Source organism: Sceloporus undulatus, chromosome 6, assembly GCF_019175285.1.
Source record: "Sceloporus undulatus isolate JIND9_A2432 ecotype Alabama chromosome 6, SceUnd_v1.1, whole genome shotgun sequence".
Taxonomy (NCBI): Eukaryota; Metazoa; Chordata; class Lepidosauria; order Squamata; family Phrynosomatidae; genus Sceloporus; species Sceloporus undulatus.
Genome location: NC_056527.1, coordinates 145,915,792 through 145,985,271, shown reverse-complemented (window position 1 = coordinate 145,985,271; position 69,480 = coordinate 145,915,792). Strand labels below are relative to the sequence as shown.

At 51.4% G+C, this 69,480-nt stretch overlaps 4 protein-coding genes across 4 annotated transcripts in view; 3 read left to right on the top strand and 1 right to left on the bottom strand.

The window, feature by feature from the left end:
- Positions 1-13,900: 13,900 nt before the first annotated feature.
- On the top strand, positions 13,901-16,762 carry CXCR5 (C-X-C motif chemokine receptor 5). Its single transcript, XM_042472333.1, has one exon. The coding sequence runs from the start codon at positions 13,924-13,926 to the stop codon at positions 15,019-15,021; it is 1,098 nt and encodes a 365-aa protein (XP_042328267.1). The 5' UTR covers positions 13,901-13,923; the 3' UTR covers positions 15,022-16,762.
- A 1,240-nt stretch (positions 16,763-18,002) lies between these two features.
- BCL9L (BCL9 like) lies at positions 18,003-31,244 on the bottom strand. Its single transcript, XM_042472331.1, is given in 8 exon segments — positions 18,003-20,709; positions 21,448-21,708; positions 22,691-24,308; positions 24,310-25,008; positions 25,329-25,413; positions 26,026-26,224; positions 27,137-27,262; positions 27,800-31,244. Coding segments are annotated over 8 exon segments (4,377 nt in total). The 5' UTR covers positions 28,122-31,244; the 3' UTR covers positions 18,003-19,642.
- A 27,921-nt stretch (positions 31,245-59,165) lies between these two features.
- Positions 59,166-62,788, top strand: FOXR1 (forkhead box R1). The gene is made up of 4 exons (XM_042475705.1): positions 59,166-59,805; positions 60,378-60,619; positions 60,845-61,077; positions 62,102-62,788. Exons 1-4 carry the CDS (start codon positions 59,518-59,520, stop codon positions 62,128-62,130), a joined length of 792 nt encoding a protein of 263 aa, XP_042331639.1. The 5' UTR covers positions 59,166-59,517; the 3' UTR covers positions 62,131-62,788.
- Positions 62,789-63,128: 340 nt separating this feature from the next.
- The window catches only part of CENATAC (centrosomal AT-AC splicing factor), a 6,370-nt gene continuing 18 nt past the window's right edge, over positions 63,129-69,480 (top strand). The window contains exons 1-11 of the mRNA XM_042474431.1: positions 63,129-63,313; positions 64,583-64,749; positions 65,033-65,131; positions 65,728-65,794; positions 65,881-65,943; positions 67,166-67,233; positions 67,405-67,558; positions 67,873-67,903; positions 68,133-68,222; positions 68,358-68,490; positions 69,061-69,480. The exon at positions 69,061-69,480 is cut by the window's right edge and continues 18 nt beyond it. Coding sequence (XP_042330365.1) covers positions 63,161-63,313; positions 64,583-64,749; positions 65,033-65,131; positions 65,728-65,794; positions 65,881-65,943; positions 67,166-67,233; positions 67,405-67,558; positions 67,873-67,903; positions 68,133-68,222; positions 68,358-68,490; positions 69,061-69,127 — 1,092 coding nt within the window. The 5' untranslated portion in view covers positions 63,129-63,160 and the 3' untranslated portion in view covers positions 69,128-69,480. The remainder of the gene's footprint in view (positions 63,314-64,582; positions 64,750-65,032; positions 65,132-65,727; positions 65,795-65,880; positions 65,944-67,165; positions 67,234-67,404; positions 67,559-67,872; positions 67,904-68,132; positions 68,223-68,357; positions 68,491-69,060) is intronic.

Sequence of the window (69,480 nt, the reverse complement as noted above, 5' to 3'; positions counted from 1 at the left end):
AAGATTGTGTGTGTGTGTTGTTGTTTGTTGTGTGTGTGTACATATAATATATGAAGACTCTGTGTTTCAGCAGGGTGAAGGTGGTATGCCCTAGGACTGGGGTGGGTAGGGGCTGGGTGCCAGGTGCTTGAGGCTCCCCTGCAACAAGGCGTTAACCTCAGCTCCAAGGGCTCGGTTGGGTGGACTCGAGGCATTGCCCGGCTGAATTAGTATATCCTGGTGCCACCTCTGAAGTCTTTCTCACTCCCTGGAAATGCCATGGTCCCAAGCTGCCACAGGGCGCAGAGTCTTCTCCCAGTGCACCAGCCTCAAGCAGCCAGGACGGGTAAAGAAGGGTGCCACAGCAGGCAAAAGCCAGCCAAAGGGACAGAGGGAAGAACAGGCGCCAGCAGGTGTCCCAAACACCTGACGATGCTCCAAAAGGCCTTCCTGCTGCTTTGCCAGGATACGCCAGGTATACAGCTATCCTGAGCCTCAGGTGCTCTATGAGCTCTTCACGCACTCCATGGCCTCTCTGGTGGTTTTTGGGTGGTGTGCTCCAGAGCTGGTGCCAATGCAAAACCCACGCTGGCAGTGCCTTGGGATGGGAAGTGTCTTGTCTTGAGAGCCAGGAACTCACCAATCAGGGTTTGTGGTTTGAAAATGCTGAGCGCTGAGCGCTGGCATCCTCCTCCTGCCCAGTTCAGCTCAACTAAAAGTGCCAAGGCAGCCATTTAGAGAGGTGCAGCTGGCATTAGCTGGCAGCCCAAAGGCACACATCCTGCTTATGCATGGGTGGTGTGTCCATGAATGCCATTGGGAACCACCCTGCAGCTGCTACCATGGGCCGGACCCTCACGATCCCTCCCAGAACAGTATTGCCAGGGTCTTCCAGGGCCTTAGGCCGGGTTCTTCTCGCTGCTTGGCTAGACACCAGGCCTTCTCCTTGGTGGCCTCCATCCAAGGTCCATTTGTTCCCCAAAGCTGGTGCATGTCTGGGAAGCGAGTTGCATGGGACCTTACCACACAGGCACAGAAGTAGGGTCAGTTCGCATTGGTCGATGTGTATTCGCGTTATATCGCATTGGTGTTTCACACCTGTGAGCTCATAATACGTATTGACCAATGCGATATAACATGAATACACTTTGGCCAATGCCTATTCACGGTGGGGTTCCGAACTGAAGCAGCCGGCTCCTCCGTTTTGCGAGTCGCAAAATTAGTGGACTTCGGGATCCGTATTGATGGCCAGTGCGAAACCTCTGCTGCTTTGGCTGGTGTGTACATCCATCCGCTGGTTCTCCTGAGAGACTACCGAGTTACAAATTCCCATGATGCTGCGCTGGAATTTCCCCATCTCCTTCCATTGGCCCTTTCCCCTTTCAGGACAAAGTGGGGCTGGGGAGCTTTTTCCACTGAACAAGATAAAGCAGAAAACCTTTTGTGTCGGGGGGGGGGATAAGCATTCAGCGTTTTATTACATTAGTATTGTCGCGTTATAACTCGGGCAGCAATAGTATATAAGTATCTAGTCTATACATGTAACATATGCATGCCAGGCACAAACACATATCCATATAGCCCCCTTGCACAGGTTTCCTCATCTGGGGTCAATGCCCAAAGGGGCTGAGAAGGTAGCACCCTCCTCTCAAACCAGAGGGGGGCAGGAGGCTGGCATTTCTGCAAACAACAGGAAAGGGATCTCTGCAGAAGTGGTTTAGATGGTACTTCACAGTTTTGTGAGATTTCCGGGCAAAGGCAGGGAACCAGAACGCCTCAGTCCCCTGGGAGAGATGCACACCGCTTCCCCCCACCCTGGCTTCTACTTATTAGGCATTCATGCAACTGAACTGTTTAATTTCTTTCTTCCTTTGACGAGGGCACCTCTGGCGGGCATGCCAAGATGAACAATTTAAAACTCTTCCAGATTAAACATGATTTCCAAAAAAAGACAAAAGCATAATCAACACAGACCAACAGCTAAGGCTGCACCACATTGGAGAGATAACTTGGTTGGCACCGCTTTTCACCATCCTGGCTCAAGGCTATGGAATTCTGGGTGTTGGAGTTTGTTGTGGGCCCAGAGCGGAAACAGAGGTTAAGGAAGGAAGGCCCCCTGTGCAGAATTGAGAACCTCAGGCTAATGATCCACAACCAACTTAATGTAAAAAAACAAGAAAGTTTATTGTAAAATGCACAGCAGAAGTACCCACAGCAGGTCTTTGCCAGAGATCTGAAGGCACAGGAAAAGTTCCCACTTTAAAAAACCCCACTCAGGAAATCAATCACATGGCAACCACCACCTTACAGTTGAAAAGAACCGTTACAGTTTACCCCACGTTCCAAACCCCTTAGCAGGGCCCATCCACAAGCCAAACCTCACCCTTAATTATTCCACCTTACTTCCCAACCCCCACCCCAACGCTATACAATAGTTCAACACACAGAAACTATCTAGATCAATATAATATTAAAACATACAACAGTGATCATAATGAGCTGAATACATGAATAATATTAAATAACTGGATATGTCCAATATTATACTTGATCTTAACCTGGTTCTGACAGCCCCAACAACATACTCCAACTCCCAGAATCCATAGCCTGAGCCAGGGCAGTTAAATCCATATCAAACTGGTTATCTCTCCAGTTGTGGAGTGCAGCTCCAAAACAACTTAACATCTACAACAATTAAAATCACATATTATTCCCCCAAAGGCTCCAATAAAAAGCCACAGGATCACTGTTGGTGCCACCATGATGTCGTTGGATTCAAGTCCCATGCTCTTCCCAACATTGGCTGCTGGGAGTTCCAGTTCAGTAGCCCATCTGGAGGGCCCCACACTGTTCTCAGCCCTGATCTATGGGGCAATGGACTGGCTGCACAGACAGTCGCTGTGGGTTTTTTGTGGGTTTTTCAGGCTATGTGGCCATTTCCAGAAAAGTTTTTCTTCCTGACGTTTCGCCAGCATCAGTGCCTGGTATCTTCGATCAGCCCCACCAAATCTGGCAAACGTCAGGAGAAGAAACTTTTCTGGACGGCCACAAATCCGAAAAAAAGAAAAAAAAACAAAAAAAAACCAACAACAAAACTATGGATGCCAGCCATTGAAAGCCTTCGACTTTACAATCGCTGTGCGTATGAACGTGTTTCAGACTGATGGGACCAGAAGAATCATAGAATCAAGAGATTGGAAAGAGACCCTAAGAAGGACCAACCCAGTCCAATCCACTGCGCCATGCAAGAACTCTCAATCAAAAACATCCCCATTGACAAGATGGCCCATCCAGCCTCTGCTTAAAGACCCCTACGAAGGAGGAGACTCCACTACACTCCGCAGGAAGGAGTGTGTTCCACTGTCGAACCGCCCTTACTGTCAGGAATTCCCCCCTAATGTTGAGGTGGAATCTCTTTTCCTCTAACTCGCATCCTTTGTTCTGGGTCCTATTCTCTAGAGCAGCAGAAAACAAACTTGCTCCCTCCTCAGTATGACATCCTTCAAGTATTTAACAAGGCCATCATATCACCCCTTAACCTTCTCTTCTCCAGGCTAAAATCCCCAGCTCCCTAAGTCTTTCCTCAGAGGCTCATGGTTTCCAACACCTTCACCATTTTTGCCGCCCTCCTTTGACACTGGCTCCAGTTTCTCATGTCCTTTTTGAAACTGTGTTGCCCAGAAACTGGACACAATATTCCAGGTGGGGCCTGACCAAAGCAATGAGAGTGGCATTATTCCTTCCCTTATCCTAGACATTATATCTTCTATTGAGCAGCCTAAAATTGCATTGGCCTTGTTAGCTGCCGCATCGCATTCTTGACTCATGTTTCAATTTGTGGTCTACTTGGACTCCCAGATGTCTTCACACCTAGTTTCATTCAGGCCTGCCCGAAGTGCCAGTACCTACATTTCCTCGTGTTGATTTTCACCGTGCCGTTCTTTCTTTGCTGCACATTTCACTCCTCCTCTTGTGCTGCAGTCCTGTATCAGTGTTTCTAGGTCCTTAGACCATTTGCTGAGGTTATTTGGAGGGTTCCTTATTGTTGCCATTGTATGAGGAACGAATGAAGCCACTATGAAGCTGCCAGGGCAGAAAGATAGGAGCGAACTCTCAGCACGGCTCAAAAATCCATCCATTTCGCAAACAGAATGGCAGGAGCAGGGCAGGGTCTCCCTTTCGATCTGCAACGGAGGTGGTCACCTGTAGACCAAAGTGGGTCATTGCCCGGCTGCCAAATGCCCAGCATTGTTCCAGCTTCTTACATGGCAGAGAGAACCGAGAAGGTCAGCCGTTCTTCCGGAGGTCAGTTGCCACTTGTCTTAGCAGAGGTGGCTTATGTGGTTTGGAGCCAGACCATAAAATGAGGAACTTAAAACACACACACATTAACAGAAGTCCCCCTATAAACCATAAAATAAGAGAGAATGTATAGGCATTCACACGGAAATGAAGGGTTTCTCTTCTTTTCCGTGACAGAATGAGTGAATCCGACTCCATCTCTCTACCCACAAGGCTCGTACATCTAGGGTCCCTGCCTTTCAGGCCATTTTCCCCTCAGCTGCTTGAAACCCTGGTCTGGTCAACGCTGTAAAAACATTGCAGAGTTTATAATAATAAATAATAAAATCATATACAATTTTTATTTGTACCCGGTTTTCTGTAAATATACAATCAAAGCCACCAAACACTGAGAAAAGACTGGAAACCAGTGTTCAGAAGGGCAAGGACTTGGATTTTGTGACTGACATGAAGGCTGTAAGCTATGGAGGGGGGCAGTTTTGTCCACAAATAAGAAAATTCTGCATAAATTTTTTATTATTTTTTATTTAAGGTATTTTTTACCCCACCCTTCAGCCCTAATGGCTCTCAGAGCGGCTTACAACAATTAATTAGACAGTTCCCTGCCCTCAAGCTTACAATCTAAAAGACGGACACAAAAGGAGACGGGAAATGTGGAGGAAAGGGGATGAGGTCCAGTGGTTCTTCTCTTCCTCTTGAGGCCTGGACCAAGACAGATGGACTGGAGGGAGGGCTCTCTATCTTCAGGCTAGCCACTGGTGGAGCTAGGCCTGCCTGGTCACTCCCCGACGCAGGCCGAAGGATAACAGTTATCAGGAGGGAGGGCTTTCTATCTTCAGCTAGCCCTGGTGGGGAGCTGGCCTGCCTGTTTCACTCCCTCGCAGGCCGAAGTTTTGAAGATTTCCTTCAAACCCCAAATTTCTAACTCTGCAGAGAGCAAGAACTGAAATTGTTCACACTGAAAAGAATTCTGTTTTTGTGTTTGCATAAGGTTTGCCATAAGTGAGGACCTCCAAACCGGGACAAATGTAGGCAAATGTATCACATTTCAAATGTAGGACACATTTTAATAAAATGGAGGACACGACAAAAAATTGAGTTTTTTTTAAAAAAATGTTAATATAAATGCATGTTTTTAGGCATGACAAAATGGAGGACATTTTGGCATTATTCTTAGACAGATGGCAGAAATGTACTTGCCCTCGGGTTCAAACTTTACTTCTCAGAAGTGTTGTACTTGGGCAAGGGCTGTTGGTTTTTCTTCACGCGCATGGGTTTGTAAAAATCACTAGCAGTTACATTGGCCATGCCTCAGAGCCGTTGTTGATATCTATATGACCATCAATATCATCATCATCATGATCATCATCATCATCATCATCATCATCATCATCATCGATCAACTATCACCATAATTGGCTAAGAAAGGCAGACTTGTTAGCATTCAAAGCTCCATAAGATACACACAAAAACTGCACTTGCATATATTTAAGAATAAAAATAATGAAAAATAAATAAAAAACAAGGCAGGGGGGGAATATATATTTGAATAATAAAGAAGTTAAATGTAATAAAATAAAAAACAAGCAATAATAAAAGATAATAAAATAAACAAAAACAAGCAAGAATAAAATTAATAAAGATAAAACAAAAACAAGCCAAAATAAAAAGTTATGAAATAAAACAAAAACAAAGCAATAATAAAATTTAATGAAATAAAAAAAACAAGCAATAATAAAAATTAATAAATAAAACAAAACAAGCAATAATAAAATTAATGTAATAAAATAAAAAACAAGCAATAAATAAAAATTATAAATAAAACAAAAACAGCAATAATAAAATTAATAGTAATAAACAAAAAAACAAGCAATAATAAAAATTAATAAATAAAACAAAACAAGCATAATAAAATTAATAAAATAAACAAAAACAAGAAATAATAAAAATTAATAAAATAAAACAAAAAACAAGCCAATAATAAATAATTAATAAAATAAAAACAAGCAATAATAAAATTAATAAATAAAACAAAAACAAGCATAATAAAATTATAAAGATAAAACAAAAACAAGAAATATAAAAAATAATAAAATAAAACAAAAACAAGCAATAATAAATTAATGAAAGAAAATAAAAAAACAAGCAATAATAAAAATTATAAATAAAAAGCAATAAGTAAAAATTTAAAAAAGTAAATAAAATAAGTATTTTTATATTTTAAATATAATTTAAAAACCCCAAAATACCAGGGCGACCTAATGGCCCACTGACTCAGCTTTCCTCCTCCTCCTCCTCCTCCTGCCTCCTCCTCCTCCTCTCCCTCCCCCCCTCCTTGTAGATGGCTGGCGTGCGCGCCGCGGGCAGAGGGAACCGGGGCAGGCGCGCTCGCGCAGAGGAAAGGTGGGGCAGGTGCATGCGTGCGGAGGGAAGTGGGGCAAGCAGGTCGTGCTGCGCGTGGGGGGAAATGGGGCAGGCAGGCGCGGCGCGTGCCACTGGGCCGCTTGCTGAGGCCTGGGCGGCGGCGCAAGCCTCACAGTGGGGCATGGTGGCGGCGGCGCTGTCTGCCGCGAGAGGAAGAGAGAAGAAAGCAGAGCCGGAGGAGGAGATGGGTTGGCGCCGCAGCAGCCACATTAGCAGCAGCGACAATGGCCGGAGCGGGCCCCCAAACCGGGAACAAGGCACGGGTGGGGGCCCAAACAGGACCGGACCAGGAGGGCCCCCCAAAACCGTAGATTGTCGAACACGTGGCCGCCGGTGTGTATGGCACCCATTGGCCATTTACTTTGATCACTTTGTTTGCCAATGTTTTTGGAATGCCCAAACTCTATCACTAAGGAGTTTATCGCACACATGTTTGTAAACGTTCCAAGGTCTCAATGGTAACAGAACGGAACGGATTTTATCGCATAGCCTCGTTACCGAGATGTTTGCAATGGGTTCCTGTTCCGTTCCGTTCACGTAAAATGTCCCCGATGATTCTCTTCCGTCCTCCCTCACCAAGTAAACGTTATGTGAACGGAAAATCCTCTGTGTGCGATATCCTAGGCGTTCCAATTGCATCCCTGTCCAATCCCTACAGTTATGACGGGCCATCATGATATCTTTCCTTTACCAGGTTTGCAAGATGTTTTAACGACTTTCATTCCTCAAAATTATAGAACATCTAGACATGTCTCTATATGAAAAATAAAGCAGGAAACAGTGTTTGATACCAGAAAAAGATTTCAGGTAGGTATGGTAGGTTTGGAATAATTATCCTCTTTTACCATTGAGAAAATGTAGGACAAATTTTAGACCAAACTGTAGGACAATGTAGGACAAAAGTAAGCCAAAAATGTTGGACCTTTTTCTGAAACGTCCTACATTTTGGGCTTAGTTTTGTGCTGTATTTGTCCTACAGTTTGTTCTACATTTTGTCCTACATTTTATCCCTGGTAATAGAGGACAATTATGGCAACACAAAGATAGGTATGCCTTAATTATCCACTAAACCCAAGAATAAATGTAAACTGCGCATGCGCAAAGACGGGATGGACAGGGCGTCATTGGGATGGGACCTGGCTGTGCGGTGATATCCGTTCACAGCGAGGTCCAAAAACGACAACAGGTCGTTTTCTCCGTTAGCGGTGTGCAATAGCGATCGTTCTTTTCATGTTCACATAACGCTAAGTAGACTTAATGCGATAGCGTTCGTCGTCAGCCCGTTTCCTGATCTGTCCGCCTTGTTAACAGGAATGGAACGGGAAAACTGTGAGTGCGATAAAGGTTCATTATGTTTGTCTGGAGCTTTAAATTAGTGCAATGCTAGAAATTTGGAGATTGGAGGAGAAAAAAACAGAGGCGGGGAGGAATTGAACATTTGAAAAGCATTAGCGCAGCTGGGTATGAATCTGGGTGAGGCAAGAAAGCCATCTACTTTCTGCATGCTAAGGGCATCAGTGTTCAAACAAAATCATGCAAAAATAAAACATGAAAGTAGCATGCTGACTAATACATTGCCTTCACTCAGATTTTGAAGGCCAAGCATCAGTACACCATCTTTGCTGGCAGCAGCACCAGGAAGTGGGCTGAAAGGAGAACTGAGAAAGGCTTCACTTCGAAACAACACTATCAAAAATAAACAAACCTTTTTATTTTCAGATAATATGACATCTCCCGAGGACTAGCCCCCCATGGAGCCAGGATCAATATGTAATGAAGGGTTTCCATGTCTGCACACTTATTAGAAGCATCATCGGATCTGGTCCGAATCATACTTTGAAAGGACACATACCTTACATTTGGGTACATTAGCCACCTCAGTGCCCTTTTGGGGAGAAAAATGGGAGACAGACAGTTTCAATTTTTCACACACATTCACATTGTTAGGTGCATTTGTAATTGGTTCATCCTGGAGAGAAGTGGCCAGTGGGGCTCTGCCCAGGGCCCAGTTTGCTATCCAACGTCTTTATCAACAACTTGCATGAAAGAAGAGAGGGCAGGCTTATCAAATTTGCCCAGGACACCAAATTGGGAAGGATAGCCCAGAGGACAGCATCAAAATTAAAAATGACCACAACAGATTCTTGTCTCTACATGGGGCTACTTTTGTATCAGGTTCAGACATTTCAATTAGTTCAAAACATTGCAGCCAGATTGGTCACTGGAACTCCAAGGTCAGACCATATAATATCTGTATTAAGATCTCTTCACTGGCTGCCAGTTAGCTTCCAGGCTCAATACAAAGTGTTGGTTATTACCTATAAAGCCCTATATGGCTTGGGCCCAAGTTACCTGAGGGAACTCCTCTCCCTACACAATCTGCCCCGCACTCTCAGAACAACAGGGAAGTACTTACTCGAGTACCCCAAGGTGAGATTGGCAGCAACTCACCAAAGAGCATAATAATAATAATAATAATAATAATAATAATAATAATAACAACAACAACAATAACAATAATAATAATAATAGGTTTTATTTATATACCGCCCAATCACTGGGAATCAGAGCGGTTTACAAGAGAGGGGATAATAGACGGTTACCTGCCCACAGGCTTACAGTCTAAAAGCAATAGCTCCGACGTGTTGGAATAAACTCCCGGAAGAGATCCGACTTAGTTCCACTTTGAATGTCTTTAGCAAGGCGTTGAAAACCCATCTCTTCCGGCTAGCATACCCTCCTGACTCTTTATAGAGAAAGTTATTCCCTAACAGAAGTTTACCTCAAGATGTTTAACCTGCGACCAAGATATTTTTAAGATTGTTTCATACGATGTTTTTAAAAGTTTTATTGGATTTGTACTTGAGATTTATAATTGTATTGAGGCATGATGTGATGTATGTCCTTTGATTAAATCTGTAAACCGCTTTGATCCTGTTGTAAAAGCGGTATATAAATAAAGTTTTATTATTTATTTATTTATTTGTTTGTTTGTTTATTTTTATGCTGCCTTTCTCCCAAAAAAGGGACCCAAGGTGGCCCACAATATAAAAGCACATTAGCAAAATTGTGGTCCTAGTAGTTGAACATGAGTCAAGGCCAATGCAATTCTGGGCAATAGAAGTATAGTCTTGAGTGAGGGAAGGAATAGTGCCACTGTACAGTATTCTGATTTGGTCACTTGGAATAATCCAGTTCAGGGCAACGCAATTCAAAAAGGATGTGAAGAAACTGGAGCCATGTGTCCAAAGGGGTGGAAGGTCTGGAAGTCATGCCTTATTATGAAAAAATACTTAGGGAGCCTGGAGAAGAGAAGGTTAAGGGATGATATGATAGCTCTGTTTAAATATTTGAAGAGATGTCATATTGAGGATAGAGCAAGCTTGTTTTCTGCTGCTCCAGAGACTAGGACACAATGGAACAATGGGTGCAAGCTCCAGGAAAAGAGATTCCACTTCAACATTAGGAGGAACTTGCTGACAGAAAAAGCTGTTGGACAATGGAACAGTTGGAGATTTTGGTGGAGCCTCCTTCCTTGGAGGTCTTTAAACAGAGGCTGGATGGCCATCTGTCAATGGGGATGCTTTTGGTTGAGAGTTCCTGCATGGCAGAAGAAAGGGGTTGGACTGGATCAGGGCCCTTTTGGGTGTCTCTTCCAACTCCACAATTCTCTGCATAGAGAGGCTCCACTCAGGCACCCTTCCTTGGTGCCTGCAAGGCTCCTTGCCTGTCATCATTTCTAAAGGTTTCTTTGCCTTACAAAAAAGCACTAACTGGGAGCCTGGTTTACTGCAAAGCCGTGCGCCAAAGTCATCTTGATTCGTAAGAACGCCTTCTGGTGAAGTCCCAGGGTACTTTTGGAGAATCATGGAGTTGGAGGAGACCTCAAGGGCTATCAGGTCCAACCCCTGACATTATTAATTTCCAGGTCAAAAATGGGTTTACCAACAGTTAGAGAAACCTCATCAGGATGTTAGGAAGGATTGAATTAGGGGAATTTACGAGAGGCATGTCCTAACAACGCACACAGCGGGATCGTGTCCCTATGTGTATACAGGAGGTCATCTAGTCCAACCCCAAGAAACAGAGACTCCAATGCCAATGAGTTACAATTAAAATATAAACATTTATTAAAGCCACACAACAAAAGGGATCACACACGCACTCACACATTCAATGCTAAAGCAAGGGAGGGGGAGAGTCTGGGAGTAAAGGAGAAAGGATAGAGGCAACTTTGGATATTTACCTTAGGAGTCTTCTCCAATGCAATGGATGCAAGTGATGGGGGATGGTGAGACATGGCCGTGAGAACGGGTAAAGAAAGCGGCGACCGCGGTGTCTAGGAGCTGAGTTCCGGCGGGCAAAGCTAACTAGAGGCCCGAGAGAGAGGGCTTTGGCTTTGCCCAAGTGATTTCAACAGAGCGCAAGGCTCAGGGAACTCAAGCCTGGAGCGGCAGTTCTACAAGCAAGGTTTCAAGTTTGGAACTCAAAGCTCAACAAGCCCATCTTGGAATCAGGCTCGGAACTTCTGCTCTACAAGCCCGATGAGGGCTGGAATCAGGGTCCTTTTATACCCCTGAACGTATCCTCAGACTATGGCTACCTGGCGAAAAAGGTCTTGATGGCTATCTTTTGTCTAAGCTGAAACTTACACAATGGATACACAAAGAAGAGGTCTGGCACTTTTCAGGGGAAGACAAATATCTAGATGGCAGAGCTGTTAAGACAATCACTTGCTCATTAGGAGAGAGGCTGCTTCTATTGTCCTCTCTTCTTTGGGCAGCCTGCGAAACTTGTAGGGCAACTCCCAAAACTGCTTGCTTAAGGTTTAAATTCTACTTTTTTCCTTGTGACCAAGCCTAGCAAGCTTGCTGGCTACGTGGTCAGCTTGCCTTTGAGATAATGGAGGCTTGCGATGGGGTCAGTCAGGGGTCATGATTTTTGATCGCGTGGCACCCAAAATTTATATAAAACCAAACTTGGTAACAAGGAGGAATATTAGTGCAGCAAGGCTTTCATGCAGTTTTCTCTGGTATTTAAAACCCCCAAAGTGTTGCAGGTGAATTGTTCTGTGTTGAGGGGTTCATCTCGACGGCATTCCTTCATCTAAAAGCCAAAGCGCTCTCTTTCTCTCTCTGAGCAGATGGACAACCCAAGGCCTCAGCCCAGTTTCTTCAGCCAAAACCACAACATCCTTTAGGGAAGAAAGTTTCTCACTTCAGATTTTGCTAATCAACAGGTGTTTGAGGTTACAAATTGCAAAGGTTTCACTTCATGTGTAGTTAAAAACTACCCAAAAAAGTGCACTGGGGCATTGCAAGTGGGAAAAAAAACCAAGGGTTCCCCCCCCCCCCCCCCCCTTTTTTTTTAAAAAGATGGGTGCCAGGCAGGGCTTGAATCAGTCTGCCCCACTTGGACTCAAGGGCTAAATAGGGAGGTCAAATATGAGCAATCGGGGTCTGTGGTGTTACCAGCTATAGTAGTTCACTCACAAAACACCTCACATAGAGTAAAGCCCAGGTCAAAGCAAAGGCTTTTTCCAAGAGGTATCGGCACAAATAGTTTCCCTTCTCTTCTCCTTTCTTCTTAATTAAAAAAAAAATTGTAGAGCATCAGTGCATCAAGTGAAATAGCACTAGCATTGTGAAGTCTAAGACTTTCAAGGCCGGCATCCATAGTTTTTGTGGGTTTTTGGGGCTATGTGGCCATATTCTAGAAGAGTTTATTCCTGACGTTTCGCCAGCAGCATCTGTGGCTTTGGCATCTTCAGAGAAAGTACTAGCACTGTTTGGCTATGACTCTAAAACATTTTTTTTAAAATCAGAGAAATGTTGCCTTTCAAACCATGCAACCAACTCAGCAAATCCAAAGCTAGTGCTAGTGCAGAGGCAAGAAATCACTACAAACAGAACAGTGTCAGTGGATATTGAGAAGCTGGGAAAGCCACAGGGATGTCCCCTTTCCTTCTAGAAGAGCCCTTTCGAGGCTTCCCTTTTTCACTTTCCTTTCCCAAAGGCTCACACATGTGGCCCACAGCGCACGCCAAGGGCACACTCAGCGGAAAAGGCTAGCTGCCCAGTTGTCACCGTTGTTCCTATTAGCTTTATTTATCTCCTGCCCGCTCTGCAGAACCAGACTAAGATGGCTTCGAAATTAAAACAGGGGACATAATTTGGGAAAATGTTGTTGTGGAGTGTGGCTTGTCTACAAATTTGCAGCAGATAGAGCAGAAATTTATTTACATTCACAGGCCAATAAAAGAAGACACCATTTACAAAATGTAAGAATCACATTAGGTTTAAAATAGTATAAAATTACAGTATAAAAACAGTATAAAAACTTTAAAAACATAGGGTTTGAGTATGGGTAAGTAATAAGGAAGAATAAAAGAAGGGTGAAGAAAGATAAAAATTGGAGGTGTGAAGAGGGTAGGAAAGGAAATAGGAAGTAGCGAGGAAATGAAGATAAGAAGAGAAATCTGGGAAGGATAAAAGTAGGTTACAGAAGGATAGAGAGGTTATTGGTGGAAAGCAAGAGAATTAAACTGAAGATTAGGCTAAAACTAGATAGAGGAGAAGCTGTGCTTGGGCACATTAAGAGCCCACTTTAGGACTTCTTTACTCCTGTGCTAATTTTGGAGATAATTTGTATGTAAGGAATGAATGTAACTGTGTGTGTGTGATGTGTATGGAAGGCTGAGAAACATGAAAACCAGCCAGGAACAAGAAGGGAGAAGCAGTGCCTGGAAAGAAGGCACAGAGGTTAAAAATGCCGAGACTTCAGTCATTTTCTGGGGAATGAGGAGAGGCTAGAAAAAAGCACAGAGATGATTTTTTTAAAAAGGCAGTGATCACTCTCTGATGGCTTTGACAAATGTCCCATGGGACGGATGGGAGAGTGCCCACGGACAGACAACGATGAAAAACATGACTTCAATGGAGTCGTGGCTGGGGACCAATGAGTGCAGAATGCTGACAGGTTTCTTGGGAGACGGGGAACAGAAAATGGGGAATGGGTGCAGTGAAGTGATTGGATTGCAACACAAAGAGCACCGCACAGAGCAACGTGTTGTTGGGGTTGATCCCATTGGTCCATTCCTATGCTGTCTGGCAGTACCATCTGATTCTTTCTCATTCTCTCTTTTGGCTCCTTCCACAGACCTACAACTACAGTGAGTCAGACAGTGAATGGAATGGCTCCGACTACCTTTGCCCGGAAATGGAGGGCAGCCCTGCAGACCATTCAGCCAAGGTCCTGGTGCCAGTTGTCTACCTGCTGGTCTTCCTGCTGGGGGGTCTGGGCAACCTGCTGGTAATGGTGATCCTGTGGGGCTATCGGCGCACCAGGAGCTCCACGGAGGTCTTCCTCCTCCACTTGGCTCTGGCCAACCTCCTCCTCGTGCTGACCTTTCCCTTTGGCGTGGCGGAGAGCCTGGCTGGCTGGGTCTTCGGCACCTTTCTTTGCAAAGTCCTCAGTGCCACCAACAGGATCAACTTCTACAGCAGTAGCCTCTTGCTGAGCTGCGTCAGTGTGGACCGCTACCTGGCCGTCGTCCACGCACTGCGGACCTTCCAGAGGCAGCGGTCCCTCTCCGTCCATGTGACCTGCCTGGCGGTGTGGGCCCTTTCCTTGCTCCTGACCATGCCTGACCTGCTCTTCACCGAGGTCTGGGCAGAGAGCAGCAACCTTACTATCTGCTACTTCAAGAAGTATGGGGCCCACGGCATCAATGCGTGGCTGGCGACACGCTTCCTCTACCACATTGTGGGCTTCTTCCTGCCCTCGGCGGTCATGGGCTTTTGCTACACAGCCATCGTGAGGGCCCTCTGCCGCTCCCAGCGCCTCCAGCAGCAGAAGGCCGTCAAAGTGGCCATTCTGGTCACCTGTGTCTTCCTGCTCTGCTGGACTCCCTTCCACGTGGTCATCTTCTGGGACACGCTCACCAAGCTGGAGGCCAGGAGGTGCATGCAAGGGCAGGGGCTGGGCATGGCCATCGTGGTGACAGAGCTGCTGGGCTTCAGCCACTGCTGCCTCAACCCCATCCTCTATGCTTTTGTGGGCGTCAGGTACCGCCATGACGCTTGCCGGGTCCTGCATGACTTGGGCTGCCTGAGCCAAAACACCTTGCAGGGAATCCTTGGCTCGCGGGGGACAGAGAGCACCACAGAGACCACCGTCTCCATTGGCCGGCACCCAGCCTCTCCCTGCGCCATGAATCTCTTGGCCCCATCTTCAGGCTCCCCTGCTCCCTCCTCGCCTTCTCCCCAAGTAGCCACTAGCCAATGGCTCCGAGAGGAAGCCCCAGACTCTGCTTAGGCTGAGACGGTGGCCCAGCAAGATGGAGTAGGAGCCAGCCTCGTCCAATGAGCCAGATGCCACCTTCTCGAGAGCCAGAGTCTCCTATGCTCCTTGGGTGCGGGGAAGATATTCCTGCTACATTGGCTCATAGCCTGTGCTTAAAGGTGGTTTAGGGACCTGCTCTTGCTCATGGCCAACAGAGTTCTTACTCCTCAGTGCCCTTTACCTTAGCCACAAAGGCCTGGAGAATCGCCAGCGGCAATGCAACCTGCCCCTCTCTCCCTTGCCCACTTGCCCTCTCTGTCCTGGGCAGCCCCATGCCCTAGAACAAGGGTTCCCAAACTCTGGTCCTCCAGATGTTTTGGACTTCAGTTCCCAGAAGCCCCAGCCAGCTTGTTTAACAGTCAGGAATTCTGGGAGCTGAAGTCAAAAACATCAGGAGTGGCAAAGTTTGGGAGCCGCTGCTCTAGAACAAGACTCTCCAACTGTCCAACTTGGCAGTCACAGACCGGGTTACTCTTCTGCCCCATTTTTTTCGGTCCTACTTTTAAAATGCCCTGGTTTCTCTTCCCATCTCCCACTTTTTCCTTTGTCCTCATTATACTTCCATTGCTGCAAAAGGAGTTCAGATGCACCCAGTTGACTTGGCAAGAAGGGAGAGGTGAGGAGGACGCTCAGCCATGGGTAAATCCAGTACATAAATCCCAGGGCAGCTCTCTTAAAAGAGTAATTCTGTATGTTCCTCCTCATTAATGTTTATCCTGTTCTTGCCGGGCCACAATGCTTGTGCAAGAGTAGCTCTGGGGACCGAGTTCAAGATGAAGAGAGCCAAAAGGGTACTTGACACACTGAAGTGCCCCTCCCCAGCAAGAAAATTATCATCCTCAATTAGGTATTTTGCATTTCAGAACTTCTTGGGCTTTTGCAAATAAAATAAAATTGGAAACAGACTACTTTGTGCAAAATGCAATGCTTTCTATGCAGAGTGATCCTTAAATGTGAACGTGTTGCAAAAAAAGGGGAGGGGGACTCATAATGTTTCTGAGTGGTGGAGAAAGACTTTTTGAAATTATTTGTTTATGTACATAAGAACAAAATGAGCAATTTTTTACATCTCCAAAGGCAAGCAACCTGCTCAGGGATTGGGGATTTTTCTTTTGGGAAATTTCCTGATGCTCTATTTTTCCATGGAACTTTCCACACCATAGATATGCATTTATTCCTAGTTCTCTGGGCTGCTGTACTTCAGTCACTTGTTCAGTCTAATGAGTTAAATACAAGCATCTAGTCATTATACTAAGAAGTCAAGTTCCCCTGATGCTCAGAGGAACAGAGGAACAATTGCTCAGCTCAGCTTGTTTCTGTTTTGTGAAACCTTTCGTTTTTCCATCAGTCACAAGTACATGACAAAAGTTGCCTGTGCCTCATATCCAGCCTTTTTAGTGAAACAGGATGTTAAAAACCAGTTGCACCGAGTCAGCTTTCTCTTTGCTTCAAATGGAAGAAGTAGCACAGAAGTCAGACTTCAGCTATACTTCAGCAAAGGAAAGTTGTAACTGGTGTCGCCATATGACCGGCCAGGAAAAGCTCCCTTCAGGCATTTTTCCCTTTTCCAAAAAGAGTGTTCTTTCATCTGTAACCTTGATGGCTTTTAGCTTTTAACAATAAACTTTCAACTGTAACCTTTTTGTTGTTGTTGTTAAATAGAAGGGCATATGCTATTCTCTTTACAAGATTTCAATTATTCCAATAAAACAAAATAAAGCCTTGGATGTGTTTGAATAGACAACGTTTCACCTGAATGTGATAAACGAGATAACTTTGCTTATACCAGAAATTTCCCCCGTTCTTCTTTTTCTGAAGTCATTTTTCTGGCTCAGAGGCAAATGTGGAGACCTAAGGAAGGCCCAGTGTCTGCGGCCAAAGAGTCTCCCAAAAAGGATCTGGGCAGGCAGTGTTTTGAAATGTCTCTTTTTAATAAAAAGGCACCTATAAAACAGGTCAATCAATACGTTACAGGCAGCACAAGATACCCAAAAAACAAGCCTAGAAATCATTTTAAAATAAAAACCGATAAGATGTCTTCACATATTGTATTTATATATTTATATTTATATATATATATTTATAGAATGGTACAAAATGCATGGGTGGCCAGGGGGAGGGAGGGTCCCCTTCCCAACCCCTTCCATGGGATGATGACAAGAGAGTGGGGCAGCCCCATTTGCCTGGGCACAAGCCCATCGGTCAGCTCTGCTGGAGAACACAACCCAAAGAATTAGGTCGTGCCAGTTTGTCAGGAGCAGGAAAAAGAGCTCAGCCATGGCCAGAAGAGACAAGAGGAAGAGGAAGAAGAAGGCGAGGAGGAGGAGGACTTTAGCAGACACCACTCAAGAGCCAGAGAACCGAGCAAGAAAGCACAAGAGACACAAGACGGGACGACAGTATTCACAGTGCAAGGTGGCGAAGGGAGCGGAGAGGAGAGGCAGAGGACTGAGCCACCATCTGCCTGGCCAGCCAAAGCCAATGGGCCACCCTACGGCTGATGAAGAAAACACAGATCCAAAGAAGAAGGTGGTGGTGCTGGACTGCCAGGGATGGCTAGCCAGTTTCCCCAGGGCTGGCTGCCCTTTGACTTTGGGGGCAAATGACCTATCCTCCCCCAGCCCCACCGTCTGCCCCACACACCTCCTCCTCCTCCTCCCTTGGACTCCCTAGGTCTGGATGCATCCTCAGCCGGCAAGGGCTTCAAGCAAGGACAGCCAACACAGTCTGGAGAATTGAGCCAGCTGGTGGTGATGGTGTCCTGTGAAAGGCCCTCAGATGCCCCACGCATTGCCCCACTTCAAGGCTCCAACACAAAGCAAGAGCAGGAGCAGGAGCTGCCTCTCGCCGAAGAGGGCTTGCAGCACTCTTCTGAAGGGTCTGGGAATGGAGGAGGGCAGGGCAGGGATCTCCCACCCCTAAGGAGAAGTGGACCCTTTCCCCCTTTTTCTAAGATGGGGGAGAGAGGCAAACGATGGGATGTGAGCAAACGCCTCCCTATGCTGGATGCCTAGAACCTTCTCATAACTTTGCTTCTTAGTCCTATAAGGTATACATTTTTCTATATTGCAAAACAGTTTGATCCAAAACAGTCCAAAAGGTCAGATGGGATAGTTCTGGCCAAGTCAGCTTCAGTCTCTATTTGTTTGTTTCTAAAAGGAGCCAGTGAGTGCAAAGTCAAAACAAGGCAATGCAAGGCTTTCTTTGGACCAGGGTTTGGCTACACTTCCCCACCATGAGACCGAGGGGAGGGGAGGGAATGGCAGAAGGAAGGGGCAACAAGGGTGCTACTGTTCTTGTGTATTACAACAATCAGGAGGAGGTGACAGTGGGGTGTGAGAGACAACAGACAAAGGGGTGCAAAGTAGAAATAGCATGTCTCACTACCTGTCCTGAAAGTGAAGGTGTGTTGAGAAGGGCAGCTCAGTCCCAAATACGCATGAAATACATGTGGGAAGAAAAGGAAATGCAAAGCCCCCCTGTTCCCAACGCAGGTGGAGAATCAACTTCCAGTAAAAATCTGCTTTTCCCTTTTAAACATATGGGCCAAGATCCCGCATTGCATGCATGGAGCATAATGCTTTGCATGCGCAGCTCTGCCCCTCTTTCTCCCCAGGGCCAGGAGCCCCCATGCCCCAGAGGTTTATGGGGAGCCAGGGAAGGGATGGAGGGGACTCAAGGGATCTTGGAGCCAAGGGGCAGAGAAACAAGGCCCTTCATTCCTCTGTCACTAGCAGCCGAGACAGGTCCCTTCTTTGCCATCTCAGCCCCCTGCCTCTCCTGTTCTCCTCAGCCTGTCAATGGATGCAGCAATGGATCAAAATGGATATTGCTGGGGTCCATGTATGGAATTTTTGTACGGAGAAGAAATAAATGGAGACGTCCATTGTGAAAGGTGTGTGATCCCTACCCGCACCAACCCCTGGTTCAAGGCTCACATTCAAAACAAGACATATGCACACCGTGAGTTATGCAAGCGCACATCACCAACAAGAGTCCAGCCACGACAGATCCATGTATAATTCCTGCCTAAGCCATGCCTCCCTATGGTGACCCTTCATGAGCAAAACTTTGGGGTGGAGGTGGGTGGCATGGGAAGAAGTTGGGGAGACAGCGTTCTGCCTATGGGCCCTCACCCCATTCCACAGAGAGATCTGGGCCTTTGGGATCACACCCAGGACCCGAGACAGAGGCAGCCAGGCCCTCCAGCCCAGGGAGACCCAGGCCACAGGGAGTCACACTTCTTCCAAAAACAGGTTTTTGAGGCTTCTATTAAAACACAGAATTACAAACAAATCCAAGCCAGCAAATCTTTGCCATGGCTTCTCCCTAACCTATTTACAGCTGTTCCAAACCCTCTTGCACATTTTGGTTGCATTTTCTTTGAAAAAAAAAAAAAAGGAAATAGGGAGAGAGAGAGAGAGAGAAAGAGAGGAGAGGAGGAGAGAGAAATTCACACGCAGAGGAAAGATTCAAACCAAACTCTGTGCCAGGGCAGAGATGGGAGCTGGCATCATTCCTGCGACGAAAGGGTCCCCTCCATGTTTCAGCGGCACTGCCAAAGACAGCGCCAGAGTGCAGCAGCAATGTCCCCTCAGAAGGGCAGATTGGCCATGCTGCCAGCCCCCGGGCCGTAGCTCATCTGGCTGTCCAGGGAGACGCTGCGCTGGCGCATGGGGTGGGAGATCATGAGGTTCTGCTGGGGTGGGGGGCCCATGAGGGAGCCCTGTGGGGAGATCATGTGCCCAGGCTGCGCGTACATCTCCCCGGAGACAGACATGCTGCGCTGCTTGGCCTGCATGAGCAGGAAGTTCTGCTGGGCCAGGAGGTTCTGCTGGGGCAGCATCATGGCCTGGTGCATGCTGTTGCCCATCATGGCTTGCTGAGGTGCCAGGCCTGTCCTGCCCAGCATAGGCACCTGTCCCGGGTGGCACATGGCCATGCCACGCTGCATGCCCTGGGGGCCAGGCCGCGCCGGAGCCTGTTCCACCATCATGTTCTGCAAGTTCATGAGGTGCAGGTTGGAGGGGGGCTGTGCCTTGGAGACCCCCTGGCCCTCTCCCTTGGGGAAGTACTGCAGGGTGCTGCTGGGCTTCTCCGAAGGGATGATGCGCGAGAGGTCGAACTCAGGGATGCCAGTTGGTGTGGGGCGGATCACGTCGCTCAGCTCTGGGTCACTGAGCACTGAGGCCACGCCAGGAAGCACAGCGGGGTAGGACTCGGCCAGCCTCGCAGCCATGCGCTGCTGCTGCTGCTGTTGTTGCTGCTGCTGAGGAGGCATCTGTCCTGGCTGCTGAGGAGGCAGCTCTTCAGGGGGCAACCCCAAGCCAGGCAGATAGTGCTGCTGCAACCCTGGCCCGCTTCCTCCTCCCCCAGGGGCCATGGGCATGCCGTTGCCACCGTTGCTGGGAGGTTGCTGGAGGCGTGGTGGGAAAACCATCTGGCCAGAAGGGCCACATTGCTGGCCAAGGGGCTCCTGGGGCCCCGAGGGGAGCATCAAGGGGTTCTGGGGCGGTGCGTTGCTGTGCATGGGCATGTTGGCACCCAGCGGGCTTGGCGAGGACATGGTGGGCGCCGGGGGCTCGTGAGAGAGTGGCTGCTGTCCTGGGAGGTTCATGCCCATGGGGCTCTGGGCAGGGGGTGGCCCCACAGAGTTCATGCCTGTAGCAGGAGACAAGAAAGCCATTACTCCTTAGGTGAGGGACCCCAGCCCCAATGCCATCAGTTTATTGCTGGAGCAACCTTGGGAGAAATCTCCCCACCTCTCTCCCTCCCCATCAGTCAGCAGCAGCTGCAGGAGGTTTTGGAGGGGGCAAAAGGGGCTGGAGAATCCATCCTGCCCCCCCAAGAGCAATGCGTGCAGCTAAGCCACACTGACACACATGTGCATGCATGTTACTAACAGGACACCAAGGAGACCTAAAGTGAACTGCTACTCCTGAACCTACCTTCAGCTAACCAGCATCACAATTTGCATCTTTCTGTGTCCCATTCTCACAACTGTGTAACTGTGCCTACACACCTGTGGATTTAGCATCACTCCACCCCTACATCTGAAGAAGCTGGTTGATACGCATGAAAACTCATGCTAAAATAAGTTAGCCTCAATAGTGCTGCCAGATTCTTTCCCTACATCTTCTCTTTCCTTTCCCTTTTGACCTTTAGCCAGGGCAGCCCTTGGAGGAGAGAAGTGGTCACCGCTGTCACTCCCACCTATTATCGCTGCACACCTTCTGATTTGGGGCAGCAAGCCCACCTGCCTCTGGCTAGGTCAGGCACCAAGAGAATTCATTAAGCATGGCAGCCCATCTAGTGCAGCCATCCCCTTCTCCAGAGATCCAGGAAGCAGCCCAGGTGTGCTGTCAGTTCTGCCCCTCACCTCGCCCCCCAGATACCTACCAGCCATGGCACCAGGTGGAAGCATGGGCCGATCAGGGAGCAGTTCGTCATCTGAGGTGGCGATGGTCTTGATGGCATTGTGGTAGAGTGGGGTGGAACTGGGCATGGCGTACTTGGACATCTGAGACATCATAAGTGACAGGGGATTCTGGGAGGGGGGTGGATCTGGAGAAGAAGGAAAAGGCAGGTTGGGGTTGAGGGGACCAGAGGCGTTGCTTGGCGGGGCAGAGGAGCTGCTCCTGGACCCAGGAGGCACCGAACCTGCAGCAAGAGAGACAACAGTAGAGGGGTCTTAACCATCAACAGAGGAAGAATTCAGCCAGCAGACCTTCCAAGGCCCAGGACCCTCGTGGCTTGCATGGCACAACATCACTGCCAGGCACGTTTGGATCCAGCTGCAGAAAACTGGCTGCATCAGGTGTCTCCCCACCCCCCAATTTGCTTCCGCTCCAAGGCAAGAAGATTGCCCAGGAGAAGGCAGGCAGATTCAAATGGAGGGAGGGGAGATACAGAGGTTTGTAGGGCCTTTGTCTCAAATAGGCAGTGATGTTATGCTCTCTTCTGATGACTTTTGGAACCATTTTCCTGGTGTTTCAGGGTGGGAGGTGACCAAAATGGTAATTCATCACACAATCATGCAATGTTTAGCCATACATTTTCATTGTTAAAGACATGGGATATGGGAAGGGGCATCTGGGAAAGTCTTGGTGAGGGCCAGGGTCCACATGGGACCCCTCATGGGCTGTATAGTTCTCTCTCCTCAGTTGCACTTTAAATTCAAATTTCTCCAAGTATACACTTCAGAAGCTTTTGGAATAAAAACAACTACCTGTATTGCTTTTTGGGACTAAAGAACCCTAGGGCCAGCAGCAGGATTTCAGCGCTTGGGGAAATTACCATCTTTAACCACCAACATCAAGGCAACCACTTCATCCAGAGCATTCTTCAATGAGTTATATTTGCAATACTTCACCTCCAAAATACCCATCCTCTGCCCACATGCACACAACCTGGCTTAATCACATAACATATAATTTGTTGTACAATGCCACTACCTGATGAAAAGGACCAATGCACTGTTGTAAGAGTACAAGTGAGGTCTTCCCTTTTAAAAAACCCAAAGCAAATAAACCAGTCACACTTTGATGCAAGAACCCCTCACTCTTACACAAAAATGAACCCATTCCTCTCACAGCCTGCATAGCGCACCCTCCTCCCAGACCCATGCCCACATGCCCATTACCTTGCTCAATGCTTCCCAAGGGTACCGAGCTACTCATCCCAAGAGTTGGCTTGCTCTGCCCGATGCCAGGGCTGGAAAGGGCATTTTTGGGCGATGGTGCCCACCCTGGAGATGAGACTGCCATGGACGGGGACTTGAGGTGGCTCGGAGAGCTGGTCGGGGAGCGGACGTTGAGCACAGAGCTGAGGACCTGGGGAGACTTCAGGGGGGCACTGGCGGTGCTGGCGGCTGGCAGGTTGACCATAGCAGAAGGCGTCTGTGGGGACTTGAGGCTGGCGGAAGGGGACGTGCGCAGTGGGGAGTGGACCTGGCTGAGGGTGGGCGACTTGAGGCGGCCCATACCGGGGGAGTTCATTTGTCCCACGTTGAGGGCCAGGTCGGAAGGACGGCGGCCCAGACCCCTCACAGGGGCCGAGTGCATGTTTGTGGACGGGGCACTGGTGGTGGGGGGCAGGGGAATGTGGCTCAGCCGTGTGGTGCTTCCCATGCTGCCAGGCTCCGGGCCGAACATATCCTGCGTGCCACCCATCTCCTGTGGCATGGCAGGGTAGGGGCCTTGCATGCCAGGGAAGCCTTGAGGTGGCTGAGGTGGTGGTGGCTGGGGCTGCCCCCCTTGCCCGGGGAATGGAGAGCCCATCATCATTTTCTGAGGGGTCCCCATCATGGCTCCGGTGCCATTTGGGGCACGCACCCGAGCCATCTCCTCGGAGGGCATAATCTCCGGCCCGCGCATCTTCTGAGACATCAGGAGCTGCTGTTGCTGCTGCGGCGTCATCTGCACGTTTAAGTTCATGTTCATGTTCATGTTGACGTTCATATTCATGTTGAGGTTGCCTGGGGCCCCCAAGCCCGGCTCCATCTCCCGCAGGGGTGGGCTCAGCATGGTCCGCGACCCCCCAAACTCCATGGCTAGACCCTCCCCAGCAAACAGGGCCGGCTCTACCTGCCGGTGCGTTTGCATCATGCGCTCCATCTCCATGCCCAGGGGCCGCTGCATCCCTCCCGGGCGCTTCTCCAACAGTTGGTGCCGCAGCATCTCCTCCCTGGCACGTGGCGTCAGGAAGCGCTCTGCCTCGCCCTGCCCTGGCGGTGGGTATGTCAAGTTCCCAGGGCCAAAGTTGCCCGGCCCCGCCATAGGCGGCATCTCCTCACTCCAGGCCATGCCGGGTCTCACTGGTCGCTGCATGGGGCCCATGGGGCCTAGTGACTCCAGGGGCAGATTCTGCATTCCCCCAAACCCCCTCTGCATCTGGCTGCCAGTGAACCGGGGTCCGACGAAGGAAGGCCGCAACTGGAGCTGCTCCTGCATCTCAACGGGGACTCCACGCAGGAGCCACTGCTCACCAGGCTTGCTGTGGTAGGGTGGTGGGGGCCCTCGGAGCATCATGCCTCCCATGGGCTGGGGCAGCATCATGTCCTGGAGGGGCCGCCCTCCATGCATGCCCACCTGCTCCTCCTTCCGGCGCTTCTCTTCATAGTACTCCTCCTGCAGCTTGCGCCAGGCCACCTGTTCAGGAGTCAGGCTGTCCTGGCCAAGTCGCTGCATCATAATGTTCATCTGCTGTCCCATGTCCATTCCAGGGGGCACCGGCCCCTCTGGCTCCAGGCCGCCCCCCCCCCAGGCTCTGGGTCTGTGAGATCATGGACTGCAGCGGCTCCTCATACTTTTTCAGGCCCGTCCCAGGGGGTAGGGGCGGGGGTGGGGGGGCCTGAGGGGGCTGCAAGGGAGGCCCTCCCTGGGAGGGAAGGGCCCCCCCATCGCCACCCCCTGGCTCCCCCTTGAGGAAGGGCTCCCCTTCGCCGCCACCACCGCTGCTGCGCAAGAGCAAGCGCTCAATGTCCCTCAGGGTCTGCAGTGACCGCTCCCGGTGCTCCAGCTGCTCCTTGGAGAGACCCTCTGTGTTGAGGCTGCTGCGGGGTCCATTCCCTGTGGAGGGGGCCCCTGGGTTGGGACCTTCCCCAAGCAGGCCGTCGGCCCCGCCAGAAGGCAAAGAGCTGGGCGCGGTGGGCGTGTTGGGGTGAGTGCCCCCAGGGGCTGTGCCGCCGCTGCAGCCGTTCCCCACAGAATTGGGCGTCAGGTCCCGGCGGGCGTCTTCGGGGGGACCCTCCTGGGGGAGACTGCCAGGAGCTGAGAGGGGCCCCTGGCCCAGTCCCTGGAGGGGTGGGGGCGCTGTGGCCTGGGAAGGGGTCCCCGGAGCAGGTGGAGGTCCCTGGGCTTGGCTGCTGGGCGGCATGGCGGGTGGAGCGTGTGGGGTGCCAGCAGGAGACGGATTGATGGACAACGGCTCTGGGGCAACCTGCACCTTTGGGAGGGGGGCCTGCTGGGAAGAAGGAGGATCAGCATCAGCATGAGGAGGGGGAAATGTTCCTTTCTAACTGATACAGCACCCTCCCTGGGATGCACAGTTGAGCATGGCCCCTACCAGCCCAAAACGTCCACAGCAGGGTGGGAACTGTGCATCTCCCCATCCCAGTGTTGGTACCCTGCAGTCCCCAGCATTCCTCACCAGTGGCTATCTGGGATTAGGGAGCTGCTTGGTGTTCCAATCCAAAATCTGTACATTTCCTTCCCTTCCATCTTAGCAGTTCAACAGAATGGGACCCAAACTCTATTCTGCTCTCTAGCAGCCACTCTTACCTGGTCCAGCTTTGCCCGGGGCACATGCTGTTGGTGGTAGCCCAGGATGGAGTCTGCCCGGCCCTGGAGTACGGCCTCTGCAGCCCTGTGGGCACAGAGAATGAGAGAGAGAGAGAGAGAGAACTCATTGGTCTAGAGGAGGGCAGACACAATGGCGAAAGCCCTAAGAGGAGCAGCTTAGGAAGCTGGGTATATTCAGCTGGAGAAGAGAAGGCTAAGAGGTGATTTGGAAGATAGCCCTGTTTAAATATTTGAAGGGGTGTCACACTGAGGATGGAGCAAGCTTGTTTTCTGCTGCTCCAGAGAATAGGATCCGGAGCAATGGCTGCAAACTACAGGAAAAAAGCTTCCACCTCAACATTAAGAGGAACTTCCTGACAGAAAGAACTGTTTGACAGTGGAAGATACTCCACCCTCGGAGTGAGTTGGAGTCTCCTTCGTTGGAGGTTTTTAAACAGAGGCTGGATGGCCATCTGTCAATGGGTATGCTTTGATTGAGAGTCCCTGCATGGCAGAAGGGGGTTGGACTGGATGGCCCTTCAGGTCTCTTCCAACTCTATGATTCTATGATTTTAAGCCACTTCACAAAGGTCTATAAAGCTGAGGCCCTTCCTAGTTGGCTTTTGGGTGTGGAGCAGCCACAGGCCAAAGGGATGCCTGGAAGAAACCAACGCCACTCGGAAACACAGAGGCTTACGTGTTAGCAAGGTTGGTGGTGAAAACATAGACAAACTGAAGCGCCTGCTTCCCTCCGCCATTGCCGGCATCTGACCGCAGGCCCGGGATTGTGTTGTGTGGCGTGCCGGAGGCATTGTTCTCGCTCAGGGCTGGCAGTGTGTTGGATCCTGGGCCCAGCTGGGAGCTGGAGCTCATTGCCGACTCTGCTACGTTACAGTCTGCCAGGGAGAGACAGAGAGGGTGAGCTCAAGGACCGTGAGGGGATCCACACTGCACAGTTATCCCACTTTGATCCCACTTCAACAGTCACAGTGCTGATTCAATGAAGGCTCTAGTGCAGCAGTCCAAGGAAGCCCACTAGAGCTGTCTCCCCCAAACTACAAATCCCAGTAGTCGATAGGATACAGGATTCACAGTACTTAAAGTGAGACCAACTGGCTGTGCTTGTGGCACATGGATAGTGCAGCAACCAGAACAACCAGCACAGAGCAAAGCAGGGCTGCAGGAGAGTTCAGAGGAGAGGGATCAGAGACTGGACACATGGTGCCGAAAGGACCAGAACTGAGCCACAAGAGGCAGAATGTGCATGAATGTGTGAGTGCATTTGTGTGTGTTATGTGTATGCAAGCCTCCTTTGCAACTGAGATGGTGATCCCCCTTTCCTCAGCTCTGGGATGCTCTTCTCCAAGGATCCGGCAGGTGGTAGTATGCAACTGGAATTCTCTAAAACTGGTTTGTTTGGGTTTTTGGCTGATGGCGGGGAGCACAGACGGCTTCATCAAATGAATAAAAATATCAGCTCCCTCAACCCATAAAGAGGCAAGAATCCAAGGCAACCACAGGCAGATTCTTTGGTGTTAAGGGCTTGGGAAACTGAGGCAAGGCTGGTAATGGCACCAGAGAAATCTTGTGCGCATCTTGCAAAGGAGGCTGGACTGATTTCTGGTGAGGGTCTCGGTGTGTGCTCACTGCAATCTTGGCGGTTTACGAAAATATTGCTCAATAGGCAGGCTATGCAACCACTTTAAAAGCCATCAGGGAGCAGCACTGCCCCACAGGCCCACACTCCAGGTGCGTGCACACACAAGCAAACCGAGCATCCCCCCTGCCCATGTGCTCAAGGGACTCACTGTGGGCGCTGCCACCGCGGGGCTTCTCGTCCTCCTCACTGTCCGGTCCAGAACACCACTCGTCACCGCTGTAGGGCTGCTTCCGCTCCAGCACGCAGCGCCGCTTACTCCGAGGGGCCACTTCTCCTGGGAGGGAGGGGGAAAGGACACTGTCGGCCTCTCCTTTGGACTGAACAGCAGATGAGGGTGGGAGGTCATGGGGGACAGGGAGCCAAAGCAATGAAGGCCATGCCACCTTTCCCAAGGGTGACCCACCCTCCTGCCTGGTGAGGGCTCCTGTGGCCACGGTGGAAAGGAGGGCACTGGAGCTGAGAAGGGCAGAAGGAGGCGGGGGGGCTGGGCAGGAGGCTCGTGTCCTGCTGGCCCCCTCCTCACCTGTCAGCTCCTTGTCCAGTGAGGCAGCGCTGTCTTCCCGCCGCCGTTCTCCCAAGTCCACCGAGACACTCCGCTCCCGCTTTGCTTTGCCCTTCACTGCCCCAAAGACAGGGCTGGGGGCCAGGCTACTTTTTAGTCCACCAGAGTTTCCAGGGGTGGCTGGCTGGCTGACTTTGGCACGACTAGCGCTGCCGCTACCATGGCTCATGGCTCCCACGGCCTTGGTGCCTAGGGTGCAGGTGGGGCTTGGGCTCACATTATGGGGCCGGGAAGGGGTGCCGCTGTTACCTGTCTTTCCATGGTTGGTCACTTTATTGTCAGGGTGCATTGGACTGGCAAAGGCTTCGGGCAGCGACTCTGGAGGCAACTCCAAGTCCCTGCGGCAGAGGCAGAGGCAGCGGCTGCTCTCTCCTGTGGGCAAGGCACCTGTGGGGCAGAGTAAGCCATGAGGCAGGGCAGGGCGGAGGAAAGGAGGAGAAAAAGGAGACTGGTCAGAGCAGGGCTGGAAGGATGCGGGAGGCTGGAGGTCAACTTCCTCCTGCCCAGAAGCTGACCTTGCAGTTATAATAGTTTGATACCACTTGCTATGGAATCCTGGGATTTCTGCCATAGAGCTCACTCATGTTGGCTCTACAGAATTCAAAGTAGCTCTTTCGAAGCTCTTAAATATCACAAGATTCCACAGGAGCCATATCCACAGTTGGATGTGGAATCAAAGTGCTCTGGCTGTGCAATGTGGATACTTTTCTGGGGCCAACTTACACATCCAACCCAACTGCCATGATGCCCAACTCCTTGCCCACGGCTCCCACGTGGCTAGTGGACCTTTCTTCTTCCCAAAGGGTCACCTGGGGCTGCAGTCGGGGGGGGGGGATTTGGGGAATGAGAAAATGCCACACTGCCCACCAAAGCAATGGCGCTGGAATGCAGCCTCCTCTGGGGAAGGAGAAGACAACAACCACATGACATCAACAACTCCAACCACCTTCCCACTCTATGGGGTTGGCACACCCCCACCCCTTTTCTGACATTTAAAAGTCAGCAAGAGCTCCTGGGAGGGAGATGCTTGGCCGTCCCCTTCCTTCCATGGTTGTCACACAGACTGACCTCCCCTCCTTCCCAGCCAGGCTCCAATCTCCAGCAGAAGAGGGAGGGAGGGAGGGATCCTGCCTGCCTGCTGGCCTGCCCTCCTTCTTATGGGGAAAGGTTTCCTCAGGACACACTTCTCACCTCTTTGGGGAGAAGCAGGGGCCTGGTTGGGTCAGAGGTCCCATAGCCCCTCAACTCTAGTCAGACATCCCTCCTGAACTAGCTGGGCCCAACAAACCAGCCAGCTAACCCTGAGAGGGCTGGCAAATGGGACTGGGACCGGGGCTGTCACCGCCGATGAAGGGCCAGTTGCCCAGCCAGCCCGCCATGGCTTGGGCTGCTGCCTCAACCTCTAACCAGGGAGCCATGAGCCCTTTCCCCCTGAAGGCGATTAATTTTCTTTGCACAGCAGCAGTTTGGGGGGGGAGGAGGGAGGGACCCCCTGTCCCTTTAAGTGCCAGCCTGTCGCACTGCCTGGCTGGGTCTCTGGGGACCTATTAATAGCAGCTGGAAAGATCACATCACTCTGGGGATATTTATACCTCTTGCTCCATACCAGGAGAGATTTATTTCCATGCTGCCCACTGCAAGAAAAGCCTACTGCAGGTGGGGAGGAGGAGTGGATGACGGCAGCCGCACATGTGTGCATCCATGCATGTGTGTGTGTGCGGTGGGGTCGGAGAAGAATGGATTTGCCTCTGCAGACTCCGCCTTGGGGCAGCCTTAGTGTGGGCAGGGCGGCACAGGCGAGTTCCAAGGGGCAAATATGCCAACAGAACCGCAATGGGCCTTTGCACCCTCCCCTGGGAGAGACCCTAAAGCTCTGCACACCCCATATCCCACACATGCCCACTCAGAGGGTCACTTGCAACCTGGAGGGGACTCTCCCTGGGCCACCACAGCCAAACATGAGAGGGCACTTGCCTCTACTAGTCACCAACAGCCAATCTTACTTCCACTGGACACAAAAGCATCTGGTGGCTACTCACAGAGAAAAAATGGCCTACGCTGCAGTTATGAACCAAGGTTCAAGGCAGATCTTCTTCCCCCTCAGTTCTAATAGTCCTAATACTAGAACCTGGGTGGTTCTAGTACTAGGACCATCTACTGAAGGTAAAGAGTGTGATAGAGGAGTCCATGCAGTGCAGAGTTATGGGGCAAAATTCACAAAAGCAGATGCCAAAATGGCCATAAAAGCTGGACAGACTTTAAAAGGGCTGGACAAATTCGTGGGTAAAAAAGATCTTTGTGGCTACTAGTCACAATAGGCTCCAGTCAAAGAGGCAGGGCGCCTCTCAAGGCCAGCTGCTATTCTGGAGATGTGGGCAGGAGGATGCTCTGGTACCCAGTGGGCTTCTCACTGCAGCGTCTGGTCTTCCCATAAGGGACCAGCATCCAGCAAGGCTCTCCTGCTGCTTCCTGCTGGGACGCCAAATCCTTATGTCTGGATAGGTGGGGAGAAAGGCCATGCTCTAGCTGGAGTTCCTGCATTGCGCAGGGGGCTGAACCTGATGACCTCTGGGAGACCCTTCCATCTCTAGGATTCTGGGTCTCTATGATCCTATGAGGGTGGGTTGCGAGTCACTCAAGGGTTACGATCCATTTCACTCTCGCTGCTTGCAGACACCTGCCTTCAAACTCTCCATCTGAACAGCTTTATTTTTTTACTTCATTAATGTGATGGTTTTAATTGTTGTGTTTACTGTGATGATAATAGTTATGTTGTTTAGTTTGTTTTTTATTTATGTTTTTAAGTTGCTATGATGTTTACTTAGCAGGATGATTTTAACAGTTTTATTATTCCCCCCCCCCCCCCCCGCAATGTGCTTGCTCACCACCTGGAAGGATAAAAAGACATAACAAAAGAAATGAAGCAAATCAAGCAGACCACCCCAAAACCTGGGATGCGCAGTGCCTGCTGCATCTTCCAGCAATGACTGCTCACCTTGCCCTTCTTACACTACACCTCTCCTCCAAGTGGGTCAGGTTCAGTTGGCCTTCAGGGCTGAGGTCCCCTCACTCTTATCCAAACCATGGCTTGGCAAGGCAGACTAGGCTGAGAGAGTGTGACTGGCCCAAGGCCACTGCTCTGAATGATGTGGGACCAAGTAGGGATTCCCCTCCTTCCTCTAGCACAAAAATGGACACAGGGCCTTGGCAATGAATGGCTTCTCCAGACAGTCCTGGACTTTTAGCCTTATCATTATGTTTTTAATGCTCATATACTGTATTAGGCAGGGGTCGGCAACCTCCGGCCCACGGGCCGGATGCGGCCCGTGGAGGCCTTTCGGACGGCTCCTGGCTGCTGCTGCCGCTGCCGCCACCGATTGTGGCTTTTTGCCGCTCTGGGTGCTGCCATTTCCCCCCTCAAAATGGCAGCGAGGTCTCGTGTGACCTTCCCCAAGGTCGCGCGAGACTTTGCCACCATTTCGTGGGGGAAAATGGCGACGGTCTAGAGGCAAAGTCTCGCACGACCACAGAAAAGGTCTAGGGGGCCCGATGCCGTTGCTGGCACCGTCCAGGAGGGCTCTGGCGGCGGCAGGGGGCCTCTGGGAGGCCCGATGCCTTTGCTGGGGGCCTCCAGGAGGGCTCCAGCGGTGGCAGGGGGCCTCTGGGAGGTTGGTTGCCTTCACTGGGGCCCTCCAAGAGGGCCCCGGCAACGGCAAAAGGGCCTCCCAGAAGCTCACTGCCGCCACCGGAGCCCTCTTGGAGGGCCCCGGTGACGGCAAAAGGGCTGGCAAAGAGGAGGAGGCCTCCAGCACTGGCGGCCCCCACCGGCTTTCTTGCTGGGCTCTGATGGGGCCTGGGGCCCTGTCAGGGGCTGGCAAAGAGGGGGAGGCCTCCAGCGCTGGTGGCCCCCGCCAGATTTTTTGCTGGCCTCTGACAGGGCCTGGGGTCCCATCAGGGGCCGGCAAAGAGGAGGAGGCCTGGCCCCCGGAGGGTGGAAGCTCCACACACCCCCGGCTTTGGCCCCCCAGTCGCCTGAAGGACAGCAACCCGGCCCCCGGCTCAAAAAGGTTGCCTACCCCTGGTATTAGGTGTACTGTACTGTAAAACTGTATTTTAATGCTTTTACACTGTGTTACATATAAATAAACTACAGTATAAGGATACTGTGTTTTAATAGGATGGTTTACTTAATTGTTTCTAAATTCATTAATCATCATTGTGTTTGAGCTATATTTTGTTTTAATGTATACAATAACCCACCTTGGGAGAAAGATGGGATAGAAAAGAAATTAACAGAGAAATGAAAATACATTCCCGAAGTATTTTGGAAAGGAGTTGGGGTGCATTTTCCTGGCACCAGGAGGAGGAGGGTTCCCTTCTCCATTGTTTTTAATTGGGAGACAAGACTTAATACACATTTAGCAAAGCTTCCTCCGTTTTTATAGTTTTTTGTAGGTTTTTCGGACTACATCGCCGTGTCCTATAAGAGTTTATTCCTGATATTTCACCAGCATCTGTGGCTGGCATTTTCAGAAAATGCTGGCATGGAAGAGTGGGTAAATATATACTGTGTGACCCTGGGTGAGGAGGAGTGGTTCCTCCGTTTGCCCAAGCAAGGGCCACGTTCCCCCTGCTTCAGCATTGGCTCAGAGACTTCTGCATGTTTTTATGGAGAGAGGGCAGTCTATTTGGGAAACCCTCTTGGCTGCCAGGGCTGGAAGTCCCCGATGCCAGGAACCCCACAGCAAAGGCTCCTCTGACCCCTGCCAGGAAGCCAGACACCCCTCGCCTCCCGGCTGCTCTTGCACAACCCAGCTTCTCCTCATTTACTCTGGTGCGGAGTTACTCTTGGTCATCCTCCGAACAAACCAACTCAAGAGCACAAAAGAAGAGCCACCAGGAAGGGACAAGAGAGCACTTTGCCATGGTCAAGTCCTGCCCTGATGGCAATTCAAGCCAAGACAGAAGCAGAGATGAGAGACAAAAGATCCCTGCCTCACCCAAATGTGCCAGTGGCTGCAGAGTCCTTTCTTATATACGACAGCCTAAAATTCATTCTCCCCCCCCCCATAAGTACATTAACAAAAATCACAGGCTTGCAAAGAGTTCCAGGGTTGATGCACTGAGAAAGAGAAAACCAGCTACCGGAAAAGAAACAACTGCCTGAGAGGAAAGGAAAGCGGTGTGTTTTGTTGCTATTTCTGCTGCAAGGGACGGAGAATCCCACGGCCCCATAAAAGGTGCAACCGGTTGATCAAGGCGCCTCTTCCTCTTGTGGACTAGTGCCACGGACGCAAGCTTTTGATGGTGTGAACTCCAGCCCACTAAACCTCCCATCACATGAAACCTGCTAGTTTGTTCAAGCACCACTTGAAAAGTGGAGGTAGCCGCTCTAGCCTCCTCCACCTCATTGCCTTGCCTAAGAAGCATTATTGGCCATGGGGCCAAGGGAGCAGGTAGCAAAGAGGTCTTTAGCTTTCTGTGGGGTTTTCAGACTATCTGGTCACTTTCTGCAGGCATTTATTCCTGACGTTTCGCTTGCAACTGTGGCTGGCCTCTTCAGAGGGTGGTGGCATGGAAGTGTGTGGAGTACTGTATATACTCACATATAAGTCTAGAAATTTTAGTTAAAAGATTGACCCCAAAAACCTGGGTTGACTTATCCATGGGTCAATGTATGTACTGTAAGTACTTTACCTTAACTCTTGTCAAAAAAGGAACCCTCCCATTCTCTGAGTAGAGTGGCAAAAGGCAAGAACTTAATCCATCCTGGAAGAAACTAAAAGAAGCACCATCCTTCTTTAATTTCTCCACTGCGCTGCCACTTCTGGCCTTTTTGAATGTCTGGGTGGGAAAAGAGCAGTGTGCTTTGGGATCATTTTCCTTTCCTTCATCCTTTGCATCCTTTGTTACACGCCCCTAAGTTTTACCCTCGACTTATACAGGGGTTATATAGAAATCCATAACTTTGGCTCCAAAATCTGCTCTCAGCTTATACATGAGGTGGACTTATAACCGAGTATATATACCTGTGGGACCCTTTTTGGGAAGAAGTTTGGGAAAACTTTCCTTTGGAGACCTGAGAGGTCAGCCAGCAAGTGAGTGAGTCAGACCCCTCCATGGGTGCCCTACCCACGTGGCCGATCTCTGGTCCCGCAGGAAGGGCCTGGCACCAGCTGGCATTTCCTGCCCAAAGACTCGGGGCTGCCTGCCTTCCTGCCACCCAGCCTGCCCCGCCTGCAGAACCCAACTAGCTCGCACTTGTTCCAGCCCCAAGAGGGGTGCGCAAGCAGCCAGAGCTTTGTTGTGAATACACGAAGCTGTCGCTAAGAGCAGGAGGAGGGGGAAATTGGGGGGGGGGAGAAAACATGCAGGCGGGAGGGAAAGGGGAGAAACCACAGTTTGATTTCTGGTGGCCAGCCAGCTCACTGACTCAGTCCTCTTGGTCGCCTGCCATCCACAGTCAAACACAAAGCCAACCCCCCAACCCTCCAAGTCAGGGACAGGCTGGGGCAGTGCAGAGAAGAGGAGCCGCCTGGAGCTCCCTGGGCCTCAAACACCATCCGCAAACGGCCGGGGCAAGATCGGAGCAAGACCGTGTGTGCCAGACCAGCCCTCTCCATCCCAGGCTGACCTTCTGCCCCTAGTTCCCCAGACCTGGCCACAAAAGACAGGAGGGTGGCTTCTAACTTGTGAAGCCAGGCAACATTCCTGGGCTCTACTGTTTATTTAACTGGTTTATTTTTATTTATATCCTGCCTTTCTCCCCAATGGGACAGAGTGGATTACAGCAGAAGTTTAAACGGACCAGCCAAAACAATACGGAGTACAAAAGTTGAAGAAGCATGAAACCATCCACCTAATTAAAACTCTGCTTTTAAGACAAGTCGTTTAAAATACAGTTTAGAGGCCTATGGAATACATATTACCTGTTAAAAACAGCACACCTCATTGCATGGCCCTTCACACCGGTCAGTAATGGCAGAAGACCTCTTTGAACAGCAAGGGGTTTGCTGGCTGGCAAAAAGAGGGCAGAGAAGGAGTGGACTAAACCTCCCCCGGGAGGGCTGCAAATTGGCTGTTTCTGGAGGCTGAAAGGGATTTCCAGGACAAGTTTTTCTTTGGCGGGGGGAGGCAAGGGTATGGAGAAAAACATCCCCCACCACTTTGTTCTCAGGATGTTCCAGGCAGTTCTTCTGAGTGACATGGGGGAGGTTTTCCATCTGATTTTGTTTTTAAAAGGAGGGTTGGGGTGGGTGCCTTGTGGAAATGGTCTGGGGCTGGCCTGAAGGCCATGGGCTACCCAGGCTCTAGCACACTGCGAGTGTGGGTTGCGTTCTCTGGGGTGCCAGCCCCGGCCCTTGTGCCAATATACTAGAGAGGGAGTCCACAGAGAGGCCTCAGCCCCTGCAGGGAGGGAAGGGATGTGTGGGGCACAAAAAGGTTCTCTCACCCCCTCCTCTCCCCACTTTGCCCAGTATGGGGCAGCAGAGGACAGAACAGAGAAATGCCAGAGGCTGCAAGTGTGGGGCAGCTGTTGGCACTGCCCCAGAAGACTTGGGGGGGGAGGTGTGTGTGACCCTCTTCCTCCTCCTCTTCCTCACCCCTCCCCACTGTGAAAGCCTGAGGTCAGCCCCCAGAGCGCTGCTAGAGGTCAAGCAAGGCAGGAGGGCAGGAAGAGAGAGCCTGGGAGTCTGGAGGGGCAAAGTCAGGGAGAGGGAAACCACTGCTGCAGAGGGACGGAGAGAGGCGAGTCTCTTGCGGGCTGGAGCCTGAAGGTCTGGGAGCAATTTCTGCCTCCCACGTGCTGGGCTGAGTTTGTGCTGCGGGTCAAAGGTCACTGCTTTTCCAAAGCACGCTGGGAAAGACGCCAACTGGAGCAAACCTAACTTCACCCCCACCAGTCCTCCCCACACAGAGGCCACAGTGGCTCCATGAACCCCTCCCAGGGAGGGACCAGCAGCCATTCTCTGGCCCAGCAGGGAAGGCTGGACCTCCAGGAGTACAGTGGGGCGCCAGGGGGCATGCACGCGCGCGCACACACACACAGAGAGAGAGAGAGAGAGAGAGAGAGAGAGAGAGAGAGAGAGAGGCAGCTGGGACTGGCAGGAGGCTGCCAAGGGGCCCAGGTGCAATCTGCCAAGGCTCACTGCCCCACTGAGTGTGCCTGCCGCCAGGAGAGCCTCCTCCCGAAAAGCAAACAGCATCCATACCCTGCAGTCCATGGACCTTCTAACTGGGACTTGCCTTTGGTGCATCTGGACTGCTGGAGACACAGGCCTGGCCGCTGGGGGGTGCTTTCCCCACTAGCCAAACAGGAGATGGGGGCAAGCAGACATGAACAGAGCCTTTTTTTTGAATGCATGCTGGCTGGGGGATTCTGGAAGATAGGAGCCTGGCAAAGTAACTGTCCTAAGCTGTGGGGATAACCCCACAATCCTTTCCCTTATCCAAGAAAGCAGGACAGTGTTGTCACAGTGTTATGGTTGTCTCTTTCTGTAGCTGCTCAGCCCTTGGTTTCCACACTGGCCCCAAAGGGAGGACTGTAGCCCTCCAGACGGTCACTCCGGATCAGCTTGGCAGACAGCTGCACCCCTTCTTCTTCTGCACCAAAAGGAGCAAAATGTGCCCCAGGCTGCAACCAAGAGATGCCCTCCAAACGCTGATATTTCAGCCACCACCCACCCACCTTCCTTCCTTCCTTCCTTCCTTCCTTCCTTCCTTCCTTCCTTCCTTCCTGTGGAGATGGAAGTGGAGATAGCTGACCTCTTCTCCCCCTCCAATTCTCCATCCCGGATTGGCATGCCCCTGATGGCACCAGGCCACTGGGTCCCTTGCCCATGGCTTGTGCAGGACGGAACATCTCTCCTTTAATCAAAACAAATTCAGGTAGGTCACTAGGCCTCATTGAAGCAGAGACACCATAAAACAAGGTGGGAGAACTGTGCAGCCCTCCAAGTGTTGGTGGACTGCAATGCCCAGCATTTCTCACTACCCACTGTGTTGCTAAGAAGGCCCACTGGGAGTTTCAGTCTACTCACATCTGGAGGGTCATGTAATTCCCAGCCCTGAATGAAGAAATGCATGGGCAGCGCATCTGAGGAAGTCTACCAAAACCACTGAGAGACTGGGCACTGCCCTGTGGCTGCAGGGAGGGCAGAGAGGAATAGGCAGAGGAGGAGAAGCTGGAGGAGGCTCAGCTCTCTAGCAGCTTGGGTTTTCATCCCTGGAGAGGACAAGTGGACAAACATGCCTCTTTGGCCACCTCACTCTGTCAGGCATCTTCAAGAGACCTCACACACACACACACACACACACACACACACACACACACACACACACTGGCAGGACCCTTCCCCTCCTTCTTCTGGCCCAGGAGAGGCAGGAAGAAATGCCCAGTCCCTCCCACAGTCCTGGCTCCAGCCACAGCAGGAGCAGCAGCCTCCCTGCCAAGGGTCCTCCCTGCCTGCCACTTTCCCAGCCAGATTGGTGCACCCCAGAACTGCAAAGGAAAGTGGGCTGCTTTGCCACAAGGCTCACACTCAGTACAAATGGAAAACTGCTACTCCACCCAGCAGCCCCAACTGCTGCCTTGCAGCTCACCAAAGCAGGCTCATCTTGGCACTCCAGGGTGGCATAAATGTATGAGTCAAGCGGAGCCATCGTGCCCCCCATTAAGCAAACACACACACACACACACAAGACCCATTCTGCCCCCAACTTGTACTGTACAGGCCACTGTTCTCAGTCCTTTGTGGCTTGGCTCATTTGCCCAAGTGCTTTGGAATTTCCTGCCATGGCAGATGCTTGCCCTCACTTTGTGCCACAGTGGTGGTCTGGGTTGGAAACGGGTGGGAACCATGGGAGGGAGGAACTTCATGGTTATGGGCTACAAGAAACAAGTAATGTTTCATCTCATGGGACTTCTTCATCTCCATTACAATTTCAGCTGCAGTCCTGATCCTTGCCTTGGAAGGCACACAGTGCAGAGGGAAGAAGAAAGCCTCCCTTTCCCTCCTGACTCCCTGTACATCCTCGGTCCTAGAATATATTTATTTATTCAACATATAACTATACTATACAACTGGAAAATGCCCCTGGGGAAAGTTTATAAATATAAAGTGATGATGATAAAAGCACAAATTTTTACAACTTAAACAAATAAATTAGCTGAAACAGTACCACAACACTAAAGTGTTAAAATGTTAAAAATGTGAAGCACCAGCAATAAACCGTAGCAGTAAAAGCAAAACATCCCAGTCTAAGGCTGCATCCACACTGAAGAAATAACCCGGTTTGACATTGCTTTAACTCTTTCTGGCTCAAGGCTATGGAATTCTGGGAGTTGGAGTATGTTGTGGGGCCCAAAGCAGAGCTATGCTTCGCTCTGGGCCCACAACAAACTCCAAGTCCCAGAATTCCATAGCCTTGAGCCAGAAAGAGTTAAAGCATCTGTCCCCACCTACCCGACCCGATGCCATTAATGAGGCAGGCAAAGATTCATTGGGTCCCGTGCAAATAAGTTTGAAAGCAGTTGGCACAGAGACCCAGAAGCCTGCTTTTAGCTGGGAAAAATCTGGGCCCAAATGAGCAGAGCCAAGAAGGATCAGTGAAGCAGGGCTTGGGCCACACCAGCATCGCCACCAAGGCTGAGGACTCTTTCCTCAAAGCAGAGAAATTGTTTCAGTAGGTCAGGAGGACTGGAACTGGCGCAACACAGCAGCAGATGATAGGAAGGCAAGGGACAATGCCTCACAAAAGGGGCAAAGCAAAGGGGAAAGCCCCCTCCTGTCCAACATCAGTGGAAGGTAAGATCATTTGTGTCTCATCTCCATGCTGTGACCTCACACCACAAAAGAAGAGACACTGCATGGCCAGGCTCACAAAAAAGCATCTCATTACATGAAGTGTGTGTGTGCGCATGCCTTCACGAAGCTCTTGACTTATAGTGATCCCATGAATTTCACAGGGTTTTCCCAGGCAAGGAATCCTCACATGTCATTTTGCCAGTTCCTTCCTCTGAAATACAGCCTACAGCACCTGGAATTCCCTGGTGGTCTCCCATCTGAGTACTAACTAACTGACCCCACTTAGCTAACAAGATCAGACCAGATCCGGTGCCTTTAGGCTATTTAGGTCAGGACAGCTTCCTCAAAATGCCTAAGAAGAGGGGCTGGGAGCAACTGCAACAGAGCGGATGCATCTGCTTGAAAGCGTACAGAATGGCCAGCACTTTAATGGGTCCCAGCACCACCATCCTCCAGCCCTGGAGAACATCACTGTTCATCACTGTTCAATCACCTTTACAAGTAAGGCACCCTGCAAATGTTTTCTCAGCCCAGGCTAAGCAACCAGACCCCAAGAACAACTTTAACCTGAAGAAAGCAGGTTGACACCAGGAACCGAAACCCCCAAAAATGAAAGTTAAGTTCAGGCATGGCAGTGGTGGGAATCACACAGCCCTCCAGATGTTGCTGGCTCTGAACAGTCCTCACCAAATGGGCTGCTGGGGCATGCAATCCAATAGCAATAGCCAATGATGAGGCATGCTGAGAACTGCAATCCAAGAACAACCACCACAACGTCTGGTGGGACTCAGGCTCCCTGCTGCCATCAGATTTTTGTAATCTACCTGAGCTGGGTTTTCTCCTGGACCCAGACACCCACCATGGCTACACTTCCCCCACCCACACAAACACTTCAGGGGCACAAAGGGCAGAGGCTGCCAAGGCTCTGGCCCCACACAGGGAGTGTCTACACTACAGTTACAAGAGGTTACTTGCATTTCAGCTGCCACAGCTCCACCCCACAGAATCCAGGGGAATGTTGTTTGAGGAAATGTAGTTAGGATTCTTGCTGCTAGAGAATGCTGTAGTTCAAGGAAGTGGATTACAGCTCCCCGGGGAGAAAAATTCTAACTACACATACCAGTGTTATGAAGGATGATGGCACTATAGCAATCAGTGGATCAAACTGCTATAATCGTACCATGTGGAAACAGGCTGTTAGGCTGTGGAACAAGGGGTTGCAAGGCTACTCCTCACCTCACCTCCAGCCCTAGACCACTCTCAACCCCCCTCCCCCAAGTCTCTGCTGCCACCCACTACTCCTGCCAGGGGTCAGCTGCCAAGAGCTAGGAAGCTCCCAGTGCAATGATGGGTTTAGCCCTGCAACTCTCACTGCCTCTCTGAGCAGACTTGCCCCCCCCCCCCCCCCCAGGAATGTCTTGCTCCTTTTCAGAAGCAATTCCTTGCATGGAAGTGGGGGCAAGTTGGCTTTTCTCCCCCTTCAGCTGGGACCCCCTCATAAAAACTAGAGACAGCCGTTGCTGGCATTTCCTCCCTCCAGAGAAGGCTATAAAATGTTCCAAGTGCAGCCAAAGCTTGGTGGGGAAAGGGGAGATGGGAGAGCCAGCGCTGGAGGAGGCTCCACTCATTAGCAGCTGCAAGGGGAACTCTGGAGCAGCCCAGGGAGGGGGCCTCCTAATGCAAACCAGCCCCATCCTGGGAGAGAAAATGAGAACCAGGCCCAGAGGAAGAAGGGCAGGGGTGGGATGGCTGGGCTGGGCTGTGGGAGCTTTTCGTCTGGGCTTCGAGCCCCTCTTCCAGGAGACCCCCCCCCAGCTGCTTGCCTGGCCGGCCCCATCGCAGACACACTGGCCGGCTTGAGATGAGCTGGCACCAGGCAGAGGAAATTCCAGGGCTGTTGCTTCTGGCAGCCGAGGCCAGTTCTGGTCACGGCCACTTGGAAAGCAGCTACTCAGCAATTTTCTTGCCATGCGAGGGACTGGCTCCACAGCCTAACCCACCCCCACCCCCCACTTCTATCTCCCCCTGCCTCCCCATCCACTCCCAGCAGCATGGAGGTGCTGGGCCAAGGAGGATACCAGGCCCCCGAAGATCGGGGCAGTTTCCCCTCCAATTTGGGCCGCTGGGAGCCCAGCTCGCCTGCCTTGCTCAGAGCATCCTCTGCCAGGGAGGAAGGAGTTCAACCCAGGCCACACAGCAAGCCGGACACAGGCGCCAACGCCACTGCCTCTGCTGCTGGTGGTGCTCCTGGTCTCTGGCAGAGGTCTCCAGCCGGCCGGGCCCAGCTCCCCTGACAGCCAAGGGATGCTTCCCTGTGCAAAGCCCAGCTTGGTAGAGGATGCCTGGGCAGGAAGGCTGCTCTTCTGGCATGGAAAGCCATAAGGAGGGTATTTAGAATCCAGGACCTAGCATGGTGTCGTGGCTTGAGCTCTGGATGCCCACTCCAGTGACCAGGGTTCAAATCTCTGGAAATCCCCAGGGGGCCTTGGGCAAGTGACACTCTCTCAGCCTAAAAGAAAGGCAGTGGTAAACCTCTTTCAAATAAATCTTCCCAATGAGAGCCAGTGTGGTGTAGTGCTTTGAGTGTTTGACTAAGGGCCCGAACAGACAAGGCAAAATAAAGCTGCTTCGGGTCACAGTGTGCTGTTTAAATGACACATGCATCTTAAGAGGCCAGAAGCTGAGCCAAAGCTGTGCTTTGGCACGGCTTCCGGCCACTTAGGACACATGCATCATTTAAACAGCACACTTCCAAAGTGGCCTAAAGCAGCTTTATTTTGGCCTGTCTGTTTGGGCCCTTTGAGAGTCCAAGCTGTGAGTCCTTGCTCAGCCCTGGGAACTCACTGGCTGGCCTTGGGAAAGTCATACTTTCTCAGCCTCCAAGGAAGCCTACCCAGAATAAAACTCACCAATGAGAGCCAGTGTGCTTAATAATTTTGCGTGTTGGACTAAGACTCTGGAATACTAGAGTTCAAACCCTTGCTTGGCCCTGGAAGTCCCTCTGGGTCTTCTTGGGCAAGTCAGTCTCTCTGCTTCAGAGGAAGCTAATAGTGGCAAACCTCCTTGGAAGAAATGTTTCCAAGCAAACCCCAGGGCAGGGTTGCTATAGGTCAGAGCCAACTTATAGCCACATAACAACAACAATAACAACAACAATAAAAGTTGTTAGTGGCTTTCGAAATGTTTTAAAATTACTTACTGTAAATAAACCAAACAGGTGTACAAGTAATACGAAACATTAGTGGCCAAAATTATTGTTCCCACCCCCCCCCCATTTAGAAATGGGGAAGAAGCGTTACCCTCAGAATAGCACAGCATTACCAGTCATGATGCCATTTTGAAGCAATAACATCCGTAGCCCCTCATGACCCCCTCCCAATCTCTCTCTTCCAAAGCCCTGAAGGCCAAGCCTCTGATGCCATTTCTGCCCCTTCCCCATTCAACACTCCTTGCTCTTTGCTGACAGGGTCCAGCAAACTCCCCATTGCGAAGTGGGGTCTGCTGCTGAGATCACCCTGAGGGTTGCAGCAGAGGGGCTCCAGGCCCACAATCCTTCCCACTTGTCCACTTTCTCCTGGGCCCTGGGCTCTTTGCTGCCACACTGTTGTTATGTGCATTCAAGGCAACTTCAACTTCCTGGCAATGTTTATTCAGAGGTCACCTTTGCCCTCCTCTCAGGCTGAGAAGGGTACCCGCTCTGGGCCCCACAACATACTCCAATTCCCAGAATTCCATATCCTTGAGCCAGTACGCTGAAAAGCAGTGCCAAACTGGGTTAATTCTCCACTGTGGATGCAGCCTTCAATCACTATACCAGGCTACTGTTAAAAACAACATGCTACTGTTGCACTACTGGGCAAAACAATGTCCCAAACTCTGCATTTGTCTCTTGGACCAACTAGGCAGGGGAAGGAAAAAATAAAACTTTTGTGGGGAACCGGACCACCGGTGTTAGCAAAATATCAGCGAGAAACAGCCCCCCCTCAAGTGCATCAGTCTCCCTAAAAAAGAACCACCAGGGTGCATTGGGACATGGCAGCTACTCAAGGGGCAGTTCTACAACACAAGAATAGGACTTTGCAAGAGAACTCTCAGAAAAGTGTCCCAAGAAGCAGGAAAGCCCAGAAAGTCCACAAAGAAGGGCCAAGTTAAGGCAGAGTTTTGGGACAGTTTGTGTCAAAGGCAAGAAGCTGCCAAGGCAAGGCAAGGCAAAGTAAGGCAAGGCAAAGAGGCCCAGCCCCTGCAGCCATAGGCCTCTAGTGCTCCAGGGCCTGCCCTTCAGGCTGTCCATTTGGACCTACAGAGCATCAGGAACAATAGTTTGATCCCAATCACTAGAAGAGTTAAGAAGCCATGCACTCAGACCTACTACTCTTTGCTGCTCTGCTTTGGACCAGCCAAGGTTGCTGAGATCGCAGCCCTGCAATGACCTGGATGGCAGCCCCAACAGCTGCAGATGCTGTGGGAACCCTGTGTCCCTCCAGGTCTTGTTGGACTACACCTCCCAGCAGCCCCCACCAGAACAGCCCTTGGTGAGGAAGACTGGGAGCTGCAGTCCAATGTCCGCCAGAGGGTCACAGGATTTTCACCCTCTGAGCTACAGCAAGCCGAAACCTGTGCATGTCCAGCCACCCAGCATGGGACCAAGCCACAGAAAGTTATGGGGCAGAGGCTGCAGCCTAAATCCCCACAAGGCAAGAAAAAAGAGGAGCACCTCAGGAACTCTGGGGACCTGGCTCAATACACAAAGTGGAAACAGATCACATTTGACTGAGTGAGTGGCAGCTGCCAGGGATGTAGCTAGGATTTTAGGAAGGGGGGGTCCAGACTAAGTGCCACCATTATAATGGGGCTTGGGTGCGGTGGCGCAGCAGCACACACCATTCATTTTTCTAATGGAAGGGGGGGTCCGGACCCCAAGAACCCACCCCCTTGGCTACGTCGCTGCAGCTGCCAGTCAGAGGCTAGAGGCTGTGGCCCTGCAAATCCCACCCACAGCCCCTCACAGCCCCCTCTTGCCAAGGCCAGGGTGCCTTCTGGTTCTGGCACCAGGAACAGGTCCTGAGCAGGACCGGGTCAGAACAGCCCATATGGCCACAGTAAGCCAGAACTGGAGCAGGCCCTTCCCACCAAAATTAGGAATTCTGATCCTGCTCTCCTGCATACAAAAGGAGGTGCCAGCATCACAGCAGGGACTCTAAGGGCAGCGCTGGACCAAGGTGGGTGCCTGCTGGCCAAAAAGGGAGCATCCTACAAACCAGGGAGGGGAACGCGGGGGGTGCCTCACCCCAAAGGCACTGGTCTGCAGCCGCCCTGAGTGGCCAGCAGGAGCAGAGGCTGTTTCTTTACTTCCCTTGTATCTTGCCATTCTCCCAAAAGGGCAAAGTGGCTCCCATCAGAGACTGAAAGGAAGTGCAGCTAAAATATCAAACCCAACCATTGTGAGAAACTAGTGAGAAAAGCAGACAATTGCATTTAAAAGTACTCATTTAGAACAGTCTAGAAGCACTTGAAGGAAACCAAAGTACAGTGCATACCTCATTAACAGACCCTTCTGTAACAAACAGTTAAAGCCCATTTAAATAAAGAGGCTGAATTCAAAGCCCCATTAGTCTGTAGAATCAGTATGTAGAGAGATCTTATAGCACTGAAAGAAAGAAGTTGTCTGCATGAGCTTTCCTAGACTTATGCCCACTTCTTCAGATGCATCTGGAAAAAGACTTCAGTCTAGCAAAGCTTGTGCTGCCAACTTCTTACTTTCCTTCCTTTAGTCTCAAATGTGCTACAAAGGTGCTCTCTACATACTGAAATAAAGCGGGTCTTTGCCAGTGGGAAGAAGGCAGGCGATCTGGGTGCAGCCACCAAGAAGGCTCCGTCCGCTCATCCTCCCCAGGGAGAGGCCTGGGACGGAGAGGAAGCCCTCCCCAAGGAGTTGGGGGCCTGGGAAGGAGGCTCATCTGGGGAAGGCGCTCTTTCCCGCATCCCAGCCCCAGCCACCCGGGGCCTCCTGGGCCATTCTGGAAGGGCCCTGCTAGGAGCATGTGCCCCATACCCTCCAGACCAACCAGGAGCCCAAGGAGGGCCAGGCAGAGGCAAAGGAGGAGCCAGGCCCTTCTGGGGCAGAGGGTCTGCATCCGGCCAAGCCATGGCTCCCCCTGGATTAGCCCAGCTGCCCCTGGGGCCTGTCTCCCCAGAAGCTTGGGAAGAAAGCCTGAGCTCACTGGGGTCAACAAGGGCAGCAGCTTGGGCAAGTGGGCATCGCTGGCTGCCCAGGGCCTCTGAGAAGAAGAGCAGCCTGCTGCAAAGGGCCAAGTGGACTCCCTGGCCGCTGGCAGTGCTGCCCTTGGGCAGGGCCTTTGCCCGTTTCCCCGCAAGGCTGGGAGCAACCCCTGCGCCCCTCCCTCCATGCGCCCAGCGCTGGGGGCTAGAAGGCCAGGCTGGCAAGGCCCTGCCCCGCTTCCCAGGACCAGGCTGGCCCCCAAGGAACGGCCGGTCCTTGCTCCGAGGGGCCTTGCTGGGACCTTGCTTCCGAGGCTCCCTGCCCAGCCCCCTCCAGGGCCCAGGGCCCGGGCCGAGGGGAGCCGCCGGGGCCTCTGCCGGGGGAGGCTCTGGGGCTGGGCTGCCGCTGGGGAGGGAGGCAGAGGAAGGGCGGCCGGCGGAGGGCACGGCGGAGGGCCCGGGAGCGTCCCTTTGTTGGCAGGCGGGCAGGGCAGGGCAGGGCCTCCGGAGGGGAAGGGAGCGGGGCCCTGGCTCTGCCGCCTCGTCCGGGGGCCACTCTCCGGACAGGCCCGAGGGCCAGGCCGAGGCCCCTCCGCCGATTGCCTCTGGAGCCCCGAAAGGCAGGCAGGCAGGCAGGCAGGGGCGGCGCCCCAGAGAGAGGCCAGGGCCGGGCGAGGAGGCGAGAGGCTGGGCAGGGAGGCCTAGGCGGCCCAGGCTGCTGCCAGGCCCCGCCGCTGGCCTGGCTCCCTCGCTGCCGGGTCCGGCCTTACCTGCTCAGGGGAGGAGGAGGAGGAGGAGGCCTCCGCGGCGGAGAAGGGCCATGGCCGCCTGGGCCGCCGCAGCACCGGCGGAGGGCGGTCGGTCGCTCGGTCGGTCGCTCTCTCGGGCGGCTGCTTCCGTCGCTCCTGGGCTTCGTCGCGGAGGAGGAGGAGGCGGAGGAGGAGGAGGAGGAGGGGGCGGGCGGCGGCGGCGGCGCTGGGGCTGGGGCTCCGCCTCTGAAGGGACCTCCGGCGGCCGCCTCTCTCTCGGGCTCCGCTCGCCGACGCCTCCGACGCCAGCGGCCCCGAGGGCAAGGCCAGCCCTCCCTGCTCCGCTCCGGCCGACTCTCCGGGAGCAGCCACCGCGCGGACGGAGCCAGGCAGTCAGGCAGCGGAGGCCGCCGAGTGGGAGCCCCCGCCCGCCTAGCTCCGGAGGGGGGCCGCGGGGGCAGGAGGCGGGCAAGGCCCCGGAGGTCTTCCCCAGGCCCCTCCTCTGTCCAGAGGCTGGCTCTCGGGGGGTTGGACGGAGGGGCCCCCGGCTCCTCCTTCCCTCGGCCGAGGGGTGCCCCAGCCAGGCACCGGAGGGCCCCGCGGCTCTCCAGCCCCAGACCCCCGAGCTCCGACAGCAGCAGCCCTCCCGCCCCAAAGAGCGGCCCACGAGAGAGGGGCAGGGGCCGAGGACCAGGAGCCAAGGGGCTCTGAGGCATGGGCAGAGGGCCTTCTGGGGGGCTGCGCCACGGCCATCTGTGCCCATCTGGCCGAAGAGGGCCAGGGCTGCCCTCTGGTCAAGAGCCGGGCGGGGCAGACTGGCCTCCCTTGCCCAGCCCTGGCCAGGTGGGCATGGTGCCACGGGAGGACCATTGGGCAGGGACCCCAAGGGCTGCTTGGAGGGTCTCATGGGAGAGGAGGGAGGGGAGGACTCTCCATTTGGGGGTGCTGCCCTGGCACCCCAGGACCCACATGCCAGTGGCCTCTTGGGTGGGTCCTGGCGGGAAAGAGACACTCTTCAGGTCTGTGGGCAAAGGGCCCTGGTCCTTCTGGGAGGAAGGAAGGAAGGGATACCTGTGTGGAGTACCTGGCATTTCTCTCTTTGGCACAACTTTTAGCATTTTAAAAATGCTGCCCACCACATTTGTTGTTGTTGTTGTTGTTGTTGTTGTTATTTTTTTTATATCCCACGTTTCTGCCAATACAGGGACTCCAGGCATTTCCTCTGGCCACAAAGGCCACTTTGAACACGAAGCCTTTGCCTGCTGCTGAAAAGAGTGCAGAGGGGGGCCCCCAAGCCCCCCATGGAATCTGTTTGAGCCCCAACTCTTGTATGAGCCCCTGGATAAAAAGCAGCCCCACATCAGTCAATGGGATCACGGCCACTCTGGAGGAGGGAGGCTTTGTGGAGGCCAGGTACCCCCATGGTCTCTCAGCCAGACAGGTGGCATAAGGGTGCCCAAAGGTTCTCAAGCCCCACCACTTTCTGGCATGAGGCTGCTGGGAGCTTCCCCAATAGCGCAGGAGGTCCACCAGAAGCCAGCCTGGGCCATATTGCCAGAGGGCAAAGGTCAGGTAGCCAGCCCTGTGGGGAAAGGGCTGCAGAGGCAAGGAGATGGGGAGAGCCCTGGGCGCAGAGAGCCAGTGGTGGCAGGAGACGGGCTCTCTTGGCACTGGAGAGTTTGCGCTCCCCCCCCCTCCTGGGTTGCCACGGCTAGGCCCAGTTTCCCAAAGAAGGGCTTGGGAGTGCTTTCTGTGTTTATGCAATGGCTGTCTGTGTGTTGCCTACAAGCCGCCTGGGCCTGGAACTCCAGGCAGCCTTGAGCCAGCCTCCGGCTCTTGTCCTCCATGAAAAGTTCCCTGCCCTTTAAGTTGCCAGGCAAGACTCATGGGCAAGGCTGGCTAGCGATCGGGTGGAATCCCTGGGCACTTCCACAAATATGGGCTGGCCTCATGTTAGCAAGTTAGGCAAATGCAATTCCAACCCACTGTCCGGTTGTTACAGGGGCCAGCATCCTCTCCTGCCCAAGCAGTGGCCAAACTGCCTCCCCCAACCCACCTTTTTTAGCTGCTGCACACACACACATTCCAAGGACCGTGGGCAGTGGGGCGGTTGGCAGAGCAACCTCCAGCTATGGTCCTGTACCTGGATGCCCAGCAATGACATCATGCTCTGGGGGAACCCTGGGAGGACATACCTCATGGCTGGGCACCCAGTTATTGGACCACAGCTGGACGCTGCTCCTCAGCACCTCTGATGCCAGCCAAGAAAAGGGCCCCATTTGGGGCCTACAGCATGCGAAGGGGATGTGGAAAAGGGTTGCAGAAGTGATGTTATGGTTCTGCCTGTGCAGAATGTTATGGGACTCCTCCTGATTCAGAGATGAATGAATGCATGGCGTTTATCAAATGGGGGTTTTCCAATCGAGCGATGCGAATTCACATCATAACGTTAATGTATTTTCACACCTGGTTCCTTTCAATGGGAGCTTTTTGCGCGGGGCTTCCAAACTGAACCCTTACTGGCTCCTCATTTTGGGGAGTCTGCTAAATAAGTGAGTTGACGGGATTTGCATTGAGGCTCGGTTTGAATTCACTGCGAATTGGGCTGGTGTGGAATTCCAGTTTGCTTGTGCTCTGGGACACCACCGCAAAACCCTCGTGTTGCAAATTTCCCATGATGCCGTGCTGCAATTTTGTCCCATTTGCTTCTGGTGCTCCCCTCTGAATGAATGCCTTCCCATTTTAACCTGGACAGGAGACATGCTGGGGAGGAGGGGGAAGATGGGGGGGGAGAGAAAGGGAAAAGAGGGGGGCAAAGAGAGAGAGTGGGGTTAGTAAAGCTTCTAAAGGACTCTTTGGGGGCGGGGGGGCAGGACGTTCTCCAAAGTGGGGCCAAGGTGGAGGCAGGGTTTACTTCCAAGTAGAACTGCAGTTTCTACACTGATTATTTTGCAGTGAAAGAAATTTATTATTAATAAAAAATTCTTTCACTGCAAAATAATAACAACAATAATTTTGCCGGTGGGTGATACATTTGGATGAAGCAGAGGGCATTTAGAGATAGGTGACATTTCCTATCATTCACATGAGGCTAGGGATGGAGGGTAGGTCCAGATGACAGATCTGAAGGGAAAGAAACTGGAGGCTGCAGGGAGAGATGGCACTCCCAGAATTCCATAGCCTTGAGCCAAGGACCCCACAACAAACTCCAACTCCCATAATAATATTATTCTTTATTTTTAAAATAATAATTTATTATTTTATAATAATAATAATAATATTAACAACAAAATTTTTAAATAATATTATTAATAATAATAATTTAAGAAATTAGTTTGCTGAGGCACCAGAGCTCTTTGGCAGAGAAGGCTCAATGTCTCAAGAGAAGGCAACTGTTACAAAGGGAAGCAGAGATGTAGATGGAATAGATGAGGAGAATGACAGGAGGATAGATGTCGATGTGGCTGAAATGGATGGGGGCTCTGACACGGAGGACCCTTTCAATTTGGCTGCCAGGGATGGGGAAATAGAAGCTGTCATTCCCGTGAAAGTGGAACCAGGCTCCCTTCTTCACCCTGGAAGTGCAAAGGTTCAGGATGCATCCAGAGCCCCACTGAGCATGCGCAAGGGTCCCAATTCGAATCGTTGAATCCGCATAGTATGCACCGGTGTGGTAATACAATTTGCACTCACTCCGCTTTGCCTGAATCCGCATCACATGACTTGCCTTGGATTCGATTCCCCCTCGATTCTGAAGGGCAACCAGGTGTGATAAAACACTCACGTTATAACGTCAATTTGCATCGTTCGACCCACAGTCACCCCCTGATCTTAGCTCCAATAACCCAGGAAAAAGAGAGCTGCCCTCAAAGTCTTCATGTGGGAGCCCAATTCCAGCACTGAAACTTGGGGGAGACTCATGGCCTGATCCCAATGTACTTTTATTATACTTTATTTATATAGCGCTGTAGATTTACACAGCGCTGTACATGTAGACAATAAAATCGATAAAAATGAAACCTGCCAATGGCTTACATTCTACAAAATACATAAAAACAACAGGTAATAATACAAAATAGAATTAGATAGAATAAGGAGGCAACAGATTAAGTACATCAAGTATCAAATAAAATAAAATATCAGATAACAATACTCCATGGCTTAGTGGTTCTCAACCTTCCTAATGCCGCAATCCTTTAATACAGTTCCTCATGTTGTGGTGACCCCCCAACCATAAAATTGTTTCCTAAGACCATCCGAAATATGTGTTTTCCGATGGTCTTAGGCGACTCCTGTGAAAGAGTTGTTCGACCCTCAAAGGAGGTGTGACCCACAGGTTGAGAACCACTGGGCCTTACAGGGTAGCACCTAAAATATTTTAGGGACCTGAGGGCCTGGAGACCCAAGAGGGAGGAAGGGGCACTTTTCCCCTTCAGCACCAGCCCCTAAGTGGCAAAGTCCCTGGAGCCATGGCTGAGCCATCATCACTCACCCAGCCCTGCCTATGGGGATCTGGGCTTGGGGCTCCAGTCTCAGCCCAGAACCTCTTGGCAAGAATTCTGCAGGGGTGGCTGCAATCTCTCCCCGCCCCTCCCCCCGTTAAAAAGGATTAAACAGTTGTAACAATTAAAATTACAAACAATAAAATCTAAAAACAATAATAAAATGATGGTGGGCAGAATCATCACACATATATGTATATGGCGGGGATCTTTACATGGATCTTTATGTAGCCAGGTTCTATTCCCCCATGGGAAAGGGCAGAGATCCATCTTGACAGCTTTCTTAAAGCTATCTAGGTTGGTAATTTGACAGATCTCATCCAGCAGGCCATTCCATAAGGTGGGAGTGCCTACGGAGAAAGTCCTCTGAGGAGGCACAGGGTGCTCTCCTCTCATGATGGAGCCCCTTCACCTAGCCTTTCTACACCTGGATTGCAGTCTGGGTGGTAGTGTCCAGATGCAAAGACCTGGGTGTTGGGAGGTGAGTGAGCCCTTCTGCATGGCATGGGGCTGCTGTGCTGCATGGACAGGCCTGGCCCAGTGCAGCCCAATGGGGAAGAGACAGAGCAACGGAGGCATGGCTCTTGGCAATGGGTCCAAAGCTGCCGAACCTCCGGTGGGAGCAGGGGGGCAGGGACTAGGTCCGGCCAAGTGGCAGGTGGGCACAGCCTCCCCCCCTCTCCCCATGGAAAAGGGCAGACAATTCCAGCAGCTGCAAATGTGTGGTGGCCAGTGTTGTGGGGTGGCCGGCCTGGCGCGCTGGAGGCAGACATAACCCCCCTGCTCCCTCCAAGACCCTCTCTGCCACTCCGATGATGGGATAATTAGATGCAAGGGCTCCAGTATACGATGCTCCTGTTGCCTAGCAACTAATGGTTTCCCCAGCAACAGCAAACCACAGCCTCCCAAGCAGCAAGTGAGCAGTGCAGCAGGGCAGGAAAAGAGGTTGCCTCCTCCTTCGGAACAACAGCCGTGGCGTTGGGCAGAGGCCTGCAGGAGCAAGGGGGCTCCAAGGCGCAGCAGGCTCCCTCTTTCTAGTGGCAGGGGCAGGGATGTCCATGCTCACTCCATGCACAAGGCCTCCTGGCCAGGTCCCAGTGCTGACTACCCCAGACCTCTACAGGCAGGAGATGCTTTCTCCCAGGGTGGTCTCTCTCCCTGCCAGGGAGAGAAATAACTTGCAGGCTGGAAGACAGGACGGCACACACACACACACAGAGTCATTAGTTTGTTTTTTCATAACATTGCCAACTGCCTTGAGCATTATTTTTTTTATTTTTAAGTGGAAAGGCAGGAAAGGCTGTGCCCTGGGAAGAGAAGGGAGACGTCTTCCTCCTCCCAGGAGCATGGGCCCTTCCTTTATAGGAGCTGCCCAGCGCATGGGCAAGATCTGTCCAGAGGTGCGTTGCCACCATTGCCTTCCTCCGAGGCTGAGAGAGCTAACTCGCTCAAGGAACCCCAGGGCTTTCCATGGCTGAGCAGGGATCTGAACCTTGGTCTCCCAGAGACTTGTCTTAGCCCAACATTCAAATGGCTGCTCTTTGCTGGGTCTCTTGGCCTCTCGCCTTAAGAGGGGCTTTTCCTGCTGCAGGAGGCAGAAAGGCCCCTTGACTGCAACAGGGACACACTCTCACCCATAGTAAGAGCTGTTCTGTTTTTAAAAGGATTGTTTTTTTTTTCATATGGAAATTAATGCAGATTTACTAAGCCACTTGGGTTGCCTTTGCACTGGCAAAACATGCACCTCCATCCTCTGCTCCTCCAGCCCAGAGCAGGAGGGCGAAAGCCTGCACACACAGAGACACGTGCACATGCAGAGCTCAGAAATGCACGTGTGCACAGCAGACCCACTGGAAGCATTGGACTGCCTTCCGCACCCACAGGGACCATGGCAACACTGCCAGTACCCACCAATCCTGGGCCCTAATGCCCTCCTTGCTGACCAGACACAGAAGGGGCTGTTTGCAGGGGGTGGGAGGGCAGGACGTGCCCCCCAGGCCAGCCCCTGCCCCTCCCATTCCCTGGCCCTTGCCCTGTGCCACCCCTCCCTCTTCTGTCACCAGCTATTTACCAGCAGCCCTGCTTCCATTGCAGCAACACACAAAGGGAAGCCAGGAGAGGGCTGCAGGGAGGGGGCCCTCTTCCAGATGCAGGGAGGGCTCAAGAACCAGCCCAGGAGGGAAAGTTGCCTTTGGGTACCAGGCAGCCTGGCACTAAATTTGTTAGCTTTGCCCCACCTGTCCATGCTGTTCAGGTCATTTTGAATTCTGATCATGCCCTCTGGGCTATTAGCTACTCCTGATTTGGTGCCACCTGGTCCAAGGGCTTTTGTGCTTCCCTGACCTCCACTGCTGCTTTTGGGGCACCCATCCACTGGTAGACTACACACAGTGACTCACTGCAACGTGGCATCTGTGAGCGGGTGGCAAAGTGGCCAACCTAAGCCCCCAAAGGGCCCCAAAGGGCCCCAAAGGGCTCCAAAGGGCAAGGAGCTTCAGCTCAGCTCTCATTACCTCTCGCTCGTATTTAGCCACCTGAAGCCTTTTCCTCTGTACCTGTTGCTCTGCACTTTCCAACTCCTTCCGTAATCCTGCCTCCTCCTTTCGCTGAGCCTCTGCGATCTCTATTCGAAGGGCTGAATGGGCCTGTCAAGAAAGGGAAACATGGCAGCAGAGAGCCTGCTGCTGGAGGAAAAACAGGGCATTTCCTTGCAAAGACAGTTCTCCAAGTGCTCACCTGCACAGTAGTTCATGCCAGTTCTGCCTGGCTGTGGAGAACCCACTGGGGAAGGTTGTGTGGCTGCAGAAGGGTTTGAGGAGTGCTCCAGCCCATCCCCATGATCACAGGCCAAAGGGCGATGGAGCCCCTGCCTTCCCACTCACCTTCAGGCTTCAGATCAAGACAGCACTCACACAAGTGCTCACCCATTGGGCTTTGCTGTGGGGCTCTGTGGGTGCGTGGAGTCAACGGCTGCTCAGGCTGCCATGCTATGGGGCAAAACTGCTCACAGCAACAATGGTTTGGTTGGTGCACTGTGCCTGGCCTTTGCCAAGGGGGAGCTCCTCTGCTTCTGGGACGGATGCTGTATCTGGACTCCCTTCTAGGCAGAGAATGGGGAGCAAAGGGCTTGCAGTCCTGCGTGCTCACCCCATGAAAGTGCCCCTTGGCTGGGCCTTGGTGGTGGTGATGGGGGGGGGGGTCTGAAGAAGTTTTATGGGATCATATTCTCTCCCCCCCCCCTCTGCTGGGTTGCCCAGATCCCATCCAGGTCCCTGCCATGTTTGCAAGAGTGTCGCTACAGGAGGGGAGCACTGAGGACATTGACTCCCTAATAAGAAGTCTGACCCTCCACATGAAAATTTCCTTCCATCCTGAAATGTCTAGCATTGCAAAGGCTGAGAGCTTGAAAACTGTTCACATCTAGAACTTTTCTATTTACTGTGTTCTGTTTGGTTACTTGGCTTGCCATCTTTTTTTTTCCTCCTTAAATGCTTAAATGTTAAACTGAAGTTTTAAGTTAGTGCATTGGTAGAAAACTGGGGATGGAGGGAAAATTCCATTGGCAGGGGCAGAATTATTATTTGGGGTGCAGTGCCTTCACATTGCCCCCCCCCCCCGCCCCCCCCCCCCCCGCTTTGGCCATAGCCCCCCCCCCAGTAGCAAAAGGACCCCTCCCTCAAAGACTGGACCAGTTCGACCAGTACATCATGCGTGGTGGTGCCCTATTTTGCCTTGCACCAGGGTAACCACGCTCCATCGTGTTCTGTAGCACAGAGGTGGGAATCCTACAGCCCTCCAGCTGTTGTGGGGCCACAATCAATCGGCACCAGCCCTCCAACTGGCAGAGCTAGTGGCAAGGACTGCTGCCAGATGCAGTCCCACAGGGGTCCCACCCCTCTTGAGGCGCCACAACTAAAATGCCCAGGTTCAGTTTTTCAGCCAGATAACAACTGGTCTGAACATTGTTAGGAAGACTGGGAGCTCGCAAAGCTGACTCTGGCAAAACCCAGCCCTGCCAAGAAATGTCAGCACATTATTATTATTTATTAATCTAAAACAGGGGTGGGAATCGGTTTCTTGGCCCAGGCACTGTTGGACTGCATGTCCCAGCAGCCCTGGCATCCCTGCCAATATTTCTCAGGTTTAAACTCAGGTGTGTGTGGTGAAGCAACATCGAGAGATCAAAAGGCCAGAGAAGTGGCAGCTAATTGCTTTTGTCTGAGCGGACTGGGAAGGGCAAAGTTCCTCCTCTCCCAGCTGCTGAGTTAACTGAGAGCAAACTACTTTTGCACTTGAAAGTGATTGATGCATCACTACCAAACTGGGAGAGTTGGAGGGTGTGCCTTTGCCAGCACAGCTGCTGCGGAGGTCAAACTGGGAGATGTGAGTCCAGCAACATCTGGAGCACTGCAGAGTCCTCACTCCCTCTCTAAAAAAAGGACCCCCTCCCCAGCCAGGCCAAGCCAAGGGGGTCTCAGCTGCAGGAAAAGGAGGGCTGCTTGCTGCCTCTTCAGTTTGCCCCCCATTCAGGGGGTGGCCTTCCAAAGGTGCCACCTTGCCTGGGTTCATGTCCCCCTTTGTGTTGCCCAGGAAGTCTGCCATACTGGTTGCAATCGCAACCATCTGCCTCACCTTTGCTAGGGTCTCTCTAACGCATGCCTCAGGAGGGCCACCAAGACGAAGACGGATTGATGCTGCGATGATGATGATATGTACTAATAATAATATTTATTTATAGCCCGCCTTTCCGTAGATCAAGGCGGGTTACAACAATATCAGTTACAGGATAAAAACACGATAAACAGCAAATATACATTAAAATCACAGTACAATTCACAATATCACAATACTGTACTGTATAACAATATAACAATATCCAGCTAGCATAGGATGTTCAACAGCAAAGATAATAACGGTGGGGGGGGGGAGGAAGGAGGCTACAAAGGGAAGGAATTAGGGGAAAGCTTTTTGGAACAGGAAGGTTTTTAATTCCTTCCTGAACCAGTCAAGGGAGGTGGCCGAGCAGAGCTCACTGGGAAGCGCGTTCCAGAGCAGAGGAGCCGAGATGGAATAGGCTCTACGCGATGTTGTGGCGTATTTTGAGTCTGGGACTCTCAGCAAATGCTTCCCAGCCAATCTGAGTGCGCGGGGCGGATTATATGGGGAGAGGCGGTTCTCCAAGTACCCTGGGCCTAAGCCATTTAGGGCTTTATAGGTCCCTGGAAAGCCCATTTGCCTAAGTAATTAGAAGAGGATTGACCATATAACCTGCCATACTGGTGCAATAGTTGGTGTTGCTGGTGTTGCTGGTCTGCATCTCCTGGCACTCCTCACCACTGAGACTATGTTGGCTAGTGCTGTTGGGAGTTGCAATCCAACCATCCCTGGTGCAACCCAAGGTGTGAAATAATAATAATAATAATAATAATAATAATAATAATTAGTATCTCGCCTACCCCTGTATTGGATCGAGGCAGGTAACAACAAAAATAAGAACAATAAAAAAGAACACAACAAGCCACCAGTAAAAACATAGCAAAACATAAAATCCAATTCCCTAGCTCCCTCCCACCTTAAAATAGCGTTAAAAACAATTCCCACTAAAATGCTACCAAAAACGTACTCAATAAAATCACGATCACAGTCCGGTGGGAACGGCTATACAACTGTAAATATTCCAAGGAGGTCAGTTAGGGAAGGCCTGCTGGAAGAGATCCATTTTTATTGCCTTCTTAAAGGCCTCTAAAGACGTTATGTGGTGGATCTCCTCCGGCAGGTCATTCCAGACTTTTGGAGTGGCAACAGAAAACATCCTCTGGGAAGTCGTTACCAGTCTGGTTTTCTTAGACTGCAAGAGATTCTTCCCAGAGGACCTGAGATTGCAGGAAGGATTGTATGGGAGGAGGCGTTCCCTGAGGTAAGCTGGACCCAAGCCATGTAGGGCTTTATAGGTAATGACCAACACCTGATATTGTGCCCAGAAGCCAACAGGCAGCCAGTGTAGGGATTTTAAGATAGGTGTAATAGGATCAAATTTAGAACTCCCTGTAACCAATCTGGCTGCCATATTTTGAACCAGTTGGAGCTTCTGAACGAGGCATGAGGGTTGCTCCATGTAGAGCACATTGCAGAAATCGAGACGAGAGGTTACCAGGGAATGTACAACCGTTTCTAGGTTTTCCCGTTCCGGGAAAGGTCATAGCTGGCGAGTCAGCCGAAGCTGATAACAGGCGCTCCTGGCCGTCGCATCCACCTGAGATGACAGCTGAAGCGAGGAGTCCAGGAGCACCCCCAAGCTACGGACACTGTCCTTTTAGGGGACTGTGTGACCCTGTCCAGAACTGGAGAGCTTATCACCATTCCTGGATTAGGACTGCCTATAGCAAGTCCCTCCATTTTATTTGGATTCAGTTTAAGTCTATTTTCCCTCATCCAATCCATTACTGACCTCAGACAGTCATTCAGAGGGGAGATGCCATCCTTGGTCACCGAAGCAGTCCGAGACATGGAGAAGCAAATTTGGGTATCATCAGCATACTGATAACACCCCGCCCCATGTCTCCGGATGATCTCACCCAGCGGCTTCATGTAAATGTTGAATAGCATTGGAGACAGTATCACGCCTTGAGGGACACCCGATTTGAGCTCCCTCTTGGCCAAACAACTGTCCCCAAGCGGCACCATCTGGAACCTAACCGAGAGGTAGGACCCGAACCACTGCAAAGCAGTGCCCCCGATTCCTAACCTTCTCAGGCGTTTCAGAAGGATACCATGGTCTATGGTATTGAAGGCCGCTGAGTGGTCCAAGAGCACCAACAGGGCCACGCTTCCCCTGTCAATGCCCAGATGGAGATCATCGACCAAGGCGACTAAGGCAGTCTCCACTCCGTATCCCAACCTGAAGCCAGTTTGAAATGGATCAAGATAATCGGTGTCATCCAAGACTGCTTGGAGTTGGTTGGCAACTGCCCTCTCGATCACCTTGCCCAAAAATGGAAGAAGAGATACCAGCTGATAGTTAGATTTCTCCAGGGGATCAAGGGAAGGCTTTTTAAGAATAGGTTTAACCACAGCCAGTTTTAAACTGGCTGGAAAACTGCCTTACCTGAGGGAGGCATTAATTATAGATCTTAACAAATTCATAGTTGCCTCCTCTCCCTGGATGGCCAGCCATGAAGGGCATGGGTCAAGAGGGCAGGTGGTCTTTTTGACCTTAGCAAGCAGCTTGTCAAGCAGCTTGAAAGGTGACTACCTGTTGCTTGCTGTTCTTTCAGATGTTGCTTGTATGTATTTTACTGCTTTAACATTGCAGCTGCCCTCTTGGGATTTGTATGAAGCACAGGGTATCAATGTATAAGCAATAAGCACAGTCCCAGGGCTGTTAGGAGGCGGGGGGAGGGGGACGCCTTCTCACCTGGGCCAGGTGAGACTCAAGTCCATTGGCAGCAGGGGGGGCTCCCATGGAGATGCGAAGAGGAGGTTCTTCATTCAGGAGTGGCCCCAAACCATGGCTCTCAAAGGCGGCTTTCCTGAGAACTCCAAGGCACAGCCCTGTGGTTTTCCCCATCTCCACACCCACAAAGTTTGGCTCTCCTGTGGACATTCTCACACACAGACTTCTTCCTGGGCTTTCTACTCCACCAAATGCATCTGAGGAAGTTGGCTCAGGTCTAGCAAAGCTCCTGCGACCAACTCCTCAAATTCCATTAGGCTCAGAGGTGCTGCCCCACAATCCCTTTGCAGAAGTTGGCCCTCCTGCTCTGCCTCATGAGACTCAGCCGGCCAAAGCCTAGCCTCAAACGCCTTTCTCTCCCAGGTGCTACAGCTTCCCTTGGAATCAAGGTAACTTTGGGAATTATGCCTCCCAGAATCCTCTAGCCCAGGGGATTCTGGAGTCAGTAGTGTCCCTGGGAAGGCAGTATGGGGTAGTGGTTAGAGTGTGGGACTATGACTGGAGACCAGGGTTCAGTTCCCAGCTTGGTGGCCTTGGGCAGGTCACATACTCTCAGCCTCAGAGGAAGGCCATGGCAACCCCCCTCTGGAGGCATCTTGCCAAGGAAAACCCAGGGCAGGTTTGATGTAGGGTTGCCATGAGTCCTAAACAACTTAAAGGTACACAACAACAACAACATTGGGTGTCACACTCTCTCAGCCTCAGAGGATGGCCATGGCAAACCACCTCTGCAGAAACTGACTTGGAGACCTTGGGCAAAGTCACACTCTCTCAGCCCCAGAGGAGGGCCATGGCAACCCCTTCTGGAGGCATCTTGCCAAGACAGCCCCAGAGTAGATTGGCCCTTGCCTTGGGTGGTCCAAAGTGGGAAAGGACCTCCCCCCCCCCCACACTGGCCCTCCAGCCCAGGGCCCCGGGGCGCCTCCTGCTCGGCTGCCTGGGTCTTAAAGGTGCGAGGAGGAAGCGCTGGGTCTGCGCCCCGCGGAGGCTGCACTGGAAGGAGGCAGGCAGGCAGCTGGAGGCCGGAGGGATGGAGGTCCGCGTGGGGCGGCGGAGGGCCTTCTGGACCAGCCTCCACCTCCGGAGCGGGCTCCTGGACTGGGACATGGCCGGGGAGCTGGGCCTGGGCACCACCACAGCTGACCAGGGACCCCCGGAAGGTGACCCCCTCCCTCTGGAGCCCAGGAAGGCGAAGGGGGCCTCTGAGCATGGAAAGAGGGCACCTGCTGCTGCTGCAGTCTCTCTGGCTCCACCCCCACCCCCCACTTGGGGGCCCCCTCCCTCCCCGGGCAGAGGGCTCCGGGGGGGCCCAGCAGAGAAGGGGGGAGTGGGCAGAGGGGCATCCTTCCCTCCTGCTTGGCCTCTGCCCTGAGCTTCTCCTCTTGACCAAGGGCCCTGGAGGGCAAATAACTAGTTGAGGGGGGTATATTGGAAGGGGGCTCTGGGCAGAGCTGCCCCACTCAGCCCCCCTTTGCCCCCTGTCCCTTTTTGCCCTGAAGGGGGGCCGCAGGTGGCAGAGACGGCTGCCTCAGGGAGGGCCAGTCTTGGGGAGGGGGCCCTTGTTGGAAGGTTTCTTCTGGAGCGCCCAGGGCAGTAGCCCCCCTTCTTTCCTTTCTTATTTTACTCTTTGCAGAACATGTGTGGGAGAGGAGAACCTTCAGCCCATCATGCAGCCCTCCAGATATGGCACTGCAGGTCCTATTATCCCTCACCATGGGCTGTGCTGGGAAATGAGACAGATGGGAGTTGCAGTCCAGCGATATCTGGAGGGCCACTTGGCCTTGCCTCTCCCAATGTTGTTGTTGTTGTGTGCCTTCAAAGTTTCCAACTTGTGGCAACCCCATCACAGGGCTTTCTTGGCAAGAGTTGCTCAGAGGAGGTTTACCATGGCCTTCGCCTGAGGCTGAGAGAGTGTGACTTCTTGCCCAGGGTCGTGGCTGAGTGGGGAATCCAAGAACCCTGGCCTCCAGAGTTGTAGTCCAACCACTACGTCATGCTGGTTCTGAAAACCAACAGCTTGGTGCCCTCAGAATAATTACTTTTGCCAGGTTGGGAAGAGGGCATTGCCCCCCCCCCCCGGGAAGGGCTCCTCCTGAACCCCATTGGGAGAGAGACCTTGAAAATGGTTGGTACCTAGGACTCCTCTCCTATTTGCATTGCAAACTTTACCCTTGGATGCCTAAACTGTATTTCTAAACATTCAGCCTTTCTGCAATGTGAGAAATATTGAGGATGGATGGGAAATGTCATTGAGGAGCAGAATTCTTATTTGGAGGGCACTGCCCTCATTTTGGGGTCTCTGCTTTGCCTTCCTGACCCCCCCCCCCCTGTTTTGTCTTCTTTCCTGCTAGGGAATGAGGTGCATCCCCACTTGTGGATGTGGGTCAATCCCAACGAAGTCTGCCCCATCCCTGGCTGGGTCTCTCCTGTGGACCCACCTGGTGGCCTTTCAGCCCCTTCCTCCGGCCTGGCAGCTGCCCAGGAAGAGCTACCACACTTATCTGCTGCTGGCCAAGTAGAGAAGGTAGGCTGGAGGTTGGCCAGGGAACAATGTCTTGGCCGCTGGGGGAATTACATGACGCCTGGGCTACCCAGACATTGGCAGAGATGCTTTTGTGGATTCCAACCCCTAGCTGGGATTTTGAGATATGGAGTCCCAAAAAAGTGAGTTGAGCTTTAGGGTCTCCTACAGCTCATGTCACTTCAACTACATCAGAACAACTAGTCAAGGTTCTCTCTTTTAATACTTGTTAATTAAAACACATGGTACCCCTCCCCAGCTCAACTTTCCATTGGACATACTTCATGAAAACATTACGTTTTTCAAGACTGTCTTCAAGGGCCTTCACACTGACTCTGACTTATGGTGACCTCATCCTACGACAGGATTGTGGGGGCGGCTGGAATCACCTGAAGTCATGTCTGACTTGAAATGGCGATTCTGTCGGGGTTTTCTCTTGGCAGAATTTGTTCAGAGAAAGGTTGGGAGAGTATGACTTGCTCAGTGGGTTTCCTGCTTCCCTGTGGTGACCGAATGAAAGACATGTCCGCCAAGAGCCCTTTTCTCCGGCCTGATTTCTATCCATCTCTTTCCAGGTTATCCAGGGAGAGGGCCCCTCTGGAGCAGACTCTGGGGTTCCTGAGAGGGCAAGTGGCCCCCAGGAGCCCAGCCCTAAACCCCCGAAGCCAAAGGCCCTTTGGTCCCGCAGCCGGCGGCTGAAGCGGGTGCAAGGGGGCTGGCCCCGTCCCCCTCTGAACTACTGCATCCTCATCAGCCTGGCCCTCAGCAGCAGCGTGGATAGCAGCCTGACTGTCCAGGAGATCTACCAGTTCACCAGGTACCTGGCAGTGGCCCTGGGCAGCTGTGGCGAATGGGATGGGACTGAGGGAGGCTGCCCCATGCATCTTGGTCTCTGGATTGGTACCCTGGATGGTACTAATATTTCTGGGCATGGATGGCACTGCCAGAGGTCAGCAAGAGCCTCCCATTATTAGGGTGGGGTGGGACCAGCACTGGTGGCCAGCAGTAGCCCACTCTTGGTGGCCATCCTTTGCCTTGGCAGGCAGCACTTCCCCTTCTTCCGGACGGCTCCCGAGGGCTGGAAGAACACAGTCAGGCACAACCTCTGCTTCAGCAACAGCTTTCAGAAGACCACAGACTTCGTCTGCCTCGAAGGGAACCGCAAGTCCCGCCTCTGGAAGCTGACCACCGAAGGGCGCCGCAAGTTCCAGGAGGAGACGCAGGCGCTGCCCAAGGACACCATGGGCCTGGTGCACCAGAGCATGGACAAGCCGGGTGGGCAGGAGGGGCAGAGAGGGATTTCCTTCCCTGGACCCCACACTGGCTGGAGCGGGGTCAAGCAGGTGGAAAGAATATTTGCAACTATATGTTTCCTGGTCAGAAAATGTGGATTCCTAGCAACCAAGAAATCCTTTTGGGAGTATTCAAACATCCCAAAGTGTTGGTAGAGGAATTATTTCTGTGCACAGAATCACATTTTCTGCTCAGAAAACTTGGGGTGGGGTTTTGCACAAAAAAAGTGTATTTCTCCACATAGTAATTCCTCCTCAACACTTGATGGCATTCAGATGGGTAGGATGTTGTTGTGTGCCTTTGAGTCATTTCTGATTTATGGCAAGGTGAAAGTTATGGGTCCCCCCTCTTGTTTAGGGAGGCTTGCCACCATTGCCTTCCTCTGCAGCTGAGCGAGTATGGTTTCACTAAGGGCACCTTGGAGGCTCCCAAATCCAAGCAAGGATTCAAATCTGGAGTCCTTGACCAACACTGAAGCCTCTGCACCACGCTGACTCCCGGTGGGGAAGATATCCCTGGACCCTTTGTTTCCTCCTCCTGCAGTAGGAAACTGCAGCAGTTATTCATCCTGGCATGTGATGACAAAATAACCAAGCCTTCTGTTGTGTGTCTGTGTGAGAGAAAAAGAGATGGAGAGGAGGAAGCAGGGGCTTGAGAGACCGGGGGGGGGGGGAGGTCAAGGGGTATTTGGAGGGCACTTCAATTGAACAACTGAGGCTGCATCCACACTGGAGAGATAACCCGGTTTAGCACCGCTTTTCAGCATCCTGGCTCGAGGCTATGGAATTCTGGGAGTTGGAGTATGTTGTGGGGCCTTCCTTCCTTAAGATCTGCTCTGCTGTGTGGATGCAGCCCTGGCACTCTGGGCAATGCTTTCTCTCAGTGTGCATGTGTGTATTCATGCACCTCTGTTGCATAACAGTATACAAGTGCTTCCCAGGCAGCCTCCTCGGAGTAACTGACCTTCATGTCCTCCTTGACTGTCCTCTCCTTTCTTTTCCCCCAGAACTCATGAAGTCTCTCTTTGGGCTCTGATCCTGGCGGATGCTGACTCCAGATGAACCCCTCTTCCAAGATCCGGATGCCTTTCCCGGCGTCAATGGGAGTCCGACTCCTCAGGGCTGGCAAAAGAGATGCATGGCTTAGCCTTCCTTCTTTGGAGATGTCCAATAGTTGAGGGAAAGCCCCACAAATCTGAAGCCGCTGGAGGCGTGTGGCGGTTTGCCCGTCTCCACAATCCGTTGGCTATGGCTGGTTTGTTTTGTTTATTTTGGACTTTTTAAAGGCTACGGATGGGAATCCTGCAGACTAGATGACACGACTGGAGCTACTACAACTCCCAGCATCGCTCACCTTTGGCTGTGCTGGATAGTTCAGCTTCTGGGAGCTGCAATCCCAGAAAGAGCCCCTTGGGGCTGTTTGTGGGGCCTGCAGGACAGGACTCCAGAATCCTCTGCATTTTGGGGGCGTTACGTCTCAGACCACCCCTCACGAACACAAAGCCAGAAAGCAGGGCTGCATTAAGGTTGGGGTTATCTTTTTTGTAGAGGTTTAAAAGTGTTTTGAAGAGAAAGAGAGAGAAAAGGGGCAAGGACCAATGTGTGTCTCCTGGAGCTCTCTCTCATTCCTCTGCCTTTTGTTGTTTTGCTTCTTTTCCTGAAATGTGGAGGAAAAGTGTCCTGCAAAATAAACACTTCCAAAGACAGGCTCAGTGTGGCTTCTCTATGGTGCCTAGGAGTAAGAAGGACTAGGAGTAAGTGTGTCTAGGACAGGTAGTAAGTGTGGCTTCTCTGTAGTAAGGCCCCTTCAGCAGGTGTCCCTTGTTATAAGGGAGGCCTTTTATTTTGAGTCAGGTCCTGCCCTGGAGAGCTTTCCCTCAACTCTGCTCTGGCTCTCACACCCTAGGCCTCTGTGACGTCACCAGGGCGCTGACGTCACGCTGCAGTGCCGCAAAGGGGCAGCAGAGGGCGAGGCTGGGCGGCAGAGCGGGCGCGAGAGAGCAGGCCAGCCGCAAGCCCCGCCTCCGCTGCTTCCGGCTCTCGCCAGGCACTTCCGGCTCCACAAAATGGCGGATGGCGACAGTTTCGAGGAAAAGGCGGCGACGGTGTTCCGGTGCGCTCTGTGCCGGTGCAGCGCCTTCGCCGGCCGCCGGAGCCACCTTTACAGCGCAGGGCACCAGCGCCGCCTCCGCAAGAGCCTCGCCCGCCTCGCGGAGAAGGTGCGCCTCTCTGCGGCTGCGTCCACACTGGAGAAATAATAACCCGGTTTGGCACCGCTTTTACTCATTGCCTGGCTCAAGGCTATGGCATTCTGGGAGTTGGAGTTTGTTGTGGGCCCCGCTCTGGATCTCACAACAGAGTCTAACTCCCAGAATTCCATAGCCTTGAGCCAGGCAAGGAGTAAAAGTGGTGCCAAACCGGGTTATTATTTCTCCAGTGTGGACGCAGCCTGTGCCAGTGACCTTCAGAAGAGGGTTACCATTGCCATCCTCTGAGGCTGAGAGAGTGTGACTCGCCTAAGGTCACCCAATGGGTTTCCATGTCCAAGCCGGGATTCGAACCTTGGTCCAGCACTCAAAGCACTTTGCCACACTGGCTCTTATCTAATACAAGTTAAAGCTACTGAAAGGAAGAGTTCAGTTAAAATGTTCATTTAAAGCAATATGCACAGATGCATTTTGTGTATATGAGTGCTTTACGTTCATCTTGTCTCTCTAGACAGACAGGGATGCATGTTGCCAACCTGTGTGTCTTTCTCCCAAAATAGGACCCAAGTCGGCTAACATTTATAAGGCACAACAATTAAAATCATAAACATATAAAATAACAAATTTGCCCTTGGAAAGGGCAAGAAAGGCAGGTGGCTCGTGTTTTGGAAACTTACAACCGCTTGATTGCTGCAGGAGCTTTAAAAGCATTTAGGCATTATTTCCAATTTAGGGGGGAAATAGTAGCCAGAGGTACAGATGTTCCTGGCGGAGATTGGAAGAGATGCCAGGAAGAGAGAGAACTAAGGCAGGTGTACAAATGAATCCTCTTTACCTGTGACAGCAGTGTTGGATTAGGACCCTGGGAAAGCAGGGTTTGGATCTCCACTCAGCCACAGAAAGCCATGACTTGGATGGAAGAATAGAGGGCATACTTATCAAGTTTGCAGATGACACCAAATTAGGAGGAGTGGCTAATACCCCAAAAGAAAGGATCAACATTCAAAATGACCCAAATAGATTAGAAAGCTGGGCCAAAGCTAACAAAATGCATCTCAAAATAGAGAAATGTAAGGTACTGCAGTTAGAAAAAAATGAAATGCATTTTGTCCCTGTAGAATTTCTGCCTGGCTAATGCTGTGTAGGTAATGATGGACTAAAAGATCAACCGGGAATTAAGGGAGTCACAGGAAGTGAGCAAGACAGGGCTGCAGGTGGTTTTGTAACTTTGCAAGAAGGAACTCTGACCAACATTTCTTTCCATTTTGGTCTTTTCCTCAGGTGGATGCAGCCCGGAAGATGCTGAAGCACGCTGTGGTTGCCCCCTTTGACCCTCTGGAGCATGAACGGCAGTTCTGGTGCAGTTGCTGCAGGCTGGAGGTGAGATGCCACCTGAGCCATGGGACCCTGGCAGTGCTGCATGCTGGCCTCCTGGAGCACATGGCCAGGTGAGTTGGTGGCAATGGGCAATGCTTTGCCTGCCCTCCTTCAGGTCATCTCTAAGTCCCTAGAAAGGGAAAGCTGAGTGGGGTTGGCCACATTCTGGAACAGGAAGACAGCCCGGGCGGGTATTTCTGGGGACCTTTCACAGCATGCAGCATTGTGCGAGTTCTTCTCCTTTAGGGAAGCATTACAAAGTTGTGCGATATGACTTCTAGTCTGACTAGCCCTATTAGATGGTTGTACCTTTCAAATAGCTTAAGATTAGTTGGGTCTTTCTTCTGTTTCAAGCCCAGAACATAAAAAAGCAGTCGCTGCATTCTGGTGGGAGAACAAAGCAGACCCCAAACAGAAGGCAAAATTCCTGGTGTCCTCTGAGGAATACGAGCTGTGAGTAGATTCCTTCTGTCTTTATGTGACATATGTTTTGCTGTGTAGCTAGGGATGGGTTGGGAACATAAGAAGCTGCCTCATGTGCAGGGAGGACCATTGGTCCATTGAACTTTTAATTCCCTGCACGGACTGGGAGGAGCTGCCTGGTGCTTTGCATGGCTTTTTCCCAATCCTGCCTGGACGCCAGGGGTTAAACCCAGTACCTTCTGGATGCAGAGGAGGTGCTCCACTTGGATTACAGCCCTTCTGCCTGGAGGCATTTCTTGCTCCCTCTTCCTTGTAGAGATACATATGTCACAACTTCTGTACTATGGGTTCATTTTTTTTCTGGGCCTGATATGGGGAGGGAGAACTAGGGGATGATGATTGTACCTGGCTTAAGTTCTAGTGCTTTCTTCCCATAATTCCAGGGGGTGGGTCTCCCAAAACTGACTTTTTCAGCTGGGCCTAACTTTACTGGGAAAAGGTATTTGATTTTTCCATCTCTTACATCTTCTCAGTCTTCTGTGGCAGAAGCTGTAACACATTCTGCTGTAACATGCCTTGGGCCACTCTCAAACTAATAATATGCCAACTTTTCCCTCCTATTCCAGCTTCAAAGTTTCACTCTCCAAAGCTCTGGATGTGTACGAGGAAAAAGAAGATGAAGTCATTCGAGAGGTGAGGATCTGTGGGGTTGCGGGGAGCTTTGGGGAGGCTGCTCTGCTTCAGAGTCTCATTTTACCCTCTGCTTGCCCTGTTTGCAGGTGGCAGCTCGCATCCGAGAGGCAGAGTGGAGCCGGCAAGAAATGCTGCAGGCCATTTCAGAGGTTTGTGTGCCCTAGAACGCCAGTGGGCAGTATCCACCATTAAGGTCACAACGGTTTCTGTGGAACCCGCCCACTCTCTTTGGCCCTCAGCCTTTCAGTCCACTTTGGTAACACACATGGAAATGTCTGATGTATTTTTCAGCCAGGAGCAGTGGCTAACTGTACCTAGCTAGTATCCAGAGACCTATGTGTCAGTCTGTTTCAGCATATAAAGCAGTGGCAGGCAAAGCGTGGTCGTGTGGAACCCAGGGCCACTGGAAGTTGACTTCTCAAATAAGGACTCCACAAACCATGGTGAAGATGCATTTGGAGTGTATATCTGTATGCGTATATATCCATAGATAGATATAAAATATATATCCCCCACATGCTAATTTGGCCCCTGATATAAAGGAATCCTGCCCCACCTTTGAGAGTAACAGAAAAAATAAACTTCTAGCATATTTTTTCTCAGTTAGTCTTGAAGAGGATTCCTTTATATCTTTTTGTACCTAGCTAACATTAATGTTTATCGTACTGGCCCAGTGTGTTCTAAATGTGCACAGGCGTGCATGGAATGGGATGGGGCCAAGAACCCCATTTTATTGCACGCTGGGACGCTGCCTTTGCTGCCGGGCGTTCGTTGTGTCCCCCGTTCCGTCCGAGGGTGCCATTTCTGAGAACTGTTCTAAAGAAATGGCGCCCTCTGGGATGGAACAGAGACGCAATTGGAATGCCTGACGGCAAAGGCGACATTCCACTGTGAAGTAAAATGGGATTCTTGGCCCCATCCCGTTCTGTGCGCACCCCCGCACGTGCACGTTTAGAATGCACTAGGCCCGTTTCAGGCCCAGTAGGATAAACTCCATTGTGTAAGACACCCCCCATTGCCACTTATATTTCCTGTGTATTATTACGGCATCCCCTCTTCTCTTCTCTATTTGGAAACACTTCCAGACGGCTGCTGCTGTGAGCCTTCATCATTCCCAACTTATGGCAACCCTATCACAGGATTTTCTTGGCAAGATTTGTTGTGGGGAGGGTTGGTCAACATCACCAAGTTTATTTTCATGGCTGAGCAGGAATTTGAGGAGGGCTGGCTTTACTTTAACCTTTACCTGTTTATGGGAATTAGGGAAATTTCTCCACCTTATTGCTAGTTATTCCATTTCAAGAGTTTCCTGCAGAACAAATTTTACTGTTGTCTCTTGGAACAAGTGTTTTTTTCCTGAATCAAACTCAGCCACAGAGAGAGACCGAACCATATGATGGAGCAGCTGCTGCTAGCAATGGCTTTACCAAGAGGATAAGGTAAGAATTACGTTGGGCATGATTAGCACCAGCCTTTGTTGATGGGTGTTCATGGCTCTGCATCCTAAGGGAGCTTTCTGCACCTTTCCTGACATCAGACTTCACACAGCCTGGGTGCTAAAATGTGCCCACATGCTTCTGCCTAGTCTGAGATGTTTTCCTGTGTTGTAGTGACTCTCCTTTTGACATGGATGAACAGGAACAGCCAGGCCCAAGCAGCAGCATCACCATACATCTCAGAGGACAACCTGGGTGCACCTACAGCAGTGCTCCGGAGCTGGACTGGCCGGAATCAAAACAGCCCTTAACTTTCATTGGCCACCAGGTAGGCAGGCATTAGCTTGCTTTCCTCACCTCTTTGAATTGTGTGAGGGGCAGAGCTGTTTCTCCTCTAGTAGTGCAGCATATAACCTGACCTCTCATGTTAACTGCACCCAGTGAGACATGACTCAATTCCAGGTTTATTTGTGAACATTGGAAACAACTGCCATGTTGAATTAGATAGGATAACTCTTTTCCCTTAGTAAGGTAGATTAAAGAAACCCATTGTGAATCCTCCTTATAGCAATGGCAGCTGATTTTCTCTTCATACGAACTCTCCCCAATTTCTAACTTTGATTTTACTTGTTTTGAACACAGGAAACAGCAGGAGAGGGCAATATTCACACAGGTATGTTTATAAAAGTTGTTTGCTCCATATTCTGAAACATTTCTGAACATTTGGGCTTGCAACACGGTGATTGAATAAATACCCTATTTAGATGGGAGAGACCATGACTCTGGTTGCAGCTTGAGAGTGGTTACACATTGCACTGGGATCTTAATAAACATGTTATGGATTTGCCTTTGTGCTTTCTCTGTAAAGGAGAGTTGTGCTAATCTGCTCATTTACTCTCCAGGGGCTAAACCCCCTTGGCTGATGGAAGAGGAGGAGAAGGAAGCAGGTCAAGGGCAGATCGGACCTTCTTATGAAGAATTTCTTAAGGAAAGTGAGTACACAAGGATTTGGCCCTGTAATCTGAATTTTTCTGGTGAGGGATACCTGCCCATGTGCTAGTGACCAAGACTACATTTCTGTGATTTGTGTTTAAACAAGACTTCTTCCTTCACCCTTCCTTTTAAAGAAGAGAAACAGAAGCTTAAGAAGCTCCCAGCCAATCGTGTTGGTGCCAACTTTGATCACACTTCTGAGACAGGAGAAGGATGGCTTCCCTCCTTTGGGCGGGTCTGGAACCATGGCAGAAGGTGGCAGTCCAGGTATGCTTCTGTTGCTGCTATGAAAAGGAAGTGCTTCCACACGGAGGAAGTGTCTGCCTTCCTTTAGAACAGCTCATGGGATGCTTTCCCTTGTGGAAATATTTATTTTAGGACTGGCTGATCTAGAGCAAGAGCTAGGCTAACAGTCTGCCATGTTGGATTCTTGCAAAGGTAAATGGGATACAGCATATCTTGATCTGAACACCCTTATTCTCGAGTATACCAATATGTTCATTATGCTTTTAACACAAATGAGTTTTTGTGGCACCTTTGAGATTAACAGGTAGATTATAATCCACAAAACTCATACTAAAATGCATGTTAACTCTTGAAATGTGCCAGAGGAGCCCTTTTTATGTTTATCTTAATCCTAGACTGTGGTCCATGTGCCTTTTATGTTGAGATCATGCCAATTACTCTGCTTCTGCTCAAGTGGCTGTTTCTGAAATACTAACTGTAATGGATATTAAGGAAGCAAATGGGAAGATTATAGTTGCTGTGTGCAAGGCTAACTGAATGGCCTTCCGTTGATCCTTTTTACTTGGTCTCACTGCCCCCGTTTTTTCTTAGGCATCAGTTCAAAGCTGAAGCAGGACGCAAACCCAGTGGTAAAAGGAAGGAGCCAAAAACAGACTGAGGAAGGAATATCTTCTGCTTTCTGCATCTTGCCACAACATTCAATGCACTTTATTCAACTACAGAAGAGCAAGGGAATAGTTTTTATGGGTTATGGCTAGATTTTATATTTACATCTGTTTACCAAGTCACCAGTAATATTTTCTCCTTGAGACAAATTAGCATTTAGCTCTGTAGGGAATTTTATGTGTACGGTTTGTATTTTTAATGTATGTGCAGTAAGTCACATCATACTAGAGTAATGCTTTTCTTCTTCTCTCTTGCATGATATTTAATTTTTTAACCATCTGCGCCTGATGAAGACAGTGGCTCCAAAAAATGTTACATATTTTATATTGTTGATTGACCAAATAA

Excerpts from the sequence above, each read along its gene's own strand:
- CXCR5 (XM_042472333.1), top strand. The coding sequence starts at position 13,924 with ATGGAGGGCAGCCCTGCAGACCATTCAGCCAAGGTCCTGGTGCCAGTT.
- FOXR1 (XM_042475705.1), top strand. The coding sequence starts at position 59,518 with ATGGGAAATGTCATTGAGGAGCAGAATTCTTATTTGGAGGGCACTGCC. Across the intron at positions 60,620-60,844 it reads GAGATCTACCAGTTCACCAG|GCAGCACTTCCCCTTCTTCC; the intron begins GTACCTGGCAGT and ends TTGCCTTGGCAG. Across the intron at positions 61,078-62,101 it reads CCAGAGCATGGACAAGCCGG|AACTCATGAAGTCTCTCTTT; the intron begins GTGGGCAGGAGG and ends CTTTTCCCCCAG.